Source organism: Henckelia pumila, chromosome 4, assembly GCF_033568475.1.
Source record: "Henckelia pumila isolate YLH828 chromosome 4, ASM3356847v2, whole genome shotgun sequence".
Taxonomy (NCBI): domain Eukaryota; kingdom Viridiplantae; phylum Streptophyta; class Magnoliopsida; order Lamiales; family Gesneriaceae; genus Henckelia; species Henckelia pumila.
Genome location: NC_133123.1, coordinates 141327415 through 141398504, shown reverse-complemented (window position 1 = coordinate 141398504; position 71090 = coordinate 141327415). Strand labels below are relative to the sequence as shown.

Here is a 71090-nt window from a genome sequence, read left to right as displayed (position 1 = left end):
TTTCTATCGGAACGGGAATCGGGTAAGGGGGTTACGGGATGGGTCCCGACCCGATTCCACCCCTAGTTTGCAGAACCAATTCAGAGCCTCATATTTAAGAAGGCTAAACTCAAAATAATAAGTTTAATATTTTGGTGTAACTTTTTCTTAATTCTAAATTGAATTTCACACATTTAAATTTAATTAATAATTACTACATAATTAATTTTATCTTAATTCCAAAACTCCTTTCACACAATTTACCCTTAATTTTAATATATATTTAATTTTATAAAGTGCAAGTAGATCTTTATGTTTTATAATTGTAAAAAAAAAAAAACCATCTTATTAAATTCTATGTCCTATTTAATTTAAAGGGGTGTATTCAATCCGGAGAATTAATGACTTTTATGAATTTTAAAAGTTTAGTGGTATTCAATCATGACTTTTATAAACTCTACAGAAGTTTTGTGGTATTCAAAATAAACTTTTTTAGAGTTTTAAAAGTCAAGTGGTATTCAACCTTGACTTTTAAAAACTCTATAAAAGTCTAATGTTATTCAAAATGTCAATGAACTTTTAATAACTCCATGAAAATCATGAACATACAAAAATTAATGCTTAAGGTACAACTATATTTTGTAAAAAAATGTCTTTGGTCTAACCCAAAGATTTGGATGGATTTCTAAACTTATAAAACCCATAATTTATATCTTTTTCTCACATTTTATCACTCTTCACTATCTCACCCCTCTCAATCTCACTCTCTCCTATATATGTATTTTTTCATTCTTCTCCAAAAATCAAAAAAAAAAAATATTATTTAAAAAATTGAAATTTTCCAAATATTTTGGGCTTTTTAATATATGATTTATATCAATAATTATAATATTTAATGATAATAATATATGATTCAATAAATTATAATATGATTTAATTCAAATATTTGAATAGCGGATAACAGACATGATAAAAAAATAAATAAATTTTTATGATATAATTGATAAAATGATTTATAAATTATCATATGTTTTTTTTTAAAAATAATTTTACACCATCGCAAAGTTTTTACTTTATAATTTTGTTACAATAATATATATATATATATATATATATATACATTTAAAATAAATGAAATTCATTTTCATCAATAAATTAAAAAAAATATTTCAAATAAATTTAGGAAAAATTATTTTTTTTGTCCTGTATGTTTATCATTTTGCGATTTCAGTCCTTTATATTTTCATATTTTAATTTTAGTCCGTTATCTTTATTTTTTTTTTTACAATTTTAGTCTTTTTTTTTACGTGGCATTAATTCAATGCTGATGTGGAGCTGACGTGTACAGTGCCACATAAGCATTTTTTAATAAAAGGACTGAAATTGCCAAAAATAAAACATGCAGGACTAACTGAAATGTGAAAACATAGATGACCAAAATCGCAAACCGCTATCTTAATTTTTTCGGCAATTTTAATCATTTTCCGACGTGGCGCTGACGTGACACAAATTCAGTGCTGATGTGGAGCTGACATGTACAGTGCCACGTAAACATTTTTGAATAGAAAGGACCGAAATTGCCAAAAATAGAACATGAATGACTAAAACTGAAACGTGAAAATATAGAGAACTACAATCGCAAAGTGTCAAACATACATGACTTAATTTGCAATTTTTCCATAAAATTATTATTTATGTCAAACAATTATTACTTCAAAGAAAAAAAAAGATATATTTAAGATACAAATTCATGTAATTGTATGAAAAGTTTACAAATCTCTATAAAAGTCCTGCAAAAGTCTACAAAGAATCCATGAAAATCTGTTTGTAAATCCGCGAGATTCTATAAAAGTCAATAAAAATCCATCAACTCCATAAAAGTCTATCATTTTAAAAAGTCACTAAAAGTCATCAAAACTCTGGATTAAATACACCCACCTTAATTTTATAAAATATTGTAATCAAATCGAAATATTTCTTCTCTTTTTTTTTAAGCATAAAATCGAAATCTTTCTTCTTTTTTTTTTAAGCATAAAATCGAAATCTTTAATGTCACGATACGTGCCGATGACTAGTTTTATTTTTATTAAAAAACTATGAAGTTTCACGTTGCACTCGAGTCTTTCTCCATATTGGGATCCAATCACAACCGTCGATTATTCCGCCAACCCTAACCAGCCCAATTTTTTCCCGTCAAAACCGCGGGGTTCATGCGTATCCAACCGTTGAAAGATCCGCCAAACAAATCATCCGTAGCCGTTGGATCATCTGACCAGCTCAATAAATAACCTCATTATCTTATGACTCATGCCGTGCATATCTCATCTCCTTCTTTCCTGTTGCCGCCACAGAGGCGTGTGTGGCTCTCCTCCTTCTCTCAGATCTACGCTTAGCCGTTTCTGCTTTTCTGAATTTTATCGCAGATCCCGTCAGATCGTGCAACGATCTACGTTTTGATTATGGCCTCGAAGCTTATTGGCTCCGCCGTTCGCTTTCGGCGATTTAATCATCTGGCCGCTCGGAGCTCCGTCTAAGTTGGACGAGGTGATCTTCTCCGGTGCAGCTCACACTCAGATGCTTCGGATCACATGTTCTGAAGCAGGGAAATCCAATTATGGGGTTCATCCGTACGGGCCTCCTGCTGATCTTTAATCGGTTCAATAATTGATGTGGTCTGTCGTTGATCGGGTAGATCTGAATCTGGAATCAGGCTGATGGATCAAGGTAATTATAGATCTGTATGACGCACTTTTCAAGTCATGTTCGTATTTCTTTATTGGTATGCATGCGTGATATATCGGTGTGTTGATTGCTTGCAGAGAATCATGTTTCAGTCGCTTGTGGATAGTTTTTATTAAAATTCTCGTTATATACGAGCTTATATGTTGTATTTTTTGCTTAATTTTTTTTTCGTTTTCTTTAGGCCCTGAGGCTGTTATTGTCCATTGACCCGAGCTTTTTTCAGCTGGGATCCTATTTCGAATGCTCTGGAAATTACAAGCCTCGTCAATTTGGTGCCTAAATCTGGATTGATGACTAGAGCCAAAGCTACGGCCATGCTGAAGAGAATACACGCTCTCTGACGGTTTGAGTAACTTTATAATCAATCAAGTGTGTCACTTATGTTATTGTTTCGTTAACTTTGTGTTTGTGAGCCTAGTAGCGGTGAGGATGTATATTCAAGTGTAAAAAAAAATGAGTGCGGAAGACGACTTGTGGTGGTTGTCTAATGACCTTTGCCATGATGGGTGAGCTCGCATGGCAGGTCGCCAAATTCAATAAATAAGTTTTTTGGGTTTTGAGGGGAGATGGTACGGGATTTTGCCCGGCTCTCCCCTCTTGTGTGCGGTGTCGTTTTTTTTCCCCTTTCCTGCTTTCTGTCATTTGTTTTAGTTATGCGCTCGATGGCCGAACTTCCAGCAATCAATCCGATCAGTTTGGTCTTGAATGGTTTGTCCATAAAAGTAACTGAATATACAATATCACGTAACATCCCATTCAAGACCAATCTGAATTAAACTGAGAAAGCATGTCAACGCCAGGACCAGTCACCCGATGCATCACTAATGTGAAGGTACAAATGAACTCTTTTCGTCTTTGTTGAAGATACTGGAGTTAGGTAATTATTTAAACTGCAAACGCACCTCGTGAAGATGTATCTACATGTGCACGATTAATAAAATTACGTTACTATATCTAGCAACACCGCAACACACACAAGTTTGTTAGTTGAGGTCTTTAAAAGGTTGTATATCTATTAAATTAAAAGTAAAACAAGAAAATAAATTTCAGTATTTCAAGCTCCAGCTAGGAATTGGTAATATCCCAGCCCGATTCCGACCGGATGTTGTATCAGCTGATTGACGAACCTATGGTGATTAACTTAATTCTCTCTTTCTAGTTTAATTCATTTATATTTATTTATATAAAATTTCCATAATATCGGGGTCTTTCTCTATTTGGTGCAAGTGCATGAGACTTTATCATAGAACTCATATCTTTAACGTTCAGGTTTCAGAACATCTCTAGTGTTAATGTTGTAATTTGAGTTATTTATGATTTGTATCCGATTGAAGACTGTACATAGAAAATTAAGGCTTCGGGCAGGGTTGAGATGATTGTCTTGTATATAATAAAGCTTCCTACCCGCGGAGAGTGCAATTGATTCATGACCTTGCGCCACCTCTTTTGGTGCATAAAGTGATATGCTTGCAATGGTGGAAAGAACTGCTTGACTCGATTGTTGCCGACACGGCTAGATTGTTCAGTGAGCTCTAAAGACAATGTTGCTGTTGGGGAATTTCTGTTATATTTCTCTTGTTGAAGTTGTTTGCTGCAAATCTCTGTAATTTTGCGCCGATGTGTGATATCTCTATCTCAATGGCCGATTCTACTCTCACTACCTTTAATGCTGCCATTATTGTGTGCCATTATAAGGTCGTGGGAGGGTTATGGTCAATGCCTTCAACAAGTGATGTTGTATACGGTATCATCATGAACTTCAAGTCTTTTCTGTTTTATAAACGCATGCTTTGGGTATTGAAATTCATACTAGATTTGTTCTCAGGAGGCTCGGTATATTTTACAGGAATTTTGTGTTTCGAACGTGTTTTGATGATCGAAGTGTGTTTGGTGTCACGCATCTTTTGCATATCTTGCATATTATCTACTTTTTATGTCTTTTGCATTATATTTACTCCAACTTTATGTCCATGGAGTAGGATTTACTGCTGCTTATACCTTTCTGCTCCATAAAATCAAGTAATGCGCCCTCAAGAGTGACAAACTGATTGCGGTCTTTAACTGGAAACGGGGCTGATTATGGTCTACAACCAAGATCTCATTTTTAATCCGTAGCTGTTTTCTGTTGCTTGTTATGTTTTCACGTTCCTTGGTTCTGTCAATGATGAACTCTGCAGAATATGTTCATAAAATGGTACACAGTAAGTTTTTCAAGGCAAGCGGAGAATGGCTTGTCTTGTTGGGTAATGTTAATAGGTTGGTAGTGCAGGATTTATATTTTGTTGTGATCCTGAGGTTCTAGTATTTAACGCAAAATGATTCCCACTTGAAATTAGAAAATTATACCAAGGGAAAAAATTTGGTTTTGGAAAACAATTCAATTGGAGATTTTTTTGTGACAATCTAGGGTGCTGTTGGAATGTCGTGATGAGAATTGGTTTGTCTGCATTTATGCTTCATAGCCATCGAGGAACGGGAATTTTTTTTTTTTGAGAAGCTAACGGATATTTTTAGTTACGTAGGCATGTGATGGATCCATAGCTTAAACTTGGAAAAGCGCGCAATTGCTTATACGCGTTGAGAGGATGGCGGTTCGAATCCGCCTGGATCCCTGGAAAACCTGGCAGTTTTGATTTAATCATATTTCGCAAGAAAGCGAAGATATTTTGAAAATGTTTGTGAAGCTTAAATTTAATTCGATAAAAAATTACATGAAAAATTAACGATTAATGTGTAAAAGTCTAGGCAAAATGCTGTAGTCTGAAGCTTCATCTTTGTCACATTTACAAGTAATTTTCCTCTCACGTCATGCAGGAACAAACCTTAAGAGGTGGAGTGGGTAGATCTACAATTCAATTGGGAAGAAGTAATTTTCATGTGGAGCCTGTTTAATTATACGGTGATGCTCGGCAGTCAGCACCAGGTCCAAAAATAAGAGTCACTATTGAGGAGGAGCAGTGGAATCTGTACTTTATCGTATTAAATAATGAATAAAATTTATTTTGATACACGAATTATTGGTAAAATGTTAAATTGGTACATGAACTATTGAAAATGGTTTAATTGGTACATAATCAACTTTTAAAGTCAATTTTACACTTCACAGACATTATTTTAAAGTATTTACATTATTTTAAAAAGTCTAATATTTTTTATAAATTAAAATAGATACACAATTTATTTTTAAAAATTATTTTATTAATTCAATTATAAACATAAATTTATATTTATTTAAATTTATTTTATAGAAAAGGGATGTACTTATTGTACGAAACATTATAAATATTAATTAATTCAAACATGTACCTACATATATAACAATTGATAAATTATATATTCAAAAATAATATATATTAAAAATATATAATAAAAGATATATATTTTTATTTTTATCTATGTTATAATATTATTCTTTATATTAATCAAATTAAAATTTATATATATGTGTGTGTCTTTCATTTATAATCTATAAATTTTATGTTAAATACTTTTTCATATAATTATATATAATATTTTTTATAGTATAGTAATTAATAAATATAAATTTATATTTACAATTGTAATTAATATAATAATTTAAAAGACAAAAATATGTTAATAGTTCAATTAATCAATTTAATAACAATATTCAATTTAAAAGTAATTTAAGTAAAGGATAAAATTGACTTTTGAGTTTGATCATATACCAATTAAACAATTTTCAATAGTTCATGTATCAATATGACATTTTATCAATAGTTCATGTACCAAAATAATTTTTACTCTTAAATAATTAAAGTATTATTGAATTTTTATTTATGATAATCAATCAAAATTTTATATCTACATTGACAAATGACAATGATTACAAATTAAGGGACTGTAAAATATTTTTATTGAATTTAATTATTTAAAGATATCCAATCCGGATTTATGTATATCCTATAGAGGTTTTGTGGTATTTAAAATAAATTTTCGTTGAGTTTAAAGTTTAAACAAGTTCAGAGAATTCAAAATTGGTTTTTTCAACTTTTCAAATTTTTTTTTATAAATAAAATTATATGAAAGTTTAGAGGTATTGAAAAGTTTTTTACGTTTTTAACTACTCTTATTGGATTCTTTATGTACAAATAATGAAGTCTTGGATACAATTAAAAGAAGTCTAAAATTGGCGAAGAGACCTTATCTTCATGGTTAATGCCGAGACTCTTAAATCATTTAATCTCAGGTTCGATTTTCGCTAGATAGATCGCTGGACTAATACTTAGTAATAATTTTTTTGAAATAATTATATAAAAATGATCTTACCGCTACAGTGATATTATTAAATCATTATGAAATTATATATTTTTTAAAAAATAATATTGGGTCCTTCAATTCGCTACAACAACGAGAATTATTCCTAAGCATATTTATTCTTTCATTTCTTCTTCAACAATATTCACACACCATTTTTTTTTTATTATAGATCTACCAATTTCAGCATTCAAAGTGTACTACTGAATGGTATCATTTTTCAATGCATTCAACAATTTTATTTTACCAAGTTTCAATGTTTAGCCAAATTAGTCCGTATTTTATATGTTTTTATATGTTTCGATGCAATAAGAAGTTATTTTTAACAAGTAGTAGTTTTGTTTGTTGGTTAATTGGTAAAGATTTGGGATATAATGAAAACGGAGATTAAATAGAAACAAAGAAATACGAAGTAGGCACGGATTTTTTATTTTTATTTTTAATTCTGAACAAACAAGACTTTTATATCATACCAAATTCAACACACACATTTATTTGTTCATTTATTATTCATTAATTAATTAATTAATTAATACACACAACAATAACATAGACGCATGCATCACATACTATATATATAAACTAACACCTTGAAACAAGATTTAAATATTCTTAAACAAACTGATGAAGATACTCTTCCACTGTTTTGTATTCAACCTCTGGATAAAGCTCCGAGGCCTCAACCCCGAATGTGGGATCGATCTCGTTTGTATGACCCCCATTCACAAAAATGGAGTGGTTGAGCGAGAGCAAGAATTTGCTTATATAGTTCGGAGCTTCTGCAATTTGTTTCAAGATTTGTTCTTCGGGAACATACTCTTTCTCCAGTGTTTTACCAATCTTCTTCTCCCACAACGAAACAAGATCATTGAATGAATAGATATTCTTGGGTGGCTTGATGTACAAAATCTTGTTCAGTGTTCTCGGATCATCCACTGCTTTGATCGTATATGTTGCAATATCGTGATCACAATTGAAGACAGCTGCAAAGCGGGGACAAATTAATACGAAGTAGAAATAATATATATATGTAGTTTATTTAATTTGTTAGATGTATGTAATTGATTTCTTTATATACTGTTTTAATAAAATTCATGTAAAAAAATATGATACGTACCATTAACGTTACCATCTCCTAAGATAATAACTTTATCTCTGGGAGGAGCAGTAGCGCCTGGTTGAATTAGAGTTGAAAGCGAATAGCTCGCGAAATAGTAGGAAGTCACATAGGTGTAAGGTATTCCTTGTGCTTCCACTGCTCTGCGGATTTGAGCTTTAGTTTCAGTTACAGACTTTGCTGGTTCAACAGCTCGATCGCGGTCTACATCTATCCCGTATTCCGAAGGCAAGAATCTCTGCAACATATATACATACAACAAAAATGGTAATTTGGATTTAGAAATGGATCGGACCATGAAATTTAAGAGTGAAACAACTTACACCACATGCACAAGACATCATTGACATACACGAAATACAAATTTCAAGGAAAAATGAAAGCATATATATATAAAACCTTAACATTTCCAGCCTCTTTAATAGCAACAACGATCTTCACTTGATCAGTCAACTGAGAGCGCCCAACAGTGGATATGACCACATCCACTTGCTTTATAGCCTTCACCAAACTCTCGTGATCATTCAAATCACCCTGCATATAATTAAAAGCAAATTAAAGGGTCCAATCCAATCAATTAATATCACCCGATGGAGCATAAAATTAAGAAGCAATCTTTTAATGGATACGGAATTTGATCCAAGTAAATACAAAAACGTGCGTACAATAAGAATGGTGACACCAGAGTTCTTGAAACCCTCCACGATTTTGCCTTTAATAGAATCAGAAATGGTGCTCTCTCTGAACAAAGCAAACGTGGGGTGGCCGGATTTGACACTTGCTTCCAATACGAATTTGCCTATGGACCCTGTTCCTCCAATTATCAGAATCTTGCTCCTCTCGCCCATCTTCTTGCTTTTTTTGTTTTTTTTATAACTCAAGAAGTTCTTAATTGTGCTAAAGAGATGTAATTAATTACTTGATATTAAAGAATAAGTGGTGCTAGGTTGCGTCTCGGGTAGCCTATATATGCACAACCCATGATATATATAATATAGGTTTTATTTTATCAAATGTGATGAGAAGCTAAATTTAGGATAATATCGTATCTAAATTGAACAATTATCAATATTCATGGGATTCATTAATTTTTTATCAATGCATCTTACATGATCTAGTATTAAATATATATCTTAGGGTATTAACTTAAGCACACTCGACAAAAAGCCTTATTTTTTTTTCATAAATTTGTTAAGAAAAAATTCATAATCATTTATTTTTTCGAGGTTGCAAACCATTACTATGAATCTGGATTCGTGAGAGTATATGCTCTATTTCAGAATATTCACAAGCACAGGCTAGACGATCGCTCACGTATTTGACCAAAGTCGATTAGTTTAACTGGGATATTGGTCGAGTGTTTGGATGATGAATTTCATTATGATCAATATCACGTCCAGATTAATTGAGTTCTAAGCATAATAAATATTATCATGTCACATTGTATATAGACGAGATAGTGACCATTATTCATTCATTGCCTTTTAGGCATGCCGATAGTTTGGAGTATTATACGTGGCATTCAAATAAACGCTAACATTCCCGCTGTGATCATTTCATTCGATGGCTAGAGTACTTCAAGACTTTTCCGGTAACGTTCGAGAGATCTTTAAAAAGGTCAACTTGGAAATAGGTACTCAAGCCAAACAAAAGTTTAAGTTTAGTATTTAGAGTTGCATTTTTCAAAAATGCTCTTGTCGTTATTTTAATCATTTTTATTTCTTGAATTATCAAATGTGGAATCAGATTCAAAATCTGATTCACTTGATTCATCAAGATAATAAATATTTTCATCGTCGGATGAAAATTCAATTGTTTCTACTGGATAGAATCCAATAGTACATATTTCTTCAAGAAGTTTAACTTTTTTTTTTTTCGTTTCGTTTTGGACATTCATTCGCATAATGTCCTTCTTCGTTGCACAACCAACATGTGCAATTCTTTCCTTTACCCTTTGGGCAAGATGATTTTTTGTTATCAAATTTTTTATAAAATTTTCTTTTATAAGGTTTTCTGAAGAAATTCCTTTTAAATTTTTTTTTCTTATAGGGAATAAATTTTCTATTAAAAGATTTATAAGATTTATTAAATTTATTCTGTTTTTGTCGTTTTAAATATTTGTGTGACATGTTTGTTTTGCAACCGTATTCCTTTACTGTGAATTTCATTTTGTCACAATAAAGTTTATTGTTTTGTTTGTAAGATCTGGATATTCTTTTATTTAATGTTACTTCATGACATTTCTTTGTTATAACATCTTTAATGAATTTAATAGCTCCTCCTAGTGTTTTGGCATAAGCGCTAGTTAAGAATTCATCTTTATTATTTATTGGTATATTAGGTATTTTATTAAAAATACTTAATTTATAATGTTCTTTTTTATCAGCATCTATTAACTGATAATAGTTTGTTTCATAATCACATATAAATTCTTCTAGATAACATAAATTGCATAGTTTAATATTATCTAGAATAAAAATTGCTCATTAACAATAGCTTGTTTATAGGGATTTATTTCTTCAATAAATGCTTTTCGAGGGTGTTCAATTTTTGTAATATTTTCAAACATTCTTTCAACAGAAATAGTTGGTTTTGTTGAAATTATTCCTGTTTGAGAATTATTACTTATTGCTAAACCGACAACATAGTTTATATTGATCGGATTGTTTCCTGTTAACATAAGATTATTTCTATAAAAGTAATAATCTAATGTTAAAACGTCATTTATGTTTTTATCAAAAAGAGATATATTGTATTGTGGATAAATACAAAATTTCATCTTTTTGTAACTTAAGTTTCCTTCAATTTTTCCAAGGATAGAATCCTCAAAATTACGTATCCTTTTGTCACGAACTTTGATTTCAATTGGTGTATCTATTCCTTCTTGATAGTGAGCTGATACTATTATTTTGATTCATCCAATGTGAACATATTTCAGTTCAAATCGTTCTTTTTCACTGGCTTTTGCCATGATGGTATCAATATCTTGAGTTGTTAATAACTTCAGAGTATTAGACCTTAATTCGTTATTTATTTTACAAGATCGTTCTTTTGTACGAATCGAATAATAAATTAAATTTTTTCTGGGATTAATAAAATTTGAAATCTTGCTTAATATTCCTGGTTGGTCTATTAGATTTGTTTTTGAATTAGAAAACCCTGTTTTTTTGTATCTCAGCAAACTTATTCTGATTAAATATAATATTCAAATTATACTCTTGGTTCTCTTCAGATTCATCAATCTGACTATTATGATTTGGAATTGTTACTTCTGTCATTTTAACAGATGATAGAACTTCTTAATTTTCTTAAGGCTATTAAAAGCTTTTTTGTTGAATCTATCTGTTCTAATAAATTCTGAAAATCTTCGAAACTATTAATTGAAGATTGACAATTTTTAAGATGTTTCAAATTGTTTTCACAATTTTCTATATCAAAATTTATATTTTGAGAATATAAATTAAAGATATTCATTTTCGTATTTTCATACATTTTCCATTTAGTAAAAATTGTTACTTTTATTATTTTGTTTTTGTTGATCGGATTTCGATAACAAAGTTTGTTCTTATTCATAACATATTGTTATGTCTTCAATTTCATCGTTTTCAGAAATTTGAATTATCATTTTTCAGTTTCTTGAAAAATGTTCTTTTTTATGATTTTTGAAATAAAAGGTTTGGAGATCTTTTATTTTATTCCATAATTGATCTATTTGACGTAAATCTTTTAGTAAGATTATTTTATCAAATAAATTTTTAATCTCAATATCTAAAGTTAATCCAGACATTAATAATCTGCTTTAATTAACCGCTCTGATACCAGGTTGCGGAATTCTTCAAATTCTTATGAATTTTCTCATTCATGGCTTTAAAGATCTGATTCATTTATAACAGATAAATATTTTCAGATTAGTTTGGTTCCATTCATGGGTTATAATTACAATTTTTAGTTGATAAATTGATTCGAATATGGTTAAATCAGAAGTATTTAAACGATATTCATCAAATGTATCATATTCATGATCATCTTCTATTTCAAACCAGTTTTTTATTATCAATCTTCCATTTCTTATGAAGGATGATGACATGATTAACGTATTTTGAATATTTCTTTGAATTAAGGGCTGCAGGAGATTTAGGAAGGTTACTTGTTTGAATGAATCTCGGTTTTGAGCAGAGGCCAAATCCTTGCTTTCTCTTAACGATCACTTGATCAACTGGTACTTGCTCTATGGATCTCCAGGTTTACTCTAACCATGAATCTTCAATGGTTGGTTTCCAACCTTATCCTCCTTACGCCCTGCTTGTTTAGTTATTAGCCATAAGACTTATTTTGTTTCTGATTTTATGTTTTTTAGTTTCTGATAGTTTTCATACGTCTTGTATAAACCAGATTGTAAGAAACTTAAGAAGAGAGAGATACTCAAACTTCGCTTTTTTTTATTTACAGCACAAAACATCTCCTTTTATAGGCGTGGAGAAACCCATACACAATAAAAGAAAAGAGGGGGACCACCCGACACTACATAATGGAAAACAGCTCATTTTACATCTGAGTGGATGCCTTTAACATGTGGTTTGGTCCACGATTTCATTTGTTTTTACATTGTGTCACTTTCTGAATCACTAGTACATTCAGACCATTTCTTTATTGGGTTGTCTTCTTTGACAGCTGCTTTTTCTGTCTGAATGGTTTGGCAATGTCCATATTTGTGAGTGAAAATCATTGTTTTTAGTCTTTGACATAGCATTTGTTGGGTTTCTCGGGTCATGTCAACTCTTGCTTCATAGATTGGAGCTTCGAATTGAGCTAACATGACTTGTTCTTTCTTTTGGATTGTCTCCTTGTGTCCAGTGGATAATAAAATTTTACTGGTTGCAAAATTTATTTTAACCTTTGAGTTTCCATCAATCTTTCTTGTCTTTGAGATCATGTCAATCAATGCCTTTATTTTTATCTCAATAAGTGTTGAGATATCCATTACTGGTTTCTCTTCATTTGATCCTTCGAATAAGAACTTGTCTTTTTGTTTTCGACATTGAATATATACCATTGTTTGATAGAATTTGTTATCATCCCAATCTGGAAGGGTTGAGTGAATACTCAATGTTAATACTGGATCGTCCTTAAAGACTGCTTTCTTGAACTGGATGATATTATTTCTCATCTGATATGAAAATAGTTCTATTTCTTGATTGTTGGGACTGACTTCCAATCCACTTAATAATCCATTTGAAAAAAATCTTGCGACTTCATGCGCTGGAGCACCTTGCAGTGTTCTTGCTCTTGATATGCTCTGTGTGTCACAAGTTTGTAGCCAAGATTCTGCAGATGGTTTGGCTATTCTTAGTTTAGTGTTTCAAAGAATTCAGTCTTGAGTTTTTCTAGAAAATTTGTTTTTTCAAAAATTGGTTTTTGTGGTCGCAGATTGACCATCTTTCTTTCTCTTGCTTCAAGGGCACTTTTAAAAGTTCTTTCTTTTTTTTTTTCATTTTTCTCGGTGTTGGCTGTGACCACCGGTTCTTTCTTCTTTTCTTTTTCTTGGTTATCAGTATTGGCTGCGACCACTGACTGTTTTTCATTCATCTCCAATATTTTGTTAAATGAAGTTACTAACTTTATTGGAGTTTTTGGTGAGGATGATGATGATGATGTTGTCATCTTTTCTTTAATCCTCTGAATTTTTCCTTTTATATTATTTTTTCTTTGTTGAAGAATCTGAATTTCTTCATCTATGTCAATCAAATGTTCTTCTAATTGATTTAATTTTTCCATCCTGCACAATAAAACACACACACACACACACACACACACACATATATATATATATATATATATATATATATATATAAATGGTTAGAAATTTAACTCTTTTTCGTGATTTGTTACGTCTTAAACGAATACAAATCTCGTGTTATGAGATTAATGTTTTTAATGCATTAACAAGTCTCATAATATTATGTTTTGATGATTACAAAACTCGGTTAATTGTTACTAACCATTTAAAGTGAGATTTTACAGATTATATTTATTGATGATTAAATTCTTGGAAGATATTTTGAAGCTATACATGTATTTATAAAGTCTTGTATTGCTCATTGAATGGATGAAACATTGTTAAGAGATATGAAGAAAAAGACAAGAAGAAGCCAAAGTATGGAGCAGCAACTTCCGAAAACTACTGGGAATTTTCTAGGCATTGAAATCCGATCTTCACCGCTCATAATCGTGATGAGGAAGTTTTACATGTGCTGTCCAAATTTGAGAGCAATCCAACGGCTAGATATGAAGTTATGATTTTTCCACAAAAGTTGTGCAGTACCTATTTCTGCAGAACTTGAAGTGAAGGATGAAGAATCAACTTCTGAAAATTACTGGACATGCTTGAGACATCCAAATCAGATCTTCACCAATCAAAATCAATATCAGGATGTTTTAAAACTTATATCAAAATTTCATATCAATCCAACGGCTAGATATGGAGTTATGATTTTTCCACAAAGGTTGCACAGTACCTATTTCTGCAGAACATAAAGCAAATTATGAAGATTCAACTTCAGAAATTAACTGAGATTGTTTGCGACATCCAAATCAAATCTCCACCGATCAGATTTAAATTTAGGATGTTTACAACCTCTGTTCAAAATTCAGATCAATCCAACGGATGGATATGGAGATATGAATTTTTCAAATTTGTTGCACAGAACAAGTTTGAAAACTTGATGAAGTGACTTCCGAAAATTACTGGAAATGTTTGACTCATTAAAATCAAATGTTCACTGTTCAGAATGAATATCCAGATGTTTTAAAGCTTCAGTTCAAATTTCAAATCAATCCAACGATTATATTGGAAGATATGATTTTTCCACAAAATCCGCTCAGTGCTGGGAAAAAGTAGGCAGCGACGCCGAACACTTTTTGTCACTCCTTGACTTCTTAACACATGCTCCAAGCACTCAAATCAGATTCAAATCTTTGCCAACTATAAGTAGAGGCCATCCAAGTTCATTTGGAGACATCCCAACTCATCTTTTCTCTCCTTTGCAAGCAATTTCTCACTATCAAAGTGTTTGTGTGATATATTTGAGAGTGTTTGTAAAAATAGTTTGTGAGTTGGTTGTGCTATTGTTGTAAACACTTGAGTGTGAAGCCAAGTGTGTTGTGCTATCGTTGTAAGCACTTGAGTGTGAAGCCAAGTGTTTGTGTTGAGGCTATCCTTGGAGCCCTTAAGGCCAAGAGTATCGAGTTGTATCGGCGCGGTGATCGTGTCAAGTTTTACGGCTATCCTTGGAGCCATCAAGGCCAAGAAGTTGAAGTGCTAGTAAATCCTTGGTTAATCGATCTTAACCAAGAAGGGGAGACGTAGACGATTTATCGTCGAACTTCCATAAACATATCATATCTCATTTATCGCTTTATTTCTTTTACGCATTTATTTACCGCATTTATTTTTGATTTCTTTAAGTCTTCCGCTTGCGTATTTGCATAATCGCTTTAAATTTCTAAAGTCCCCCCCCCCATTAGGTTCTAACAAGTGGTATCAGAGCCACACTTTCGAAAAATATTTCAAAAAAGACTCTATGGCAAATCTAGCGAGCGATTATGCTCAAGGGCAATCAATCAATCGTCCTCCTCTTTTCAACGACATAAACTACGGATATTGGAAAAATCGAATGTCCCTATATATTCAATCCGTAGATTATGATCTTTGGAAAGTTACGGTAAAAGATCCCTACAAATCAATGAAAGAGGTTGAAGGGATTAAAATTCCTAAGGGAATGAATGACTTTACCAAGGAGGACATGCGATTAATTTCTCAAAATGCTAAAGCTATGAATATTTTGCATTGTTCTTTAGATATGAACGAGTACAACCAAATATCAATGTGCTCCTCCTCTAAAGAAATATGAGATAAATTGGAGATATGCCACGAGAAAACCAACCAGGTCAAGAAAACAAAGATTGACCTCCTAGAGCTCAAACATGAGACATTTGAGATGGAAGCCTATGAAGATAACGATGAGGAGGAAGCCAACATATGTCTCATGGCCAAGGATGATGACATCGCCTCCGACGATGATGATGAGGTACCATCTTACGATGAATTACTACAAGCTTATAAGCTTATGTTTGACATGGCTAAATCACTTAAAAAATAAAATAGAAACCTCAAAAATGAATTAGAATCTAAGGAGCATGAAAACCTAAGATTAAAGGATGACATAGCTACCTTAGAAAAATCATTTTATAAATTCAATGTTAGTAGTAACAAGTTGAATAATTTACTAAGCATGCAAAAATGTAGCTTTGATAAGGGTGGAATAGGGTATGGTAAGAAATCAATAGATTTTACTAGCTTTATTGCTAAAGCCAAAATGAGATCACCCCCTACATGCTCTTATTATTATAAAATTGGTCATGCTAGATATAAATGTAGATCTTTAAGATTTCAATATGATCAAAAGAGCTATATGAAATGGAGGCCTAAGAGTACTTAACAACTCATCAGTCGGCATTATGAGATCATGATCTAAGGGAGTTCATTATAGACCGGTTTAAACTGCCTTGACTTGCGACTGGTCTTCCTGATGAACGCTGCTCTGTCCAAGGAAATAGGTTTTTAAAGAGGCCATAGCCCTACCTACTACTGGTAGCACTCTTGGAAAGTGGCGATGATGTCGCTATGAGAGACTGAACTCTTAGAAATCTATTTTGTATTTCTCTTTTCTAACACTGTGAAACCAAAAGAACTAAAGGGTACCAAAATCAATTCTTGCAGGGAAATGGTAAAACTGTTCTTCCTAGCATATGGTATCTAGACAGTAGATGTTCTAGACATATGACTGGTAACAAAGATCTACTCCAATCGATCAAACCAAAGGAGAAGAGATCTGTCACCTTTGGAGACAACAACAAAGGAGTTATCGAAGGAATCGGCTCAATAGGTATTTCTAAATCCTGCTTGATTGATGATGTACTCATAGTAAAAGGACTTAAGCATAAGCTACTAAGCATAAGTCAATTGTGCGATAGAGGTTATGAAGTCAAATTCACTCCCCAACACTGCACTATATCACTCACATCTGACAAATTCATAAATTTCAAAGGATATAGAAGTGAAAATATATACAAGTTTTCTTTAAATAATTTATCTTTATCAAATATTAAAAGCCTTGTATCCTTGAATGTTGATAACAACATTTTTTGGCATAGACGACTAGGTCATGTTGGTCCTAGTACTATAGAAAAACTTTTTAAACTTGATTTAGTTGTTGGTATGCCAAAACTCAATTTAAAATTAGATTCTGTTTGTGATGCGTGTCAACTTGGCAAACATACAAGAAAATCTTTTAAAAGCAAAAATTTTGTATCTACTTCTATGCCCCTTGAACTTCTTCACCTAGATCTATGTGGTCCCTTGAGGAACGCTAGCCTAGTAGGGAAGCTTTATGCATTTGTCATTGTGGATGATTTCTCACGTTACACGTGGACATTGTTTTTAGCCCACAAAAATGATGCCTTTGATTATTTTAAAACTTTTGTCAAACGTATTGAGAATGAGAAAAATCTTTCAATAAAACAGATCCGTAGTGACCACGAAACTGAATTTCAAAATGAGAATTTTTCAAACTTTTGTGAAGAGAAAGGCATCGGTTACAATTTTTCTTGTCCTAGGACTTCTCAACAAAACGGGGTCGTTGAAAGGAAAAATAGGACACTTGTGGAGATTGCAAGGACCATGATATGTGAGCATTCTCTACCAAAATATTTTTGGGCTGAAGCAATGAACACTGCTTGTTACATTATCAATCGTGTATCAATAAGGCCAATTCTCAAGAAAACTCCATATGAATTATGGAGAGGGAGAAAGCCTAACATTTCATACTTTCGAGCTTTCGGTTCCAAATGCTATATTCATAATAACGGTAAGGACAATCTTGGCAAATTTGATGCCAAATCCGACAAAGGTATTTTTCTTGGATATTCTACTACAAGTAAGACTTTTAGAGTATTTAATAAACGCACTTTACTTGTTGAAGAATCAATGCATGTAATATTTGATGAATCTATGTCTATAGTTCCTCGTAATACTAACGATGATGTAGAATTACTCGAAGAAGAGATGGGTTCCTCAAGTCTAAATGATATAGATGTTTCTGTTGAGAAAACACCACTTCCGAAGGATTGGACGCTTCACAAAGATCATCCTATGGATCTTATCACTGGAAGTCCTTCGAAGGGAGTAGCCACTCGTTCTTCTCTTAATAATATTTGCAATCATCTTGCTTTTGTTTCACATGTTGAACCTAAGTGTATTGATGATGCTTTATTAGATGATTTCTGGATTATTGCTATGCAAGATTAATTGAATGAGTTTAAGCGCAATGAAGTTTGGAATCTTGTTCCTAGGCCACATGATAGATCTATTATTGGTACTAAATGGGTCTTTAGAAATAAACTTGATGAGCATGGTACTATCACTAGAAATAAAGCTAGACTTGTAGCAAAAGGATATAGTCAAGAAGAAGACATAGATTATGATGAAACTTATGCGCCTGTTGCTAGACTAGAATCTATTCGCATGCTACTTGCTTTTGTTTGCTCTAGAAATTTTAAGTTATTTCAAATGGATGTCAAAAGTGCATTTCTCAATGGTGAATTGAAAGAGGAAGTTTACATTGAGCAACCTGATGGCTTTGTTGATGCATTATTGCCTGATCATGTGTATAGACTAAACAAAGCATTATATGGTTTGAAACAAGCTCCTCGAGCTTGGTATGAAAAGTTATCAACTTTCCTTCTTTCAAATGGTTTTTCAAGAGGAAAGATTGATATTACGTTGTTTACCAAACATGCTAAAGATGACTTATTGATTGTGCAAATTTATGTTGATGACATAATATTTGGTTCTACTAACGAAACTCTTTGTCAAGATTTCTCCAAGCTTATGCAGGAACACTTTGAGATGAGCATGATGGGGGAACTTAACTATTTCCTCGGATTGCAAATCAAACAGTGCAAGGATGGGTTCTTTGTGAACCAAAGCAAATACATCAAGGAGATTCTAAAGAAGTTTGAGATGGAGAACACAAAATCATCATCTACATCAATGAGCACAGCAATCAGACTCGACAAGGATGAAAATGGTAAATCTGTAGATCAATCTTCCTTTCGTAGTATGATTGGCTCCTTACTTTATGCTACTGCTAGTAGACCGGACATTATGTTTAGTGTTTGCTTGTGTGCACGATTTCAATCATGTCCAAAGGAATCACATTTGTTCGCCTTAAAACGCATTTTCAAATATCTTTCAAATACTCCAAATCTCGGCTTGTGGTATTCGAAAAATTCTTTATTTGATTTAAAAGCATATTGTGATGCCGACTTTGGTGGATATAAGGTGGACAGAAAAAGCACTAGTGGAACTTGTTTCTTTTTAGGAAACTGTTTAGTTTCTTGGTTTTCGAAAAAGCAAAATTGTGTTGCGTTATCAACAACCGAAGCCGAATATATGGCTGCTGGTAGTTGTTGTGCGCAAATTCTTTGGATGAAGCATCAATTGCTCGACTATGGCGTCTCTTTTTCTAAAATCCCTATTTTTTGTGATAACACTAGCGTCATATGTCTTACAAAGAATCCAATTCAACATTCGCGCACCAAACATATTGACATTCGTCATCATTTTATTCGTGACCACATCGAACGAAATGAAGTTGAACTTCAATATGTTGACACGTCAAATCAAATTGTTGATATTTTTACAAAACCACTAGATGAAAATACTTTTATTCGTTTGCGTGGTGAACTTGACATGATTGAGTTGTAATCACTTGTGGACATAAATAAATTTAATGTCATATTAAGGGGGAGCTTAATATAAAATTCGAGCAACTTAATTTTGGATAATACAAATTAATTGTATTTATTCAAAGTTATAAAGCTCACATTTTATGTGAAATTTATGTGTTGCATTTTAGAAATTATATTCAATTATCATGTTTTGCATTTACTTTTTCCAGTCTTTTTGATTATCACAAAAAGGGGGAGAATTAGTTTGGTTAAATACTTTAACTAAGGGGGAGAGTTAGTTCGGTTAAATGCATGGAGAATAAAATTGGTTATTTGATAAACAAATTTTTAATTCTGTTCTTAGCTAATTGTTTAATTTAGGGGGAGTTTTATTCATGCAATTATATTGTGCAAATTTAAATTATTTATTTAATATTGTACATTTATTTTTCCTATTTAACCAAGTTTTGTGATCATAAAAAACGGGGAGATTGTTACGCCTTAGACGCATACAAATCTCGTGTTATGAGATTAATGTTTTTAATGCATTAACAAATCTCATAATATTATGTTTTGATGATTACAAAACTCGGTTAATTGTTACTAACCATTTAAGGTGAGATTTTACAGATTAGATTTATTGATGATTAAATTTTTGGAAGTTATTTTGAAGCTATACATGTATTTATAAAGTCTTGTATTGCTCATTGAATGGATGAAACATTGTTAAGATATATGAAGAAAAAGACAAGAAGAAGCCAAAGTATGGAGCAGCAACTTCCGAAAATTACTGGAAATTTCCTAGGCATTGAAATCCGATCTTCACCGCTCATAATCGTGATGAGGAAGTTTTACATGTGCTGTCCAAATTTGAGAGCAATCCAACGGCTAGATATGAAGTTATGATTTTTCCACAAAAGTTGTGCAGTACCTATTTCTGCAGAACTTGAAGTGAAGGATGAAGAATCAACTTCTGAAAATTACTGGACATGCTTGAGACATCCAAATCAGATCTTCACCAATCAAAATCAATATCAGGATGTTTTAAAACTTATATCAAAATTTCATATCAATCCAACGGCTAGATATGGAGATATGATTTTTCCACAAAGGTTGCACAGTACCTATTTCTGCAGAACATGAAGCAAATGATAAAGATTCAACTTCAGAAATTAACTGGGATTGTTTGAGGCATCCAAATAAAATCTCCACTGATCAGATTTAAATTTAGGATGTTTTACAACCTTTGTCCAAAATTCAGATCAATCCAACGGATGGATATGGAGATATGAATTTTTCAAATTTGTTGCACAGAACAAGTTCGAAAACTTGATGAAGTGACTTCCGAAAATTACTGGAAATGTTTGACTCGTTAAAATCAAATCTTCACTGTTCAGAATTAATATCCAGATGTTTTAAATCTTCAGTTCAAATTTCAGATCAATCCAACGGTTAGATTGGAAGATATGATTTTTCCACAAAATCCGCTCAGTGCTGGGAAAAAGTAGGCAGCGATGCCGAACACTTTTTGTTACTCCTTGACTTCTTAACACACGCTCCAAACACTCAAATCAGATTCAAATCTTTGCCAACTATAAATAGAGGCCATCCAAGTTCATTTGGAGACATCCCAACTCATCTCTTCTCTCCTTTGCAAGCAATTTCTCACTATCAAAGTGTTTGTGTGATATATTTGAGAGTGTTTGTAAAAATAGTTTGTGAGTTGGTTGTGCTATTGTTGTAAATACTTGAGTGTGAAGCCAAGTGTGTTGTGCTATCATTGTAAGCACTTGAGTGTGAAGCCAAGTGTTTGTGTTGAGGCTATCTTTGGAGCACTTAAGGCCAAGAGTATCGAGTTGTATCGGCGCAGTGATCGTGTCAAGTTTTACGGCTATCCTTGGAGCCATCAAGGCCAAGAAGTTGAAGTGCTAGTGAATCCTTGGTTAATCGATCTTAACCAAGAAGGGGAGATGTAGACGATTTATCGTCGAACTTCCATAAACATATCCTATCTCATTTATCGCTTTATTTCTTTTACGCATTTATTTTTGATTGCTTTAAATCTCCGCTTGCGTATTTGCATAATCGCTTTAAATTGTTAAAGTTGTCAATAGAATCTAAATATCCCCCCCCCCCCCCCCCCACACATTAGTTTCTAACAAGTGTAACTCAGATAGTTTTATTATGCGTATCATTGCATTTATGAAATTCTTTTGCAAGAATTGAATCAATCTTCATAAATGAGATTGATTGTCTTTACTCATAGAGTAATTCATGTTTCTGAATATAAATCTCATTTTCATCAATTTATATTTCCCATGCTTTCTGAAGCATGTTCGGATGACTGAAAGTCATAAAATAATTCATGTCTCTGAATATAAATATCATTTCATCAATTTATATTCTCCATATTTTCTAAGGCATGTTCGGATGACTCGTAGTCATTTTCTGGATCACTTAGGATCTCTTTTGTTATTCCGTTACTACGGATAGTATAATTTGGATGAAGTTCTCTAGTTAATGCGTAGGGTACGTAATTAATTATCCATTCCTTTGACATGTTGGATCTCGAACTGATAATGGTTCAATTCCAATTGCCATCTAATTAGCCTTGCTGCAATTCTCCCTGCATTTCTTGATATTTTCCTTGTCTTGAAATATGTTAAATGCATATTATCTGTTCTTACTAAAAATGGTTTAGGAATAAGATAAATTTCATAAGTCCTAATTGTGAATATTAAAGCTAATAATTCTTTTTCATTTGAATGATAATTTAATTGTGCATCTTGAAAAGTTCCTGATGTATAATTGCATAATTCTTCATTATTTCTAGTAGCTGTTTTAGTAAGTTCTTCTAAATTTCTTTCTCATGTATAAGCTTTTAAACATGCTCCCCAGTATTCATCTGAAGCGTCTGTTTCAATTATTATTATATCTTTATTGGAAGGAAAATATAACTCAGGAAGATTACTAATTATTTTTTTTTAATAGTATCTATATAATTAGTATCTTCTTTAGACCATTTCCACTTGTAGTCTTGTTTAAGTTTTACCTGAAGAGGTTTTCTGATTTCTGCAAGTTTCTTAATGTAATTTTCAGAATAAGTTAATAATCATAAAAATCTTCTTAATTGATCTTTATCCTTGATTTTACTAGAAAAATCGTGAATTTTCTTAAGTATATGTTGTTGTAAACAATGTTTTCCATCTTCTATTTGTAATCCTAAATAATTTATTTTTGTTTTAAACAATTGTGCTTTCTTTTCAGAAAGTATAATTCCATTTTTATGACAAATATCTAATACTGTCATGAGGTCTTTATAATGTTGATCTAGTGTTTTTGAATAAATTAATAAGTCATCTATATAAACACAACAAAAATCTACATATGATTTAAAAGATTCATCCATATATCTTTGAAAGATACTTGGTGCTTGTTTAAGTTCGAAAGGTAATACAGTCCATTGATACTGTCCTTTTGGACAACTGAATGATGTAAGTAATTGTGTTTATGATTCTAGCTGAATTTGCCAGAATCCTGATTTACAATCTAAACTGGAGAAATATTTCATTCCTCCTATATAAGATAGTAAATCATTCTTTTTTGGGATGTAATATCCATCCATAATTGTTGCATTATTCATTTTTCGATAATCAATTATCATTCTTTTCTTATCAGTGTCTTTCTTACTGACATAAAAGGTTGGTAAAGAGTGTGGACTCTTGCTTGGGATGATTATATTAAGTTTTAGTAATTCTTGAACCTCTTTTTCGAATATTTTTACATCATCCATGTTGCATCTTCTTGGTGCTTCACGGATTGTGATATTAGGGTCTTTAAGTTTTATTGAAGAAATGAATTGTTTTCTTTTCTTAATTTTGTCATGAGGATTTTCAGAACAAATATCATGAAATTTCTTCATGATTTATTTTTCATGATTAATTGTTAAAATATTTTCTATTTTTAGTTCTATTGGATTTGTATTTCGTTTATGAAAATTCTTTGTAAATCCTTAATTTCCTACACGAAATGCTGTTCTTATTTTAGGAATATAAATCATTGATGATCCTTTGTTTAAAGTTATGTAATTTTCAAATTGTGTAAAGGGAATATATTCTCTTAAAAAGTTATTTCCTATTATAATATACATTCCTGATTCTATTTGATATATAATGTGTATTACAAATTTTGTTTCTTCTATTTCTATTTTTAATTTTTTTGCTACTGTATTAAGCATGATTATTGATCCATCTCCTATTCGAACTTTTAATCTTTTGTCGTATTTCTTCCAATAATGAGTTGGGAGTATGTGTTTACTTGCTAGACACATACTTGCTCCTGTATCAACATAAGCATGTATGTGATATTGTTTATGTTCTTTGATTTTAATTTGAATTTTTATACAAATACTATTTGGATTTGTTTTGTTTTTAGTATCCATTATCTCACCTTTTTTTTTTAGTGATTTATTAGGATTTTTAATAGATAAGGGTAGAATTGGTATTTTTAAACAAAATTTTCTCTCTCCAAGGAGTAGAAAATAAGTTTTAATGGGTTATGTATTAAAATGTAAGATGAAAATAGGTTTGTGTATGAATTTATAATTTACCCCTTTAGAAAAGCACATTACAACATTTTTTTACAAGGTTTAACAAAGTTTTAAAATTTTGTGAAAAAAAATTTGAGAAGTGTTTTTTAAAAACTCTTCCAAACACTGCGTCCTTCTCACTAATCAATTTTAAAAAAAGACAAAAAAAATAAAGGAAAGAAAAGAAAAAGAAGATTTCAAATTCACGTTCTATCGTAAATTTCAAACATAACTTTTCTTTCTAGCTAGTCTATTACTCTATTATATCAAAGTAAATATTTAAAATATATAGTAATTGATAATTGATAAATATAATATAAATAAATATTTTGGCATATCAAATATATCATCACTTGGTAAGTTGGTCAATTGACCTCATTCGTGTGCCAAATAGAGTCATAGATCCGATTATGAAATGTAATTGTATACTTGTATTTTATTGGTGGGCGAAATATATTTCTAGTCTTTCTGTTAATAGTCAATTTGTATTTTTAATCTTATAACTTGTATTATTTTTTATTTTTATTTTTTTCATTTTTGGTTCTGTTAATATAAATTTGAAATTTTATGACCACAGTACATGATAGAATACGATAAAAAAAGATCAAAAATAAAAATAACATACAAGTTAAAAGATAAAAAATAGAAACAATATACAAGTACAAGACTACAAATGAAAATAAATCATAACATGACCAAAATTAAAAAAAAACATTCAAGTTACAAGACTAAAAATAAAATTTCATCATTAACAAGATCAAAAATAAAAAAAATGCAAATAACAAGACAAAAAATATAGTTCTCCCTTCATGGTTGAAATATACATTTTCTAATGGATATTAATTATTTGACTGATTAAAATATATCATGCACTTTTCAAATAAGAAATTAAAATTTTGTGCACCTACTATTTATTATTTCCATACTTTCGTGTAGAGTATAAATCTATTATCTATTCTATTATATTACTTATTACTTACATATATAAATATGTGAGTTTATTTTTAAATTTACATAACTATTCTTTTTAATTACTACATAATTAATGTGTTTTTTTTTCAATTATTTATTTATGTGACTCTTCAATTAACTAATTTCTTAAAAAAATTATATCATGTATTATTTCAAATAAAAAATTAAAATTTTGTGCACCTACTATTTATTATTTCTATACTTTCGTGTAAAATATAAATCAATCAAATTAAGACCTAATTAAGTTTTTAAGAAAAACACTTTTAAAATATATACATGACCAAAATTGTAGTTTTTTCCTAATTTTAATCATATCAAATCAACAGTGAAAAAAAACTGTGAAATGATCAAATGACTCTTAGAATAAGGATAAAATAAAAAAGAGAAAAATATGTCGCTTTAACAATAATCATATAAACAAAAGAAGAAGACAACGTGGGAAAACAAACTCAAATAAAGTGAACAATCAACATTAAATTCAATGATGACAAAGATTAAACCTCGATATATGATGAAAGCATTGTTGAATTTGACCAAAGGAAGTAGAAAAAAAAAACCGATGAAAAGAAATGAATCCGGTGAAAATCAAGAATGAAAACATTGAAAATCAAGGTTATTTGTAGTCATAGATAATTATGAATCAATATTGTTATTCAATAAGAAATTAAATAAATTATATGTATATATTCAGTTGCAAAATAACGATAATTATTTCTTCAAAAACAATTACGATCATTTTTATTCTAGCACGTTCGTTATCTACGTGTAATGTACGTGCTTGCTACTAGTCTATATATCTATATATCTAAAAAAAATGGCATTTTAGTTATGAATTTACATTTTTGTCCTCATTTTATTTCTTTTAATAATTAATTTTTTGTCATTTTTAAGGTTTTTTGAGGTTTTTATGTCATTTTGTAGTTTTATTCAATACGTATTTAATTTGTGTCTAATTATTTATTCTAGGTCAAATTAATTGTTTATATTTAATTCATATCATGATGAATTTATAATTTTTTCCTCATTTTATTTAATAATTATTTTTTTTCATTTTAAAGGATTTTGAGGTTTTTTATGTTATTTTGTACTGTTGTTCAATGAATATTTAATTTGTATCTAATTATTTATTATTCTAGGTAAAATTAATCGCTAATATTTAATTCATGTCCTAAAATGAAAGTTTTATTAGTTGAAAGTTATCTTAAAGTCTTTGTCTATAAATCTAAGAAATTTATAAATTTTGTGAACTTACATTCAATATTTATATTTATCGCTATGGTTTTAGGTTTCTAAAATTTTTAACATAATATTTTGATTATTTAGTAATGAATTTATATTTTTGTCCTCATTTTATTTCTTTTAATAATTAATTTTTTTTCCTTTTCAAGGTTTTTCAAGGTTTTTTATGTCATCTTGTAGTATTGTTCAATTAATATTTTATTTGTGTCTAATTATTTATTTTTCTAGGTGAAATTAATTGCTAATATTTAATTCATATCCTAAAATAAAAGTTTTATTAGTTGAAATTTATCTTAAAGTATTTATCTATAAATAACATAATATTTTTATTATTAAACTTTTAGAAAACAAAAATTTAAATCGAGTCATTTGCTTTAATCACCTGGTTCAAAAGAAGTAGAATCATATCATAAATTCAGATTGTATTTCACTTATATAAAAAATGTATTCCTCTATTTTATTCAATCAATTTTTATTTATTTATTTTAATTTGGTAACTAACTAAAATTTCTGGTATTCCATTTTTTAGGAATTAGGACTATAAAACTGTAGGACCGAACGCATGCCGTTTTACCAAAAACTATAGCTGATGGTAATGGTGCAGCTCAAATATTTTCAATAATCTTTCGTAGAAACTAATTTAACATTTTGTAAATCATTTTAAAAGGATGCAAGTTGAAATGATTAAAACGGTTTAGTTGAAGTATTTTCTCAAACACTTTGGATGCTATGAAGAACACATAAAATGCTTCAACAATGCATCTTAAAAATCAGTAGCATAAGTAAAATAACTGCGATAAATAGACCCGGATTTGTTTATGGATGTTCGAAGATTTCAACAACTCCCATGTCACCCTTTTTTCCTTCTCGGAAGGATATCACTAGAAGACTTTGATTTATACAACACATTTGCACAAACCCACTCCAAGACTAGGACTTACTCACTGCCTATCTTAGAACTCTAGCTAACACTCGATTGTAGGTCGCATCCTCACAATTCGCATATAGTTTTACGTCTTTATGCCAAGACTAAAATCACAATCTTTAACGTCTTTGTGTAAAGACTCTCACTCAACTAATCTATGAAATACATCTATCTTTTATATGTGAGTGAGTTGAGTGTGAAGAAATTGACTTTTCACGCTCAAGAATTCAGATGTGTTCTTCACACCTTGGGCTTTGCTCTCAACTAGCTGATTTCTTCAAGTAGGCTGTTCATGCTTTGAATTTCCTTCAAAAGCTTGTGTTTTAACTCCAAGATGTTGTATTTATAGGTTTCAAGAGTGATATAGTCGTTAGACACAGAAATAGAGCCGTTAAAAATACTTTTGTACTGTTTTTGTACTTTTTCTGGTGTTATGCTGAATTCCACTAAACTGATCTTAAGCGAAACTGATCTTTTTTTAACTGAACTTTGGTGCGAAACTGAACTTAGAGTAGTTTGGGTGCTGTAGCAGTTGAGAAAACTCAATTTCGCAATAGTTGAGCAAGCTTTTGTTTCGTAGCAGTTTAGTGAGGTAAACTGAATTGCTAAACTGGATGTCGTTTTGCATGATCCGTTGATATCCGGGCAAAGTGATGAATACAAAAGTTATATTCCTTGATCTTAACTTTCCAACTCCATAAGATTCGGATTTCATATGCAAAAGTTATTCTTGAAATACCAGAGCTGCTCAATATTCGGTTGAATACAAAATCAGTTGAGTGCATACGATCAGTTTAATGCTATATCTCTTGATTCGTTGACTTCTGGGCAAAGTGATAAAAATGAAAGTTGTATTCCTTTCTCTTAGATTTCCACAGAATCAAGAATCACTCAATTCGGAGTTCATATGCAAAAGTTATGCTTAATACACCAGACTGTTCCAAAAATTCTGCATTTCTGTTCCGAACTAGTAACTTCAACGCAGTTTAGCGTCTTTTTAGGATCTGATTCAGTCTTTGACTTGTGAATATGATTTGTAGATCATTGTCTTATCTTTTCAACTCAGGGTGAATCATTCCATTCTGATAATCGAGCTGAAATATGTGGCCAAAATACCAGAACTGATTGAGGTAAACCGATGGTGTATTTTCTGCTAAATTGATGCAATTCAGTTTGGTATTACGACGTCAGTTTGACCAAAATAACATTCGTTTTTTTGCTCAAATGACGTGAAATACAATATGTTCCAAATTGAATTTTCTTTGAAGTTGTTTTAGCGGATAATAATTTGCATCTTTGATCTCTGAGATATCATCAAAACAGTAGAGCTTTCCAAAGATTCAGTTTTGCTAACTTTGAGTTTTGGCTTCTATCTTGAGTTATCAACTTCACACTTAGAGTAAATATGTTAGAAACACAATAACAAATTTTGTTATCATCAAAATCAAGATTTATTGTGTTCCAAAACCCAACAAATTCGTTAATAATTTAACTTGAGAGTTTATATTAGAAAAATCTATTTTTGTATTATATTTTTGTTAGGACATTGTTTATATTATATACTAAATCATTATTTAATGTATTTTAGATTTGATCTTCAAAACCAACCAAACAAAGTTGTTCAATGGGCTAAAAAATATACATAAGAGAATTTTGAATGTATTATGCATAGGCAAGATAGTCGAGAGTCAAAGCAAGTCATGTGGAAAATATGTTTTATCAGACGTAAAAATAATATGTGCTTTAGATAATCTTTATCTTTATACGATCAAATTTTATCTCCGAATAAAATTTTTGAATAAAGTAAAATTTTTTTTCACTAACTTCTTAATTTTAGGTTTTAACTTAGTTTTCAAAGTTTGTTTTTTTCAATGTTTGTTTTTTGTACGCTAAATTTTAATTTTCAACTATTTTGGCCTAATTATTGGCTTGACATTGGAAAATGCTTATTTTGCATCAGAAAATGCTGGCATGTCATAATAATGATGACGTGACATCGAAAATTGTCAGCAATTGGACTAAGAATAGTCGAAAATTAAAAATGTAGTGTACAAAAACTAAATTTTGACAAACCAAGTGACTAAAACTCAAAATGTGACAAGTTAATGAACCAAAAAATTTATTTTCTCTCAAATAAATTACTGTTTTAACTTACAAATAAATAGAAGTAAAATTATCATTTAACATATATTGCTTATGTTGAACTGCAATAATTATCCATACTGAGTAGAACAATCGAAACATGATGTTTGAGCTACAACATAATTTAAAATATTTGAGTAGTACTGTTACCATTGACTATATTTTTTGGAAAAATGATAACCATTCGCTCATACAATTGATATCAAAGTCAATGTCATGCCTTCGATTAACATTGATTGCAAGCATAATATTGAGAAGAAGATTATTTGGTGCAATAATTATCTCATTGCTAGGTAGAACAATCGAAACATAGCGTTTGAGTTGTTGTGTAGTTTAAAAAGATTTGAGTTGCACAATTAATATCACCAACTATAGCTTTTAGTAAAAAGTAAAGCGCTTAATCCTACGGGTTATAACAAAAAATCAATGTTTTTTTTTTACGTTTCTCGACAAACATATAACATTAGTTATTGCTTTAAATTCGTTAGTTAAAAAAATAAATTAAACTCAATGTATAAAGCATGTAATGCTCCACAAGAAAAACATCGATTAGAGATCACAAATCGATCGCAAAAGAAAAAAATATTAAATACATAATGTTCTCACATCAATAGCTAATTAAAAATCGCATCATTGTGACCGAATTTTGAAATTGATCTCAAATATAACACTTAATTAAAAAAGCTAATCAATTTAAAATAGAATATGATAATTAATTTCGATATCAATCAAATAAAATTGTAGTACATGTGCAATTTTCTAATATAAATAAATGTTTGACTACTGTATGGGCCAACAGTTCGTTCATACATGGAGGGGCCACAGTATATTTTTATGTAGTGCATAAACAAACTAAAGAAGCCCTCTTTTAAGGGTTCGGGTGGTGATTTGGTAGGTCCGAACCAACAAACCGACACTGACTCCAACACCAAGGCAAATGCTGAGGCCTAATCCAACTCCCACTCGAACCCCAGCGTTGAACCGGGAAAGCTCCCACTCTTCGCCCTCTTTATTAATTTCCATTGCACTCCAGTACAAATCCGCAAAATCTTCTTCACTTTCTCGTTTGTAATTTATGTAATCTGTAATCTGAACATGCAAAACCTCTCATTAGATGTTTACTCACAACATTGGACTATTTAAAAAAAGGGTAATGCTACGTGTACACAGAGTCTTACACGTTGGGTTACACATGAGACTTAAAATTACATGATTATCCTACATGCATTTTTGAAAGATTTTTTCAAATAAAGTGCAAGGATAATCATGTAATTTTAAGTATAATATGTAACCCAATGTATAAGACTCTATATACACGTAGCATTACCCTAAAAAAACAAGTGATTTCGAGTTTTTCCTTTACAAAATTTTCTGCCCAAATATTTGCGCAAAATATTACTCAAAAACATGTATCAACTGGCTACGTATGATGAAAATACTACCTGCAAATCACAACCTCGTACAACGTCTTCATGGGATTGATGATCAGAGGCATCATACTCCGGAATGGTATTCAACACACCGATTTTTCCATGTCTTTTGCGGTTAAGTGGCAAGGTTTTGGTTAATATAACGGGAGATCCCAAAAAACAACCAGCCACACAAACTTCGAGTGCAGGTATTGTGTATCCCGAATCCTTAAATCGTCTCCCCTTCAAGAATGCGTCACCGAAACGAATTACGGGTTCACAGTCGATGCTCCAATTCTTGGAGCCATTTGAACTCGACAAATCCAAAACCCCCGTGATCAAAAGGTCATCTTTATCGAGTACTACTTCAAATTTTACGTTGTCGGTTAATGTGATAATATCTGTGCCCACAAATGTGACCTCCTCCGATTTCTTGTCTACTCTGTCCCGTCGAAGGACACAAGAGATTCCCTCCCGTTCTAGGGAACAAGCTGTTCCATTTACCTTAAGAATTGTGTCTCGACTTAGAGGGATGAGGTTGAGTATGAGACATTCTGGGGTCGTGCCATCCACAATAAACCTGCTGATTCTGACGTAAAACACTCTTATGTGTAAATCAATGTGTCGGCCTATGGCTATATCACTCATTTTACCATTTCTGTTCGATTCGTAGTAACAATTTCCCATATTTCAGTAGCTTATTTTGCAGCAGTGACCAAGAAAAATGAAGAACAGAAACGAAGAAGCCAAAAAAGAAGGATTTTATTGGGCAAAGAAAATTAAATCACACCTGTTTTGTAGAACACAAGGAAGAAACGGAATCCCAGAAACTCGTGACCTTTTCGAAGCTCAAATTCAGTTCAGGTCGCTCTTTTCTTGAATTATATATATCAATTAGTAAAATAAACAATTGGTGGGTATTTTTTCAGCTGCAATGAAGAGTTGGCCTAAAGGGATATCCAATCATATGAATATAGCCCATCAAAATTAAATCTTGAAACTCTTTTCTCGACCAATAACATAATCTGGGCAGAGAGGCTTTGCATATACAACGAGGTTGAATGATTGGTGTCTTGTAATTACAATGAAAGTTGATTACATAATATAAGAAAAGCCACGGCCAACATAAAATGAATTCAGTCAAAATGGTGTGTGGTTTGAGTTATTGGGATGTGGAGTGGAAGTTGAAAGTGCCAAATCCAACTACGGAAACCATAGTTTAGCTTGTGGCCTGTGGGTGGTCGGAGCCCACGGTTTGCGTCAACTGTGGGCTATATTTTATGAATTCAATAAATATCTAAACAGTATCATTTGTATATTCTGTGAAAGAATGTCAACCAAACACCTTAGATTAACCAAGAAAGATTTGATCTTATCACCGGCCATTTGGATTAGTGGCTCAATTCTAGTCTAGGGAAAAAAATATATCATTTACGTCCTTTAATTTTACATGTTTCCTCTTTAGTTATGTAATTAATCAAATTTGGAAATTTGTTTCTAAATTTTTTTTTGCTATTTGGTCCAATTTTTACCATAATGACCAATTTTAACTGGAAATCACTAATTAGGTTGTAAAATTCAATGGTATGTCAACAAATCTGAGGATTTTTCAATTTGAAAGGAAATAATATAGTGAAATGTCAACTAAAATCCAACCACTTCTATTCTAAATTATAAAAAATAATTTTTTTAAAAAATAGGATGAATAACTCAAAAAATAGGACAAAATGACCAAATGTGATGTCATGTGATCGGATTTTACAGCCTAGTTAGAAATTTTCGATTGAAATTAAATAATTCAATTAAAATCAGACCAAAATTGTCAAAAACCAAAGATTAGCGGACTAATATTGCTCAAATTTGATTAGTTATAGAATTAAAAGAGAAAACAAGTAAAATATATGTCTCAAATGATATTTCCCCCTCAATTTTATGGTCGATTGTTTAATTTTATCAAAATATTTCAAATTTTATTGCAGATTTAGTCAAACGACTCTAAGTACCGAGTAATAAACTGGTTTTTATTATAGAATTTATGTACGTGCATATCCAAATCTTCGAATTAGCTATATAATTAAATTTGTGACAGGGCTATATAAATAAATTTTGAATGGTATAATTTTTTTTAAGTAAGCATATTGTACTGGTATTCTTCCTGGCTATATCGAGGTAATCAAAATTGTATAATAGAAAGAATATTCACATCGCCAATATAAGAAAATTAAAGTAAGATAAGAAAGAAAGAATTTATCTACATATCTCGCTTTTTATCTATTGACTTTCTTATATTCCGCTCAAAAATGTTAGTCCAAAAGTTACTTTATAATTTTAGGTGTATCTTTTGATGACTTATAGCTTATGATCAGGTTCAGATTTTAGAACGAAGACTCGAGTTAAGAAAAAAAACACCTCTTAACTGAAAATGGGAACAAATAAAGAGTCATTTTGCAGAAATACTTCTCGAATATTCTTTGTATATATTTAATTTATCTTGTCAAATTTTTGTCTCAGCGTCTCCAATATTAATCCTTAAAAAAGATGAATTGATGCTAGAAATAATCTGAACAAAATGAAAACAATATAGTTTTGATGATGTCGGAATTTTATCTTGGGTTCGGTCTGGTAGAATGGATCCTCCAAATCTTCGATTAAGTAGGTCGGGTCGGGTACCACCAAGTTCTGCACAGGCAATAACTAGGTCAAGGGGCGCCAAAAGTGTTTTCGGCGTGATCCCTCCGATGCCTAAGTCAGTGTCTTGAAGGCAGAGGGTATGATTAATGCGAAAACTGAGAGATATGAGTGAGTGAATGTAAAAGTGAGAGTGAAGGTGTGATGAGTAATGAAATAGTGAGTAATGAATGAACACAGCCATAACAATACATGTATTTATAGGAGAAAATAGAATAAGTTACCTAGTCGAATTATAACATGTCATGTATTAGGACTCTTCATCCATTGGATTCTTCTTAAGTTTATCTCTATCTTGTGAATATTTGAAAAGATCCAAGCTTATCTCATATATATCAGAGTCCTACTTGAACTAGAAAAGGATACCTGCGGCCCATTAAAAACAGCCCAGATCGGCCCATAATGACCAGCCCTGGTCAAAGTCCAACATAGCCCAAACTGGACTGGACCTTGACATGTTGGGCCATATCGGGTAGGCCCATTATAAACGGGCTCGGGTTGAAATATTTTCTCGGGGTAACAATAGTACCTCCCTAACTGGTCTAAAAGAAGAATGAGTTTAGACCAAAAATATAGACCGGACCCCGAACTACATGTGCCTCTTTTGGACGGCCCAGATTTGAATCCGCGTGATGTGTTTTCAACGAACAGTCTAGATAAAGGTTTGATTAGAACCGAGCTCGAATAAAGAGCAATAGACGACAACCTGATGAAACCAAGCTCAAATAAAGAGCTGTAGATAACAATTGATGTTGCCGAGCGGATCGGGCTTTTAAGAAAACCACGAGTTGCATGGGATTACATGATGTCGAGCTTGGTCGGGCTTTTGGAGAATACCACTGACGTGGATTTATGATGCCACTGATGTGGACTTTTTGATGCCACTAATGTGGGCTTTTGATGCCGGACCTGCCCGGGCTTTGTATACCACTGATGTGGGCCACTGACGTGGGCTTTGAGTGCCAAACCTGTCTGGACTTTGTATACCACTGATGTGGGCCACTGACGTGGGCTTTGAGTGCCAGACCTGCCTGGACTTTGTATACCACTGATGTGGGCCACTGACGTGGGCTTTGAGTGCCAGACCTACCTGGGCTTTGTATTCCACTGAAGTGGGCTTTGAGTGTCAGACCTGTCTGGGCTTTGTATACCACTGATGTGGGCCACTGACGTGGGCTTTGAGTGCCAGACCTGCCTGGGCTTTCTATACCACTGATGTGGGCCACTAACGTCGGCTTTGAGTGTCAGACCTACCTGGACTTTGTATACCACTGATGTGGGCTTTGAATGCCAGACCTGCCTGAGCTTTGTATACCACTGATGTGGGCCACTGACGTGGGCTTTGAGTGCTAGACCTGCCTGGGCTTTGTATTCCATTGATGTGGGCCACTAAAGTGAGCTTTGAGTGCCAGACCTACCTGGACTTTGTATACCACTGATGTGGGCTTTGAGTGCCAGACCTGGCTGGGCTTTGTATACCACTGATGTGGGCCACTGACGTGGGCTTTGAATGTCAGACCTGTCTGGGCTTTATAAAGTGTTGAACCATAAATTGGGCCTTATTACTAAATAGCATGCCCGATATGATATAATTGGGCCTTCCAGCGAGATTGCATGCCCAATAACGTAAAATAACCCAAACAAAAATTCAAGAAAAGAGAAGTCCAACAAATTTGATCACAAGAAAACAAACATTTAATTTTGATGGTAGAAGATGCCTCAGAATATTATTAATAATGATAATAAATAAAAATTTAATAATTTAATTCAAACATAAAGATGATTGAAATACTTATCTCGTTCACGCGTTGTCACTGACGTGACTTTGGATGTATAGCAAGATAATATCTTTTATACTTTGATCAAAGAACAGACTTGATGTGGCAAGCGAAAATTGACCTCAACCATCCAGAATTTGCGCCAAGATGTTCTGAACTCATGATAAAAATTTCAAATAATTTCAACGGTTAGACTTTTTGGAATGATTTTTTCAAGAACACTACTCAAAAATTATGCGAGCAGATTGTACTGCAGCTCGGCAGTCCGAGCCACCTTTTACAGAGCCCCAAAAATCAGATCAAGTTCTTCACCGTTCAGATACTTGATAACTTAAATACGCATACCAAATTTGAACTCAATCCGACGGTTCAATTAATTCCTATGATTTTTTCAAGATTATGATATGCAAGACCTGCGAAGAACACACAGAAGTTGTGCGAGCGAGCAACGTATGTTTGGTGGTCCAAATATGATTGTACAGACCACCAATCACAACTTCACAGTTCATATCCTTGAAAACATATTAATAAATATGTCTGCAAAATTTGAACCCAATCCGACGGTTCAATTAATTCTTATGATTTTTTCAAGTTTCTGATGCGCAAGCCATGCGAAAATATATAGAAGCTGTGCGAGCGAGCAGCGTCTGTTCGGTGGTCCAGATCTGATTCTACAAGATACCAATCATGATCTCCACAGTTCCTATCCTTGAAAACATATTAATAAATATGTCTGCAAAATTTGAACCCGATCCGACGGTTCAATTAATTCTTATGATTTTTGCAAGTTTGTGATGTGCAAGCCATACGAGAATCCAAAATTTGTTTCTTCTCTTGTACTCATCATCTTAACCCTTTGTTTTCAAATTCCCACAGACGGTACCAATTGATGATGTCGAAATTTTACTTCGGGTTCGGTCTTGTAGAATGGATCCTCCAAATCTTCGATGAAGTAGGTCGGGTCGGGTACCACCAAGTTCTGCACAGGCAATAACTAGGTCAAGGGGCGCCGAAAGTGTTTTCGGCGTGACCCCTCCGATGCCTAAGTCAGTTTCTTGAAGGCAGATGGTATAATTAATGCGAAAACTGAGAGATATGAGTGAGTGAATGTAAAAGTGAGAGTGAAGGTGTGATGAGTAATGAAATAGTGAGTAATGAATGAACACAATCATAACAATACATGTATTTATAGGAGAAAATAGAGTAAGTTACCTAGTCGAATTATAACATGTCATGTATTAGGACTCTTCATCCATTGAATCATTCTTAAGCTTATCTCTATCTTGTAAATATTTGAAAAGATCCAAGCTTATCTTATATATATCAGAGTCCTACTTGAACTAGAAAAGGATACCTGCGGCCCATTAGAAACAGCCCAGGTCGGCCCATAATGACCAGCCCTGGTCAAAGTTCAACATAGCCCAAACTGGGCTGGACCTTGACATGTTGGGCCATATCGGGTAAACACATTATAAACGGGTTCGAGTTGAAATATTTTCTTGGGGTAACAAGTTCTGTCTTCAAATAACAGTATTTCTGAATTTAAGTGAGAATATCCCTTTTAAGGCCATATATAGTCTATCCAAAACTTTTAAGCACAAAAGGGAGAAAAGGCACACATTATCACAAGAAACTTCTGTCAATATATTAGCATGAGGAATCCAAGAAAAAAATAGCAAAAAAGGTGTGCAAGTTCCCAAGTTGTGCTAAAAAGGAAATCCAAATATTTCAAAATAGGAAATGGGAGGCAAATAATATAACCACATATATATATGTTTGATAAGAAACCCTCAACATAGAATGATATGTATCTCGAGGTATCACAATCCTTTGTTAAGATCCTACAAAAGTCGTGGAAGTCTTTATCAAATTAATCAAAGCATATTTATAATTAGCGACGGATGGTAATTGGTAAGATGATTTGTGCTACAAAATTATTGTTCAACCATCTTTTATGAAAAAAATTGCAAATAAAATTTTCACCATAAGCCCATATAACACCGAAAATTCCAAGTTTGAGACGAGATTTCAGATTCGAAACTCAATTATAGCAAACTTCTTTTTTCTTCATTCTTACCTCAAGCTCATGCGACACCAAAGTTCTTCATTCTTATCAATAGAACGAGTATATGGAATCTTTGATTCAACCAAAAAACCCCATCGATCAAGAAATCTATGTATGTCGACACGACAGGATCCCATTTTCAACTTGCAATTAATCGGACCAAAGTTTGTGACAAAGAAATGGCAACCATTCATAAATTGAAGATTGAATGTTACTCGGCACCAACGTGGATGATAAGGATTCCTAATATTTCTCCATCATCTTTCAACAACAAGAATATTATTTTTACCTTAAATCTTATTTTATCGATTGGTTATATCCTGCTTATGTTCAGAAATTTAGACAGCCTTTCTAACTCGAATCACATTCATGAGTAGAGTAAAATAAAAATGGGCCCATGTAAAATTTCTGCTTTGAACTTCACCCCATTACACGTGATAGTGTGACCAAGAAAATGTCCTTAGGACAAAGAAACCTCTCTGAAAATCAAGAAAATGTGTATTGTTCTAAAAAAGTGGAGTCGGTAAAGCGCAGAGGCTAGCTCACGTTTAACATCAACTTTTGAAGAAAAATGAAAAGAAAACACGTACAAAGTATACATGAATTATTTCTCCAAGTATAAACACATGAAAATTCAAGATCAATGGGTCACATGTTGCCTCTGAACTTCAAATTTATCAGCAAACACAGCCAATTACCTGCTGGATTCAAAGTTCAAACCATTTTATCTCACGTTGGATCCACCATTACTTCACGTTTTAAAACCTTTTACGGAGCATTTCCAATAAAAAGTTGACTCGTGAGATGTGTGGGATATTAAATGCATATCACAAAATTAACTCGTTTTTAGACAGTCTCATGTGAGTTTTCGGGTTACAATATATATCTCGCATGGCAGATTTCGCCCTGAAAACCACGTAAAACTTAGATCATCTGCTCATCAAAACCTCTCCAAAACTGTGGGTATTTTTTCGGTGAGGTAATATCTTATCTACAAGTTGGTCCTCTTTTGCATGAAAAGTGAACGAACAGCATCATGTCCAGCACACTTTCCCCTTAAAAGTGCAAGTGAAAAAAACCACACTGAGCCATCCAAAAGAACCTCCAATGCTATAAATACAGCAGCTTAAGCTGCCATATTATTTCATCGCACATAACACTGTAGACATTCATAGGATCACCATTCTCTACATATACACAAACATGGGCTCGAATTCGACATGGACATCCAAGCAAAACAAACTGTTCGAGGATGCATTAGCAAGCTTCGACAAGAACTCGCCGGAGCGGTGGCAGCATTTGGCTAGAGCAGTGGGTGGGAAGACTGTGGAAGAGGTGAAATCCCATTATCAGAAGCTGGTTGAAGATATAGATCACATCGAGACTGGAAGAGTGCCGGTCCCTAATTACAAAACTTTCGCAGAAAATGGAAATTTTTCCTACAAAATGATGAATGATCAAGAGCAAAGGTAAAACAAATACTAGCCATTTTATTTACATTTATTTGTTTTGACCCAACAATATTTTTTATCATTTCATTGAGTTATCCAGCTAAGAAATTCTCTCTTCAGCATTTATATTGGAAAATTCGTTTTATAGTCGTAATTTTTTAATGTCGTTTCGAGTCTTCAAGTTCAACGTTTTCTCAATTTTTGGCAGGTTGAAATATCTAAAGCTCCGATGAAACAAGAAGAAGAACACGCACCTAAGCTCCATTGCCTCAATTGCCCTAAAAGGAAAATGTAGAAACCAAATCAATTCGCATGAATATATCAAGTACAAAATGGGTGTCGCCTTTATAGAAACTCAATCAAGTTCACATCTGTAACAAATACAATTATGAAATGGTGTAAATATAAAAAATGCGTTGCATTTGGCTCGAAATTATTTTGAACAGTGGTGTGGTTTGTTACCATGTTTTTAAAATCAAGATAGAAGGCTTAGCACGTGTACGTCGACAAACTATAACTCCCTTCAAGATTCTGTCTATTCAAGGTTCAATGTCTTTAAATTGACACAACTCAAACTCAACCCTTTAATTGATAACAAATTTACATCTTAAAAATGGTGTTCGAATAAAGTTTTGAGCAAGAAGATAGTCCCGTTACTGAACTTGTGTCCAAATCAGGGTTGGCAACTCTTCCACAACCAGTGGGCACAGAATTTAGGAAATTTTCTTAAAAAGTACACATGACGAAAGTTGAGAGCAAGTTCAAGATGAACGAGAATGGTGAAGGTTCACAATCTACAGAACATCGTCAATTAGCCTTCGTGTAAGTGCTTTTGGAAGTCCCATCACGCTATCCGTTTCACCAACCTGTACAAATACAGCAGATTCAGAGTCATATATGGGAACCCCATTGCTTATATATAGTTGAAGCAGTTGGAATGTAGTAGCTGCAGTTCAAACTTCGAAGTGTTGTGCATGCAAGTATTATTAGCATTAAAGATGCAAGAGAGTGGGATTTTGCGATTGTTTCTCTTGTTCTTGAGATAACCATGATGATGTCATTTTAAGCTTCCATTTAAATGCTGAAGTTCATAACTTGAAGATGAGAGAATGTATAACCTACCACTTCTTTGACATATGGTAATATGAGAGGATGTTCAATTATAAGCCCTCCAGCTACATAGAGCACAATTCCTTCTTCAATCTGCATAGATCGAAGGATGTTAGTACTGGAATATGCATATATTAACAAGGAACCATGAATGATGAAGTAAAACTTGTTTTTTACCAGTTTATCTATTGCTGATTCTGGTATATCATGAAAATAGATCTGCAGAAGTCAATAAACTTATGGATACCAAATATCATTATCAAAAACCAGAGGAAACATTGAGAAAGCAAAAATGAATTGAAGTTGCAACTGAGAATGATATCCAAGAAAAAATAAATTAATCCTCGTACAATAGAATGACTTTGTTCTGCGTACAATAATTTAGCTCTTGCTCATTAATAAATTGCACATGACACGCTCTGTATCAGAATGAGAAACGCAAGTTTAAATCAACTTTTACATCTAATTGCTCGGGTACATCCTAATTATCAGAGAGTAATATTGAAAGTAAGTTCTTTAGCCTGAAAATACATGATTCTGATATAAAATGTTTGTCATTTTTATGAAATGGGATTTTGGATGGACAAAGCGAGCCATGTTATCAGTCTCTTTGATGAAAAGGGGACACATAACATACAAGATTGCAATTTATCTATGAGTTACGTAACTTGTGTATGATGTGGACAAGTAATAAATTGCATTATGTCCAACGAGACAAATAAAAAACACTCCACATCCTATCCTTATCCCTCACTGAGCTACCAAGTGTTGATTTCATTTAGATAGTACCTCCACTTTGTCGCAATCCCCTTTTCTGAATCCAGTGCTAAGGTTTGTAACAAGAACAGAACTCACAGTTGCTGCATGTCCACCAGAATAATCTGCAATTTGAGAAGATAATTTATCAGAGTAAGCAAATTAAGAACATACAGGAAGAATAAGTAAATAGAATCAAACCATTAAGGAATTGACGTGCTTCTTCTTTACTGGAAGGTTTTTCCCTGATCATACCTTCATACACCACCACCTCCAGATCATTTTGAATTTAGAGTAAGATAAAGAGAGAGCATGAACCGAGGATAATGATAATGCAACAATCGTCAAATATGAATTATGAAATAAGCATCTCAATATATGATCAGGCCCACCCACATCCATTTGTTTCAGCAACTTGAAAAAAGTGACGCCAAGTTCTCATAATACAACAATTTCTACACTCCATAATTCAGCTCAAGGAAAAGTTGGAAAACATTTAATGATGTTAGGTCTTTATCCATTTGACATCTAGGCTATCAAATCATACGCTTAAACAGAAATTTTATGCATCCTCATTTAAGTATACAAAGGTGATTTCTCCACATGAGAAAACCACTCATATGGTTTATTGACAGATAAATACAAAAATAAATAAAGGCTGGACGGTGAGGATACAGATGCATGGAATTGTTAAATGAAATTAGTATGGTCAGTGAAAATTAAAAACAAATGATTTCTAGATAAAACTATGCCGTAGTCCCTAGAGAATTTAAACAGATACAGAAAAATTAAATTAAATCTCAGTAATTAGTTCCAATTTCCAGGACACTGAAACACGATAATAGAGTTCAATGATGCAGCTTATTGTTTATAGGAGTAGTTGCAATTTCACATGTCAGTCTTAGTGAGTCGTTATGCATGAAAATTCAAATGGTGTTTATCCAACGTAATGGTGAACTATCTTCAACAAACTTCATACATAGCACTCATTACATGTGTGGGGTCCCCATAAACTCGAACAGAGCATTTAAAGCATATGTAGGCCAAAAAAAGTAAAAGTTTAGGTTTTCTCCTTTATAACAAGAAAATGTAAGGAGAAAGGTAAAAGTCGTATCTAAGCCAGAATGATTAAACCAAGGAGATTTCTTATACTTGATCACAAGTAATTAGCAGAGTTGGCCTTGCATCCTCTTCACCAACAAGAAGCTTTGGTTTGACAGTTTCTACCTATTGAACAATTATATCTACGTAAGTTCCTAGCAGACATAATATGAAACTATGTGAAGCAAAAAAGCTATTCAATATTGCAGCTCGCCAATGCACCACAGCATCAAATCATATTCTAGAAATAACTTATTTGTTACATATATTCCATCATTGATATAAAAAAAAAAAAAAAAAAAACACCTCTTCTACAACACATGACCATCTTAACTTCGTTATATTATAATTGACCACACAAATCAGGTTAATCATAAAGAAGCCAGTTTCTAGTTGTTGTATGACCTTTATCCTATGGCAGGCCACACCCACACATTGCGAAAAAAATAAAACATTTACGGATTTAACTAGATAATCAAACAATAATGCAGTGGCACTTGGGAAGAAGAATCTTGAAGTTGAGGACAACGATCATCGGCATGTATCCCTATCGCACTGCTCAACAATTATGTAAATGACAGAATGCAAACTCCAGGAAAGTCAATCAGACTCAAAGATAAAGTAAAAAAATGTTAAGAACATACAGTGTCAGCTGCGATGAGAAGTGTAGTATTCTCTGGGGTTCCAGCATCCTGAAGTTTTTTCAAAATGGCATCTGCCTGAAGCACAAAATAAAGAATGAAGGAGGATCATTTAGAAACCACGCAATCACAATAAACTAACGGGAAAAAAAGATGAAGTTCAAACATAGCAAACAGATGAATCACAAGAATTTATCCTAAAGATCCATATGAAAAATCTTTTTGCCGTCTTTGCCCTTTTGCATGATTTTTTATGAGCCGAGCCAACATTTGGAGATATAAAGCATGAATATCAATGCAGGGAACTTCAATTTGGAAACTGAAAATACACGAGGTCACGGGAGCCTTTGTAGCTATTTTTTAAGGCGGCACATTACAGCTTCAATACTGTTACACATAACATCTAATCCAATTCTGCCAACTTTGAGTTTAACCATAATTTCGAGGACCCCATTTCATGCAAGTAAAACATAGTAGAGTAAATCACTAATTTTAAATGCAGTTCATTATCCCTTCTTCTACTCGTAACTTGTAAGAGAATCGGCGTACCTTTGCCTTGGCAAGAACCATCACTAAATCCTCGGGCTTCTCTTCCCGAATTGCTTTCTCATCTATATCTGCAGACTATAATTAAAAAATTTCAAATCCAACCACCTTCCTGACATAAATTTTTAGCTTCGCATTACAGCATGATTACCAAAAATATGCTACCATAGTTGTGAAATCATAACCCATTTCCGCTAAAATCTGTTTGCGGGCAACAGACGATGATCCCAAAATTATCTGTAACAAAAGAATTTACTATCTGAGAACTGATAAGAGTAGCCATGCTTGATTGAATTTTTTTTACCGTCTTCCTGCACCTTAAATTGTTGTTCATTGTTTGAATCCATGCTCGCGAAATTGAGATCCACTCGACGGAGATTAGGGTTTCACTCGGTTCTATTGCACGCTTGTCGATTCTTCAACAGTTTTGGGAGAGGGCTCCAAGGCAAGCTTCGAATTCAATGCCCTTCAATATTTTATTCTTAAAAAAAATTTACCTTCGAGTTTTCAAATTAAATTTCATGATTATTGTCTCAATATCCAATTATATAGCTCATATTTTTTCGTTTTTCCCAAAAATATATATATATTTATATTATATTTAGCAATATTTTTTATGCTTTTACTAATGTATCTCGTTAATAAGTTTTAAGAAAGTGTACGATTATGTTTTTGAATGAATAAAAAAAATATTTTTGAGCTGTTTGAACTTTCGAGAAAAAAGTTTTCTGATTTTTTTTATAACCAATTTAAGTGGTTGAAGATGTTTTGACTATACGTGTCACTCTATTTTTTGTCGTATTTTGTTTTCTCTTGAAATAAAAGATCCATCCTTAGGCATATGCATATTGCATGTAGTATTTAGTTATAGCACGAGATGGTGAAAATGAGGGAAAACCTAAGTTGCGAACAATTGACAAGTGAGCCGTGAAATTTGCTTAGCAATTATCCAATTAATGGAACCGTTGAAATCAATTGATACTGAATTCCTTTGTTCTTTTCCATTCATAGCTTCGTAATTGATCTAATGATCTATATTTTAACATATAAGTATAATTAATGTTGGAGAGTTGACGTGATAAATCATTGAACCATTAGATTCACAATTGAGGTAATACTCATAAGGTATGTTGAACTCTATTTACTTGTTGGTTTCATTTTGAATAGTGAAAAACATACTTACCATATACAAAGTACGTGTTAATTGTATCAACACTTTCCATAAAAAAAAATATACACAAAGAGTACGCAATGGGAGATACAGTGGATTAAGACACGATTTGTTGAAATGAAGTCAGCCTTGAACTCGAAGGAGAACATCACAAAAAACTCGTCCTACATCATAACATATGTGAAGTGGAACACTTCGTTAGAAAACTGGATATCACTGAATGTAGATGGCTGCTGCAAAAATCCAACGAAGAAAAGGTATAAGAAGGGTAAACATTAGCTGAGGTGAGGTCGTCTATGATACTAAGACCAATAGGTCAAAAAAAGGTTTGTGCCGCAGGTTTTGATCAACTTTCACTTTCAACCCGATTCACCGCCTACGTGCCCTTTACGCCCAGTCATTCCATCTTATCACGGATGCCACGGAGTTAGCCGGGGCTTCTTCCTCGTTTGATTATATAGTCCTAGTTTTCTTCCACACAGATTGAGAATATAATGAAAAAGTAAATTATATACAAACTTCTAATTTTATTCTTATTTATGTATTTAAAAAAATGGCTGCACAATTTTCAGATTGTAGTTAATACTTAATAGATCGAGATATATTAGTAAAGAATATCAAAAATATTACTAAATATAATGTAAATTTATATATTTGGGACCAACAAATAAACAATTGTGGTATATATAATCGAGCTGGATGGGAGAATAAACATTAATGAAATATAATTATTTTTTTCGATAATCAAATCTATCAAGAAAATCTATAAGGCAACTCCTAAACTGTAACAAAAAAATAGTAAAAGTGACTTATATAGTGGTTGAGATTGTTTCTAGGAACTTTAATGACAAATGTAATGAGTTTATGATTATGAAATAAGGGTCGATGCTAGTAGACGAGTATTTTGTCAACATCAAAGGCCCAAAATCAATTTCATCTTATTCGAAGGCTAACATCAAATTTTCCGATTATGACGCCCATATTCAAAATTTCCACTTTTGGCTTACCAAATGGAAACTCCTTTATATTGTTACTTGCTTACTTACATTAAGATGAGATTCAAAACACACATTTATTTATTTTTAAATTTTTGTTGAAAGAAAACACAAATAAGTTAGATTAATTAAAATACCAAATTTATATTCACTCAAATTGCGCATATCTATACCAATAATAATTTTGTTGATGCGAGTGATAAAGTACGTAATTTAGGAAAACCATCACATTACGTGTAGGATTTGGGACGAAATTCTCTGCTACACTTGGTGCTACAAACCGTGCTACACTTTGCTAAAAACAATCTTGTTTGCACAAATTATTAAAAATTAAATTCATTAAACAACATTGATGAACAAAATATAATTAAATCATTGATAAAATGTTCGATTCACCTATTTTTTCAATTAAAATATGCAATAAATTGTGTCTCAAGCGCGATAAATGAGCAAAACAATTTGTTGAATATAATTTTAAAAATATGAAAAAATTTGGCAACAAAAATAAGTACAAGAAACTAACTTACAACTTGAAAGGAAAATCTATTTACATATTATTTTCTTATCTATCTTACCGCCGACAATGCTATGGAAATTAGGTATGAGGAATCTATTGATTTCCCCGCACTAATTTATTCCCAATTTCCAATAATAGATGCCACCATCTTCCAATGTCTCTAGTAATTCACTTACAAAATCACAATAAAGCATTGAGTATCTTAATTTTTTTTGAAATTTAGAGTTAAAAAAAATTAAAAAAATAACAAAACGTTCTAAAGTAGTAAAATTTTTTAATTATGATAAATTGAAATTAATTATTCCAGAAGAAAATGTAAAAGAGAAGAAAATTTTTTCAGAAATGCGGAAGCTAGAAACTCTACAATGTTTTTTCCCATTTCCATTACAACTCGGTAATAGTAGCCCACACGCATATGTATTGTCGCATGGACAAATTAGTTGTCCGAGATGTGTAGATTTCTTGAAATTCACAGTCGAACAAGTAGCTCGAAAGTCGAATACCTCGTGGTTTCGGGAAAATTTTTATACCAATCAAGTTACGTAGCACTAGTTGATTTGAGTACGGAAAATATTTGTTACATATGTCTTGATGGATTTGGTTTGAAGAATTTCAAATGACATTGAAGATGCGTGCATTTGAAATACATTATAGTTATGAAGTGAATCGGAAAATCGTTTCAATTGGATCTATCCAAGTAAGTGGATTGATCAAATCACTTCCTCCAATTTGCGGAAAACTTGAATTAATTTGAGTTAAATATAAATTCAGAATGGATACATTTATAAGGAAAAAAATTTAAGAAACTAAATTTACAAGCCTAATTTGAGTTGAAATTCTTGATTGTTGCCGACAATTAATGACATAAATTATTTGGCATGGGCTAGCCATTAATTGTCCCACCCCCTATTGATTCCCAATTTCCAATTAGCAAAACGTTCTATACACCATTTTCTGAAGTTGCTCCATTCTAAATTGGTAGGTTACAGTTTACTAGGAGCCAATTCGTACAAGTACTACTCATAGAATTAATGACTGCTAAATACTCCTAATCACAATCTTATATGAAATCTTGAAATTTAAATCGAACAACAACAAGAAATTCTGATAGAAAATATGGTGGTTGAGATATGATTAAAAACAAATGGAGATTAGTTTTTAAAAAGGAAAACGAAATCGAGTAGATAATATTATTCCAGATATGCCAAATATGTAAATAAAATAATAATAATAAATAAATTGTAAAAAAAATTTGTGGTGGCTCTGATGACAATTGGTAATATTAATCCACACACAAGTGTACATGCATGCCCGAATAGTTGTTTTCGATATGTAGATTGTTTTAATATTTTGAAATTTAGGTTTATCTATAAAATTCGTTGTGATTGACATTTGACACTCGACAGTATCTATCTATAATTAAAATAATAATAATAATAATAAAATCATTGCCAAGTGTCCCTTTTTTTTAATTTATTATAGATAACATATTTATATATGGAGTTATATTTCCTTTCTGATTCATTATTTTATAATAGTAAAAGGTTATAAATATGACTTCGACAACGCTGTCGATTTATACTCGTGAAACACATATTTGATATAAAAATAATATTTGTTGTGATCGTATAAAAAATAACTTGTGAAATCATAAGAGTTTTTGTATTATAAGACGTGTTGTTGATCTTATTTTCAATATTTTCAAATATACTGAAACAAACAAAGAATTGATATTTTTGGAATAATAACAATAAATAAATATATTTATACAATTTTTGTGTAGCAATCTTACGAATAAATTCATGCAATCATCTCATAAAAAAACTATCATAAATTTAATATATAAGTAATAAGTAATGAGTTACATCATAAAAAAAAAATTTAAAAATGACTTGAGAGCAAAAAAAGATTCGAAAAAGCTTTTATTTTTTCTATAAGAAACGGCAGCAGAGAGCAAAGAGAAAAAAAAAAACCGATGAAATTGAGCATTGTCAGCAGCGCAGGAATCTCCACCAGTATAAGCCCATTCTGCTCCCTCTCTCCTCCGCTCTTTCTTCCATTTCTCATATGACTAACTCGCCGGCCATGGACGGCGGAGCAGGCGGCGGTCAACCCCATGAAGCCCCCGCCGCCGCCGTGCAGATACACCACAGCCGCAGCCTGCCGGACTTTCTTCAGAGCGTCAACTTGAAGTACGTCAAACTCGGCTACCATTACTTGATCTCTCATCTGTTGACTCTTTGCTTGGTCCCTGTGATGATTGTAATCATCATCGAAGCTTCGCAAATGAACCCCGATGATGTCCGACAATTGTGGCTTCATCTCCAGTTCAATCTCGTTTCCGTTATCATTTGCTCCGCGTTTCTCGTCTTCGGGGCAACGGTTTACATCATGACCCGACCCAGACCCGTTTACTTGGTGGACTACTCCTGCTACCGTGCCCCGGATAGTTTGAAGGCACCATACCAGCGGTTCATGGAGCATTCGCGCTTGACGGGGGATTTCGATGAATCCTCGCTTGAATTTCAGAGGAAGATTCTCGAAAGATCGGGCCTGGGCGATGAGACTTATGTTCCCGAGGCGATGCATTTTCTCCCGCCGCGGCCGTCGATGCAGGCGGCGAGGGAGGAGGCTGAGCAGGTAATGTTTGGTGCTCTGGATAGTTTGTTTGCGAATACGAGTGTAAAAGCTAAAGATATTGGGATTTTGGTTGTGAATTGTAGCCTGTTTAATCCGACACCATCTTTGTCTGCCATGATTGTGAATAAATACAAACTAAGGGGGAATATTAGGAGCTTTAATTTAGGGGGAATGGGGTGTAGTGCAGGGGTGATTGCCATTGATTTAGCCAAGGATATGCTGCAAGTTCATGGGAATACGTATGCGGTTGTGGTGAGCACTGAAAATATTACGCAGAATTGGTATTTTGGGAACAAGAAATCGATGTTGATACCAAATTGTTTGTTTCGAGTTGGTGGTTCGGCTATTTTGCTGTCGAATATGAGTAAAGATAAGAGGAGGGCTAAGTACAAGCTTGTTCATGTGGTGAGGACTCATAAAGGTTCAGATGACAAGGCGTTTCGGTGTGTGTATCAAGAGCAGGATGATGCAGGGAAGACTGGTGTTTCTTTGTCCAAAGATCTTATGGCTATCGCCGGTGGGGCGCTCAAGACTAATATCACCACGTTGGGTCCTTTAGTTCTGCCGGTCAGTGAGCAACTCTTGTTCTTTGCAAAATTGATACTGAAGAAGTTTCTTAACAAGAATGTGAAGCCTTATATCCCGGATTTTAAGTTGGCGTTCGATCATTTCTGCATACATGCTGGGGGAAGAGCTGTGATCGATGAGCTGGAGAAGAACCTGCAGTTGCTGCCGGTCCATGTTGAGGCTTCCAGGATGACACTGCACCGGTTTGGAAACACTTCTTCGAGTTCCATTTGGTATGAGCTGGCTTATATTGAAGCAAAGGGGAGGATTCGTAGGGGTCACAGAGTGTGGCAGATTGCTTTTGGAAGTGGTTTCAAATGTAATAGCGCAGTGTGGGAGGCGATTCGGAATGTTAAACCATCTAAAAATGGACCTTGGGCTGATTGTATCGACAGGTATCCTGTTAAAGTAGTCTATTAGCATATCAGACGATCATTTCTTAGTTTACTATAGGAGGTCCTCGTTTGGAATTTAAGTTGTCAGTTTCTCTCCTAAGTTTGTGATATCTATTTGTGTTCTACTTAGTAACTTCTCAATCTTTTGTACCATTGGAGAATTACTTGATCATCTGTTGAGCTTAGCCAATAATAAGATCATTCTTATGTCTAAGAACTTTCCTATGTTCTTAAAAAATTTCATCATTGCATTTTTGTCTGAATGTTGATCGAATTCATAGCAGTTAGTTTTCATGCGAAAAACCTTAAATGTTTTTCAATCTTTGTCCAGGTTGGAAACGTGCATCAGGTCATGAAAGTTAACTTTTTTTTTTTTTTGAACTTCTTCACCACAAGATCAATCATGTTTCGCATTTTTTCCCGAATATATGAACTGCATCTTCTTTTTTATTATGTTGGAAGTTGGACCTCAGTCGAACCATACATACCGGCTTTCCAACGTATCTAATCTACGTCGTCAGCCAAATGAGAATAAACATGAAACACTCGCAGTGCTGATTCAAATTTGAGATGAATGGAGGTTCTTAAGCTTGTAATATTCTCAATGAACTCGAAATCTTTAAGCTTTGAGAAAGTGAACTCTTGTCTGTTCAAGATCACAGCTTATGAGAGATTGGATTTGCTCACATTTTTTTCAGTTGATCATGTATGATCCCTGATTTAGATCTCGCCTCCTGTTTGTTATTTTTTTCATTTGAACTTTTTGTAGCTGTAGCTGGCACCAGCCAATTCTACATGGTGTGTTTAGATTATTATCCCAGCTGCATCATTGTTTTGCTCGTCCCCTCCACTGTATGGCTGTCTTTAGATTTTAGCATGTGAACTTCTGTGAAGCCATTTTATTTTTTGTTGGCCACGATTTGACAACTAATTATAGAATTTGTTGAGCTATTGCATAGGATCCTTAGGCAATAATTGATACCTAAATTCTTATTTTTTTGTTGTTTTTAATTAATTGGCGTCATGTGTTGACTCTTATGTAGTGTTGTGGTATGGCTTTCTTTTCATCTAATAAGGCAATTTTTTATATTATCGATCGATCATTTTGACAAAATATATTGACCTCACTTGCTTGGACGGCAAAGTAACAAGATATAATGAATCGCTAATATCTAATGTTAATGGTTGTACGCATAAAATGAGCTTAACTAGTTATATTTTAATAATATTTTTTAGAACTACTTTAATGTGAACAAATTTTATATTAAGAGCCTTACCGATAGTTTGGAAAAATGACCGGTCAAATATGCCTTTTGAATTGTGATGTTTTTCTAAAAAGGAAAAAAATTCCCAGAATGACTTTCAAACATACAACAAAAACAAACAGCAAACAAAGTGTGAATTGAGAATATCATGTTTCAAATTCACTCCTTATATATGTATGAAAGTAGGCATCCCAATTTATTTATCCAATGTGCTGACATAGAAACATCATATGAATAACAATAACTTACAAATCCCAAATAGGGTTCATTTCAATCTTACTATAGTTTCAAGAATCCAGGATCCTTTATTCTCATTTTCTACAGATACAAAAATAATCACACAATATCTAGATTCGTTTACAACATGTGGTCGATTTTACAACGAAAGGGTAAATGTATCAGAATACAAAAATTCATCTAAAAGAGAACTGGATTTCCTCTAAGGATTTTCCCTTGGTCTCAGGAACCCAAATTGTCACAAATGCCACACTCAAAAGGGACATGACCATGTATATAGCGAAACTTCCTGTAAACAGGCACAAACAGCTTTTTATTTCGTCCAAGACGAACAAAAACTATACAGTTCGAATTTAGCCAAATCACATCTTTTTTGGTTCGAGATGGTGATGGTGCTTCATATTAGCATATATCTTGCGCACTATGTGTTTAGTAGCATTGACAAGCAAATAGGGGGAAGGTCGGACAAACCTCCGCTGCTCCAAGCCAGTAATAACGGCGCAGTCACAGTAATGATCCAAGAGAAGAGCCAGTTGGCCAAAGTTGCCACGCTCCCAGCCAAACTTTTCACTTTAACCGGGAGAATCTATGGTAACCAGATACATAAAACATGTAAAGATTTCTGAAAAATAGGCCTTTCTTTAACCAAGTGGTATTTGGACCCATTTTTTATTTCAATTTCACGTTACATTCAAACATAAAATTGTTTGCTTCTTCAAGCTAGCAATATTATCCCATTAAAACAATTAATCTGCATCACAATACTCGAAACAATTCAGATAATGAAGAAGTGGGCAGTACCTCAGACATTATAATCCACGGAATTGGCCCCATCCCAAGTGAAAAAGTCACAACCAACAACTACAGTGGGGAAAAAGAGGGGCAAAACAAAATTTTTTTTAACAAAGTAGAAAGAAACACGAGCAGATAAAGGGTCGAGAATCATTATTTGCATCTTTAACAAGACATACCAGCACCCCAACTACAGATAGGATTCCCAGTATGTCATGAAATGAAGAATCCTCGGATACAATCCCCTAAAGTTACAAAAAGTTTCAAACATGATTGTAGCAAGAATAAAAATCGAGTAACAATTATTCAAAAAAATGTCATCAATACCAACAACCTGTCCTCTGTTGCACAAATAAGATAAATTAGTTCATTACCTTAAGAAAAAATGAAACAGAAACAAGTAGGAGACTAAGAACCATGCCAGAAGATGATACCTGAAAAAAAAAAAAGAAGTTCCATACCTGTCAATTATCATGCAATCTGGTACATATAAACCTTGTGATTATTATATTTTTTCAACTTACGATTAGTAGAACCCTACGGCCAGTTCGGTCCATCAACCACGTAGCAACGGCAGTTGCAATCACCTAAACGATCCTGAACTTCAGATCTATGAAAGAATTTGCGAATGCTTGAGCAAACTAAAATTAGCAAAAATGTTTTCTAATCTTACTTGAATAATGCCAACGCCAACCGTCGCAGCATTGCTGGATGTGATTCCTGTTTATGCATGGTAACTATTAAAAAGCTCTTACATTCAAACAAAAAAAGTAAAACACACGAGATAAAAATGTATTATCTCCATGCACATGAAAAAATGGTGGTAGGTTTTACCCACCAGCAGATTCGAATATATTAGAAGAATAAAAGATGACGCCGTTAATTCCAGATAGCTGCTGGAGAACGAGTAACCCAATTCCTATCTGTAGCATAAAAGATATATAAAGGATACATGAGTAAGACTGTACCAAACTTATAATCAGGTTACAACAAGTATGGGAAAGTTTTGTACAAAATGGGTACCATCAGAGGTAACCAATATCTTCTTGATTTGAGTTCTGCAAAGTGGAGTGTCGTTCTTCTACTCGTTGAAGCTACAGACCTCTGCAAGAACCCAAAAAAAGGTATTGTGGTATAAAATTGGACATGTTCACATTCAAGAAAATGAATATATCGTCCTAGAAATAAATGCTGAATATCTTTTTTATCAAATGAGTTTAAAAATAATGTTGCAGCAGGGAATAAACCTGTTTTACGACAAATAGAACTATTTGATAAATCTACCTTGATTTCATTTACTTCAAGAGTAATATCGGTGTCAAAACCCCGAAGAACTTGCAGAGAGGCTTCAAAATCATCAGTCATTCCCATTTTAGCCTAATTTTCAAAAAAATGTTGCGTTTTAGCACTTCAACTGAGCTAAAATAAACATGTTAAAATAAATCTTTTGTGGCCTCACCAACCACCGAGGAGATTCAGGGATGAAAAATAGGCCAGGTATCAGTATCAGACAAGGTAATAGTCCTGTGAATGGAGATGAAAAAATTAGTCACCGTCAAGAAACACTGTTGAAAACCTGTTATAGCTTGTGCAGTAAATTTTTATTTATTGTTATTGTTTCGAAAGGTGAAAGCCTAATCTCTTAAGCAGTAGTGTTTAGTTAGAAGTTTTTCTTCGGTAAATGAACCAATAATCTGACTTGCGAACACCATAACACGGATAAAAATTTTAAAGACTGCATGATTAGAAAACAAATTTATGATGAACCTAACAAAATTATTCAATAAGAAAATGTCCAAGGAACAATGCTCCTGACTTAAAGAGAATCAAATTATAATATTTTACACGCTATGGAATCTTAAAAACATTATATTTAAGATAATCCAAAGAAATGATAGTTCAAAGTCACAGGTCCCAAAGAATTACCAATAACTGCAAGCAATCTCCAATCAACAAGCAGTCCTAATAGATACGACAACAAGATTCCAATCGTCACAGAGAGCTAACAAATGAAAGCAGAATTAAGTTACAATTTTTTCTGAAAGAATGAGATGAAAAATAGACAGTTCACTCAGCAAACCTGGTTCACGGAGCCAAGTGCCCCTCTTAAATTTTGAGGTGCTATCTCAGCAATGTACACAGGCACCTATTTCAAATCAGGAAAAGAACAAAAGTTTAAGGCTATTATGATTTTCTAATGATATTATAGCTACAAAATGTTGTGTATTTACCGTGTAAGAGATAATACCCACACCAAAACCTTCTAACAATCTTCCCATGAAGAGAAATGAAATGTCCTAATGTAAAAGGAAAAAACAGATCAATTTAAATTGAAATGAGAATGAAAGGTAAATAAAATACAACACAGAATGTAAGAAAGCCTCACTCTTGCAAATGATATTGCAAGCCAGCCGATTATATTAGGTATGGCAGCGATCATTAAACACTACAAATTAACAAATTATATCAAAATTTATGCAGTCAACATAAAACCAACACATGTACATAGCCATTAATAAAACTAATGAAAAGGCTCGTACCCCCTTTCTCCCTATGTACTCGGCAATCTGACCACTGGCAATTGCTCCAACCATAGCTCCCACATTTGATAAAGAGCCAAATAAGGAGAACTGTTCCAATGATTTAGTTATTTTCTGAAATTACAAAGCCAAAGCAAGAAGAATCAACAATCACTAACTTGTGAGACTGTAAGGCCGAGATCTTTGGTAATGGCAGTCTGTGTTGGCGAAGAGTAACCGCACTGCATATCCAAGAAATATCATATTAACAATAATACCACAAATTTTCATTGATTTCTGGTGCAGTAAGGATCTGAAAAGCCAAGAAAAATAATTTATATGAAATTCAACTCTATGAATCCTACCCCACAAAGTAAAATTAGTCAAAGAGATCAGATAAGCTACCAGAGTGATCCAACCGTAAAGAACAATGTGACCTCTGAAACTACCCAACATTCAATTTCAAAAATGAAAGAATGTTCCGTAGAGATGGAGCGGATTTGAGTCGATCCCACTCAACCTTATCAAAACTGGATTCGAGCCTGTGGAACTACTGCCAAGATACAAAATTCCAAAAAAGCCACACAATTTTTCATACATCTACCCCTAATAACAAAAATGCCAATGGATCCAGCACCATCAACTGAAAAAGCTACAAACTTTATCTCAACACAGTCAAATCAAGGAAATTAAGTCGATTCCACCACAATACAATCTTCCCACCAAAGACCATATGCTGTTCCGAATATTTCTCAAGTTCGAACAAAATTCTTTGAATACAAGCAAACAATCACAAGTTCCAAGTTCAACCCCACTTCAATTTGCAATCGAACAATAAGTTTAACGAGTAAATCAGAGATCAATAAAGAAAAAGGGAAAACAGGAGAGGAAGAAGAAAGTACAGTGAAACCAAACTGTATGGGCCCCAAAGCCACAATCAAGACACAAGCCAAGACTGAGACGGAGTTATCCCGAATAGCTTGAGTAGAGCCCATCAAGCTAGACTGCCTCGAACCCATACGATACCAACTCCCAGTATGAAGAAATGGCTTCCTCAGATCTCCTCTTCCATCTTCTCCATCCTCCCTGAAACTCATCTTTCCCCCGGTTTTTTCAACCTTTCTCTATACTCACTGAAGTTCGATCCAAGAAAATGAAAACCGGACCTCGGAAAACTAAAGTTGAATCCGAGCAACGACGACCCAATTCAAAAAATTTAAGTTCAATTCAATCCAATAAATACAATCGCAAGTCGAAAACGCCGATCAAGAATCGATCTTTTGCGCTTATAATCAAGTAACTGTCTTGTTTTTTTGTTTCTTGAAGTAAGGTAGACTTGAAGAAGAGGACTTCCGAAATGGATGAGATATATAAAAATTGCACATTGCAGTGCTTAGAATAAAATTTGTGTTTCTTTTAAATTTAAACAAACCCAAATCTTAAAAAAAAAAAAAATTAGAATCGGGCGCTGTCTGTCTCACGTGTTAAATGTGGACAAGAATTTGAGGTAATTTTGGCTGGCGGCCTAAAATTTCTGCACGGGATCAAGTTCAACTATGTGCGGTGCCAATTCAATATCATATTTATTTATTATTATTCATCATAAGTTTTTGATCGCATATAATAAACTAAACCATAAACAGGAGCAGTCGGCATCAGTTATTTTAATCCTTGAGATCGATACAAAATACTTTATTTCTTGCCCTCAAATTGACACCATGGAACAGATAAAGAATCAGATCCAAATCAAGAATAATCAGTATCATCAATATATTTAAGTAATATTTGCAATAACTAAACAAAGTTATTCTTGATTTTAAGAATCAGATTTGTATGTTTTTTAAATTCAGATTAATTTCTACTTAATTTAAATGAAATTAAAAAATTAATAGTTCACGTGATTCTAATTTTTCAAAAATAATTCTGATAAAATAATTAATATTAAAATTATTTCTTTATCAAATACAAAACCGTAAATGATTCAAAATAAAGAACTAGGTTATGTCGATGTTGCACACAGGGTACTCTACCCTGGAACTATTTGGTACTACACTATTTTTTTTGTGACGTGAGAACTCGCATCCGCTATTTTTTTGTGTGCTCTGGGTAAACCACCGGACTAACGCAATAGCTTGCAACCTATGCTAGTCAGGTAAATCGCGCTGGACAAACTCTGTACGACAGGCTAATCCAAAAAAGTGTTGGCAGGAAAAATCGAACTCTTGACCTAAAGTCAAAAGTTCACCTACTTCATCAACTTGAACATCTATTTAAGGGTTGGTACCATAATATTCATCAAATCATTGTTGATTTGATAATTTAATGATAAATAGTTGTATGTGCATAAATGACTTGGAGGCATGACATTTTTCTGGCGAACATGTGGTCAGAACTTTGGATATGTTTGACACAAAATATCGACGTGGAGTTTGAATGGTTCCCTTTCTAATTATTATTAGACCTAATAATAATCATGGAGGGGACATACTTCGTGGTTGCTACGACTTGGTTTAATTTGCCTAAACTCTGTCAACTTGAATTTCGAATAAAACAAAAATTAATATATTAAAGTGTGGGCGAAGCCTTATAATATCTTATTCTTACTATCTTTATCTTATGATTATCTAATTAATTAATTTTCAATTAAGTGATGGAATTTGAAATAAAATTATGATTATATTTTAGCTTAATTTTTAATAAAATCAAAATTATTAAATAAATTAGTTATGTTATATAGTTTTCTTTTTTTAATCATTAAAAACAATTTTATCTATCAAAATGACACTCAATATCTTTGTTTGTATTTTTTATTGATAGTTTCTTTTAAAGATTTAAATTAGATAGTTATCATTTTTAAAATTTTAAGTGTCTAATTGATCATGTGATTTCTAAAAATAACATGAAAATTAATTAACATAAATTTTTTTTATACATGCACGCATTGTGTGAAAGAGACACTAGTGTCAAAATAAACTAGTGTAGATTTCATTAACTACAACAGATATTCATTAGTAATAAAATGGATCTATCCGGTTTATATATACAATGAAAAATAATAATTTTGACATAAATAAGATATATTACACAATCATTTTGAGATGAAAAATAATTGTTAATTTCCACTTGATTCAGCATATATATTGCACAATATTTCTTTATGATACGACTAACAAAAATTATATTATACAGTAAAAAATAATATTTTAAATATACAAATTAATATTTTCATGGGTCGAGTCATATCGAAAATAACTCACAATTAATAGTTCTTTTGTGAGTAAATAATCGGAGAAACAGCCTTTTTTATTCTTTTCAATAGCCAAATACGTACAGTTTTTTACCGTCGAGATTATTGATAATTTTTTTATCAGATGTACTTTTAAGATAAAATAAACAATGATATTGTGTCAAACAATGTGATAAAAATTAATTATTTTTAATTAGATGCTTTAAAAAATTTAAAATTATATGAAGTGGTCAAGCTCAAATGGCATGATTAATTTTCATTAATAATAATTTTTGGTATTGATTTCGCACGGGCATGTATATCACTTTATTATATGCATAAAACATCATATAATTGTCAATAGCTCAATATATGAACTTTATCCCGGTGTGAATATTTGGGACATTTTTCATCGATCCTTATACTTTCCTTTCCTTTGTCGATCGACATTAAAGAATCATATATATTTGACTTCATAAAAAATTAGTTTATCATGGGTTATAAAAAGCACGTTGAAATATAAAAATCATGGCCATTGGTCTCTCACAAAATAAGTGTGCTTTTATAAAACATAAAGGAGGATTTGTGAAAAGTGGTAGGTGTTGGGATGACTTGTGGAGGTAATTCATTGATTATTATTTATTTATTAAATAGATTGTTTGATCTGGTAAGTGAATTTAAAAGTAACTGGCTTTAAAATTTAAATCACTCTGAAATCAAAACTTCCAATTATTTAAGACTCTCTGAAATTTTATATCTCAAGTTTGAATCTCGTAAAAATCTCATCAGACTCTATGAAATTTTTTTGGTATACACCAGAAGCGATAAAATTACTGAGAGAGTTTGGATGGGATTATTTGAAAGCCTCTCGATAACTATAATGAAGGCAAATAACCATAATATATATTGGATCTCCAAAAACAAAAACTATAATATATATTGATCGATGATTTCGAATTACTCAAAATAAATAAATAAAAATGGACTCTTAGCTTTTAATGGAATGCAGGACAACACGGGCCCGAATAACACACGTCTCGCTCAAAACCCTTTCTAAAGTAAGTGATGAGCCATTTGTGAGCTTAACCCATTGGGCAGGTTTCCTGCAGTTTTCGTGTAAAATCGTGATGGACCAAACGTACTGGGCTAAGGCCCACCGATGTATTTTTACTAACAAACATGTTCAGTGCAGGGCCCACTCTGTCAAATTCGCTAACAAAAACATAAATGGATTCTCGTGGAAATTAAAAACTTTACGACATATTTAGAGGCGAGTATTTACATTAATTAAGAATCATATTTCAATACTTATGGCATGCATGCACACACTTATATATATAAACTAACTACCACGCAGATTATTGTATATCGACCTAATTATTATATCTATAAACAGTGTGACTCGATGTATAATCTCTTTTTCGATTAATTGGTTGGAATATAACTCTACGAAATTAATCATTCCGGATGGCAAGAAAACTCCAAACCCGTGGACATTGACGTGTTCCGACATCCAAGCTTGGGAACATGTTAGGGAGGAAGAATTATGAAAGTTCAAAATGCGCCTCTACAAAAAAAATGTGCATCAAATTTATGTTATGCTATACTTCAGCTTCTTCAAATGACAATTAAGTTATCTGGTAACAAGCATTCAATAAATATATAAATATTATGAAGATCGTGGGCAGTAAATGTGATCCATATATATATTAATAACATTTATTTGATGGAAGCGATCCATGTTATGTTATCAGACAAATGTTCAATTTGAAGAGGTTAATATTTGTTCCCTTGCACAACCAAGTTCCAAAGCATGGAAATTATTATTTTAAGCTACTTCGATCAAATGACATTAAGGAAAGAAGTTATATAATTTATATTTATATATGTTACTTTTGAAGGGAAAAAAAAAAAACTGAAATAAATAAAATGAAAAATGTATGATAATGGGGTTGGGTAGATACAAAGGAATCTAAATAATAATATTGACAGAAGAGAGGAAAAGACATTGCTTGGGGAAAGTATGGGAGAGTTCTGGCATAGTTGCAGAGATCACGCACAATAAGAACAATAATCTCACACCTCACGCCATACCTTACAATCCAATCAATCACGCTAACTACTGTTTACAATTGACCATGTTTCCACCACCACAATTACCTGTGTACCCTAGCTTTGTTCACTCTTTAATTTATTTATTTATTTATTTATTATCATATTATAATATATAATAGTTTCACTTCAAAAATATTAATCGTTCGTTTTTATTATGTCAAATTATATAAGGATTTATTTATTTTTACTCTTAAATTTAAAACACATATTTTTTTAAAATTATATTTTAAATGACTAAATTATTCTCAGTTTTCTCTAATATGTTTTTTTTCTTTAAATTTCATCATTTATCAAACTAATTAAATTATCGACATAAATTTTAAAAATTCTCTCTACTTTATCTAAAAAATCTCATATATTTTATAGAAAAAGTTTTTAATAATTTTTTTAAATAATTGAATTGTTGAAAATCACATGTCAGAGTTGCTAATATAAGCAAATATTCTCATGTATGATTGACACTAGCGAGTCGTGACATATATGATGTGTGAGATTGCTAAAAAAATGTGTTATGTCGCCCTACCTACGTGAAAGAGAGATGCCATATGATATATATCAATTTTTTGAATTGAAATAATATAGCTAATTTTTGGAATTGAAACGATAAAAGATAACAAATATGATGGAGAGATACTTGATGGCAAAAGACAATATAGTAAAAGTAGGGGAAAAACACTATCACTTCCTTCTGTTAATATAGTGTGTGACTGTGTTCATGTTTTATTATTAATAATAACAGTTCTATTGGGTAAAAAGTCGTATTATTATTAGATAACATATCTATCGATAAAGTACTATTCATGATAATTATATATATTTATTTACAATATATGCATTTAATGAAAATAAAAACAAATGTTTATGTGTTTTAACAAATACCGGTGACTAACAATATAATATATGTTGCAAACAACAACACCAACAATAACAATCAATGTTTTAAAAATCTCGCTTAAACTCGAAACTTCTCCAAAACGTTTCGCTTCGACCAAAAGCAGTAAAAAAACAGTCAGACATAGGTTGACCATGACCCTTTCGCTTCGACCAAAAGCGGTAAAAAAACATTCAGACATAGGTTGACCATGTCAAGTGTCATTAAATAGCTTAAATAAAACAAAATTTGATTGATAAGACATAGGTAGCAATGTTAAAGATGTACAATATTGGATTTTTAAGTGCAGCGATGATGTGAATGCAATATTGAGGAATACTACAACTAATGTTTTAAAATAAACAAATTAATTTAGTTTATGTTCGATGACACGGGAGATGACATGAATAATGAAATAAATTAAATTAGAATCTCATAAAAAAATAAATGCATTATACTTGAACTTATTATATTTATTAATTATTTATTCAGTTAATTTGTTTGAGGTGATTAAAATTATAGTTTAAATTAAAAACGTGTTTTTACGCTTAAACTCATAATAATCGCGTTCAAACTTAAAAAAACTTGAAGTTTGACTCTCACACTTTGACACATTTCACGCTTTTTAGAAATTTGATTTGATAATAACATAAACTCATCAGTGTAGGGGCATCAAAGCCTTCAATTCCTTCACATGAAACAAAATATATATGGATTATTTTGATAATTAATTATACATAATTAATATTTCACTAAATTTTAATAGGAAATAACCTAGTGAGATTTTTTTAAATTAAAAAAAAAAAAAGAAAGCAATCGGGTCATTGGTTGAATATACACCCACCGTTTTTTTTAGTGCTTGATATTATGGTGTCAATGACTATCCGGTCAATCAAATGGCTCGTATAAAAAAGACATCCATCATGTTTAACGATTTTCCGGTTTAACCAACGGTCGATTCGAGTTTAAAAACAACGGATGAAACTATATTTTTATTTTTTTTTAAAACGTCACGGATGAAAATAATTCGATACAAATATATGGAGAAAAATAAAATTTTATCTTTGTTTAGTTAATGTTTTTGTGTGTATATTGTATGTATTATTTAAGGATTTTTTTAATAAAAAACCCAATAAAAGATATTATTGGTAAATATTAAATAGCAAGATTATTATTAGGGTCCGTTTGAAGTCGGCGATAAGATAAATAATATAGAGATAAATAATATATTGTAATAAAAAATAAATAAGAAATGATAATTAATATAAAATTTGATTTGATTGATAAATTATAGTTTTTTTGATTTGATTGATTATATATTATATGAAAATAGTATATTACTATATTTATTTTTTTAATAATTAATAAAAATATGAATAATAATATTTATAAAAGGTAATATAGTAATTTAAATTCAATGACTTGATTGATGTAACATAAATAATTTATGATTTGATTGATCTGAGATAAATAATTAAAAGATGTATATGACAAAATAAACGTGCGACTAGATAAGATATTTTATAGATAGATTTAATATATAACTTTAATATATAAGATAACTTCAAAAACACCCTTAGAAAATTGTTACCGCGTAAGTATAACGTAGCCGGAGGCTCGGTACTCTACATCGTTGAATTAGCATAAAAATGAGAAGCTTTTGCTAACGCATAGGGATATTTATTTGTTTATCTCCAAGTAAAACCAATTGAAATTACTCAATTAGTGTTGATGGAATTATTTGATAAAATCAAATTTAAGTAGAATAAGCTGATTGATTGTTTATTAAAAAAAGGGTTGACCTCGAAGGAGACCGCATTCCACATGAGTTAGAGGCCCATTGGCTCATGCGGAGGGTAAATCGAGGGTTGTGCACGAGCGGCAGGGACCTGAAGGAGGGAGCACATGGCCTAATCCCCAGAGCATACCCCACAATATTTCAGTAGGGAATATGCTTCACACGAGGATCGAATCCGCAACGCTGGAGAATTTCTTTTCACGTCACATCAGGCCTTACCAACTCGACCTCTAGACCTGATTGATTGTTTATTGACATCCGGATCTGTGGTAAAATGAACTTTATCCCTATATGTCGAAAGTCTTTATCAGTACTTTGCTTTAATGTCGTTTTGTGCTACTTTTTTTTTTTTTTAAACATTTAGGATTCCCATTATATATTATGGGGAAGAAAAAAGGAGCGATGGATGATATCCATGACGATTTTATAATAATATAATATGAATAAAATAAATAAAATAGCAGTCAAAATAGTTAATGAAAGCGTTGAAAAACAAAAAGGTAATTGATATGGGTCAAATCTGATGCGGACACAGAATCACACACCATAATCGCATCATTTTGCTTTTGCGGTTCTCATTTGTTACCAATTCTTTTTTATTTTTATTTTAAAAAAAAATTCATTTGTGTGTGTTAAATAAATATATATATTTTAAATGGTTGAACAATCCATGGATAATGTCTTTTTTAAGAAAGCACTTGATTAATGATTAGGAAATTCAGGTTAAATAAATACTCCAGCGATTTATTACAATGGAAAGAAATTGAATTTTCGAAATTTTTATAATTATAAATTTATAACAGTGATGAGAAAAAATACATTGATATGCAAAAAGCAAGTATAAAAATAAGATGTTTTATACGTCCCAATCATATAAGTTATATTTCATTTTTTCGGTTATCCCAATAATATAGCTCAGTTTTCATATCTAATAACATTTTTCATTATTTTTAATCAATAATATATTTCTTATTAATTAAAGTTTAAAACGTACAAAAAACATGAAACATAAATTTTTGTTTGTAAACTATGTTTGTACTAATTATCTTAATTTGCAGGTCAAAAAACAATAGCATACTATCGGAGATGAGAAGTATAAAATAAAAAAAAAAATTCATCCCTCACTTGGAAAAATTAAATTAAATTAAGGCAATTTGCTCAAAAATCCCCAAATGCAAACATGTTTTGCTTTGTGCTCTCTAGTCATAAGTGGAAAAATTAAATTAAATTAAGGCAATTTGCTCAAAAATCCCCAAATGCAAACATGTTTTGCTTTGGGTTCTCTAGTCATAAAATGTGGTACAACATCATACATCATGTGATACAAAATCATATAAAATATGGTACAAATTAACAAAAAATTGTGGTACAAAAAAATAGCTAAAAAGCATAGAGCAAAATATGTTTGCATTGAAAATTTTTCAGCAATTTACTGTTAAATTAAAAATGTTTATAAACATGAAATGGACAAATATAAACGATTGCCGTTCAAAGAACGAAATCCCCATGGAATTGGATATGCATGCGGACAAAAATATTTTTTAATATATATTATTAATCTTCCAAAAAAAAAAAAAGCAAACTTTTTGTTTGAGAACATTATTATTTTAAGTGGCCATTTGGAATAAATACTGCAAATAAAATAGAAAATGGTGTGATTTTTGTGTAATAAATAATGTTTAATTTAGAAAGGAGGAGAGAAACTGAGACTGAGGGGGAGGGGGCAATAATGAAGGTGGTGGAACGGGACCAAGTGGCAGGGCGTGGGAGAGGACGAACATGACATTGTCGGTTTCATTTCCTTTCTTTTGTTTTTTGTTTTTTTTTTTAAAAAAAATTTATTTTTACTGTGAATCTGAATCAGTTCAATTCCCAGCCAAATTCTCTCTCTCTCTCTCCTAAGCCTCACCACAAGCAACCAAGCTGTCCCTTGTTGGATACTTAGTTGGCTGTTGGAACCACTGCAACACCACCACTTCCCTCTTTCTCCTTTTTTCTTTCTTTGATTTGATTTGTTTTCTATCTAATTTTTGTGCTTAGCCTCCAATATTAGCTGCGTTCTCTGCTTTTGGGTTTCTTGTTCTGAGCTAAGTTGATATTTGATTATAGGGTTTTGTTGTTTGAGAGATTTGGGGTACTGGGTTGGTCTTTTTTTTGGTTGTTGAAATCTAGGTGAGGTGTTTTGATTTTTAGGGTTTTTATTGTTAGATTAGAGGCAGAAATTTTAATTAGAATGGCGGCGTTTGGTGGTGAAGAAAAGGAAATGATGAGGATGCAAAGCGGATACAATAGCTCTCTTGAAAACTCCAATATAATTACTACTACTCACCAAGAGAAAGTCAGAGTACCCGAATCAAGTTCCGGTGGCTCCAAGCAACCCAAGCCAGCGAACCCTAGATTTAACTACCGGGAATGCCTCAAGAACCACGCCGCCAGCATCGGCGGTAACGTCACCGACGGCTGCGGGGAGTTCATGCCCAGCGGAGAAGAAGGGACCCTCGAAGCGCTCAAGTGCGCCGCCTGCAACTGCCACCGGAATTTCCACCGCAAGGAGCATCACGGGGAGTCTGCGTCCGCCGGTGCTGCCATGGTTCACCCCCTCCACCTCCCCCCGCCTCTTCCTTCCCCCTCCATGAGCCATCATCGTGTCGGCGTTGGCGGCTCCGGCCATGCTCACTGGACTTCCATGGTGCAGCCCGTGAAGATGGCGTTCGGAAGCTCCGGCGGAGGTGGAGGCAGCGCCGGCACTGATTCTTCCAGCGAGGAGCTGAACTTTAACTCCTTGCAGGTGGCGCCGCCTCCGCCGCAGTTTTCCAGCAAGAAGCGGTTCCGGACTAAGTTCACGACGGAGCAGAAGGAGAAGATGATGGTGTTCGCCGACAAACTGGGGTGGCGCATCCCCAGAGAAGATGACAGTGAATTGCAGAGGTTTTGTGCTGAAGTTGGAGTCAAGAGACAGGTTTTTAAGGTTTGGATGCATAATAACAAGAGCAATTCTTCCAAGAAAATTATTAATCCCCAAGAATTTCAATAATTTATTATCCTTATTACATATAAATAATCATTAATGTGCTTCATTTATATATTTATCATCATCATCATCATTATTGTGACATTGTAGCAAATCCGCTAAATATTTATATATATATATATATGTTGGTGCATGTTTATTTTTTTATGATATATCTGCATGCTTAAACACATCGATCGAATCAACTAATTTCTTTGATCAGATGATTTATATATGTTATTTGGCACACATGATCATGATCAGATTTCTTTTCATCAACTCAAATTCTATCATTCCTCTTTTAGAAATTCATTAATGAGTTTTGATTCTTTTGAGTGTTCTTAAATTCCAACTATATTATATGATTCAGGAGGAGGATTTAATGCCTCAGGTAGAATAATTTATGAGCTCATACAGATATAGGTGGCAACAAATTTAAATTAATTAATGTTTGTGTGTTTTTTTTTTTTTTTTTGTTGAAAAAAAGGACTCATGTTTGATTGTTTACTACACCTTCAAATTTAAGATTGGAGCCCGTTTCTTCTACAAATTCCTCTCCCCGAAACAAAATTATGTTGTGGATTGGCATTTGATTTTTGTCAAAATTTTGGATAATTTAATGCGTGGGAAAAGAACTTTCTTTTTCACCTTCTTGTCCAATTTGTTCAATTTAATGAGTAGGTTTGAGAAGTGGCTTGCTGAAGAATAGGATTGATCGAATCATATTTATAATATTTTCGTAGAAGTTTGGGAATTCTTCAAGCTTGGTATCAACCCAAAATTTCAGGCTTTTGAAGCTTAAATGAAATTACTATGATTTTAACGTACTTTTGAAGCTTAAATGGAATTATTATGATTTTAAACGTTAAAACGGTTGTAATTGGAACTTTAGTTCATTTTATCTCTTGTATCATTAAACCTAAACTCAATTTGATCAGACTTAAAAACATTAGTATTGATATATATTATTATAACTGAACCTGACTATCTAAAATAATAAATTGCTAACATTATTTTTTAAAGTAAAATTTCTAATTAATCTTTCTCTTGTGCATCAATTTTGCTTTAAAAGAAGTATTTAATTATTATTTAGGACAATGTTACATTACTAGCATCACTCATCAATGGAATCGCTAATTTTTTTTTTCTTTCCTTATTTTTCATAAATTTCGTTTTCTAGAAAATCGCATTTAAGTTTATTTAGTGAAAGATTAATATGATCAAAACTTGTAATGTTTAAATCTCTCTTGGTTAGAATGAAGCGTTGAAAGCGTCAATTTTAAACGAGATCAAACGACACAATTAATCAAGCTTTTTAGAATATTATTTTTGACATAAAACTAATACTTTTTTATATGCCAGTTAAATAAAAAATGTGTCTTACAATTTTGTGCCACCTTCTCACATAACATTTTCTGTTTTTAATTAACTTCTGGTTTTTTTTTTTGTGACGTCGGAACTCGCAGCCGCTATCTTTTGGTGCGCTCTGGGTAAACCCTCGAACTAACGCAATAACCTGCTAACAACGCTAATCAGGTAAACCACACTGGGCAAGCTCTGTGTAACAGACTAATCCAAGAAAGTGTTAGCAGGAAGAATCGAACTCTTGACATCTGGTTAAGAGTTCACCTACTTCATCAACTTGGACACCCTATGAGGCAACTTCTGGTTATTTTGTTTTAACTATTGACGGTACACTTCGGAATCAGTTCGGATGTAACATCATTTTTTAGCTTTTTTCACGTCGATGAAATAGGAGTACTAGTTTAAAATTAAAGCCAAAAAAAATCGAAAATTATTGTACCAAAATTTGAGTATCCAGTGGATCAAAATCAAAATATGACACGATCGGGAGTTCTTGACAGAACCAATATTATTTCTAGAGTAAATTTAAATGTGCCTATATGCACGGGAGTTTTATTTCACACATTATGTTCTACGTAAACTATTGCTATCGAAAGAATATGTTTATATGTATATTTGTAATTTTGCATTTGTAAAGATGCAGTGAGAATATTTGTAATTTTTTTTTATCAAAATTAAATTTATATCGTAGGATAAAATTCTTTATGCTGCTGGTTTACAACATAAATAAAATCCAGTGAGAATATTTGTGAGAGATCCAGTCGATAAATTAAAGTTTGATAATTTTCGCAATTCTGTAGTAGCAAAATTAAAGAAGCTCGTAATAATTATAAAATCTTTTTCAATCGATGAAATTTAAGATTTCAATCGATCAAAAGACCTGAACCCATGATATACATGCAGAAATTAATTGCAAACAAAATCACAACTGGACCAAAACAAACAAAAGATACACAGATAAGAATGTACAAGTTGGTACTAAGACCCAAACCAGTTGAAGACAAATATATATATATATATATCGTCGAATTTTTATGGCAATATATATTCATAATTGCTTATATATAAATATAATTAATGATACATGACAGGTTTCATTGATTGGTCGCTTTTTTGTCGAAGTTTGTGTGTACATGTCATGCATGTAAGTTTACAAATACTAATTATAGCGACTGTAAATTTATATTTGTAATGTTCATTTTTATTTTTCTTGTTAAATGAGAACCAGGTTGGAATTACGAAAATATACTATTCATATTTGAGAAAACTACCGCGAATTTCAATTAAAAAAATGAGATCAGATATATATGTAAATGTATGTGTGTGTCTTTTTATGTATATTTTTTAGGATGATTTTCATCTCCGGTCGTTATTTTTCGATGTACATAATACGTGTTAAAGCCTTTAGTGGGCCTAAAGAAGGCATCAATTTTTTTGGTCATTAAGGAGTCGAAGGATCTGCATTGCACTAAGCCTAGGCCCCCCTAGCAGGCCTGAAAAAGTATATCGTCGAATTTTATAGTACAAGTGGCCCACTTATTTTTTAATAGGTATGTGTTGCACATATTTCATTTTCTCATTTATCACGGTGCAAGTGGTTGGGATAAAAATTTAGTTATATATATATTTTTTGGACATATATTTATAAAAATATTTTTTAAATTTTTTTATTTAAAATATTTTTTAAAAATGTTTTATTAAAAATAAAATTGCTTGAACAATTATTTTATAAAAACATTTTAATATTTCAAAAATAATTACGTGAAGAACACTTTTTAAAAAATATTTTTCACAAACATTTTATAAAAATCTAATTCAAACACATATTTTAATTTTTTTTTCACTTATAAAATAATAAAAACGTTTTTTAAGTATATTTCCAAACGAAATCTATTTTAATAGAAAATATCAGGCTAGTACAATTTTTTTTGAAACAAGACTAGTACAATTAAATGTAAAGTAAATTGTGTATATAATTACTTCTTCAAATCTGATAGGAAACCATTTTCCTTATCAAGATTATAGCCACAACCCAAATAACTAATCATGAATATCCTCAATTGAATCAAAATTTATTTATAACCCTTTCATTTCAAATTGAAAATAAAAATAAAAATAATTCCTTCGAATATGCAAGGATGGTTCATGCGTCAATACAGAAAAAATCTCGAACCAATATCATAATATTTAACTTAAATTAAGTCCAATATTTTTGGTTTCGACATTAATCCTATGAGGGAAGTGCAGTTCGATCGAATGATTTAATACGAAATATTTTATAATTAGTAATAATTTTCAATGCTTTAAATTTCATGAATTTCACTTTTTATAAACTACATATATACTCCATCTAAGTATAGTCGAAAATTCTAAACGTGTTGCATATGCATTTATTATTATTTTTTAAAAGACATAATTTTCAATTTCCAGTCAAATTAAATAGATGCTGAAATAACTTTTATATCCAATTCACTCGAATATTTGACATCAGCAATTTGGAATAATTTTTTCTTTTGTTTTGAAAATAATTTGCAATAAAATTTAGAGACTAGCTAGCTAGCTAGTGTTTCAAACATACTGTTATACACTTCTCGGATAATCATAGTACAAAAGACACTATTTCCTTACGCATATATAAAGCTAACACGATTAATACATATGATTTTGCCCCGCGCAGGCTACATATATTTTTACGGATCCCGACGGTAATAAAGTATTTAACCTTGCACCAGTTCCTTAATTACTGTAACCTGAGATTCTTGAAAAGCCTGTAACAAAACATTCAAGATAAATTTAATGTAATTTACATTTTATGAATGTAAACGAACAATGCAATAGCAAGCTAGCTAGTCATGAAAATAACTTCAGAAAAAAAAAAAAAAAGAGTAGTGATCATTTAAATAATTACCTGTATTCATTGCCATATCCTCTGGAATTGCTTGAGATAGCTCCATAATTAGGTATAGGGACTTGATCATTTTCTATGTGCATAATGTCTTTAACCAGAGCTTCATAATGTCTCTTCACTTCCTCCGCCGATTTCCCGCCGACCGCCTTGGCTATATTGTGCCAGCGATCCGGCGTGTCCCTGTCATATTTTGCTAGGGCCTCTTCGAACTGCTTGTTCTGTCTGGGTGTCCATGCCATGTAACGCGACGATTGACTCGAACTCGACGCCATTAGATGGAGATCGGAGAAGTGTGTATAATTAATTGAACTAGATCACTAAACAAATTTGATGTTGTTTTGAGTTATTTGTGGAGCAATGCGCAATGTGTAGTTTATATATAGATGAATCAAAGGTAGTGGAATAGGGCAAGTTGACAGAATTTTGTGAATATTAATTCAAAGACAAGATTTTGGTGAATTCTTCAAAAGTCCCTTTTCTGTTCTTTTTATAATATCATCATGAGCAAGTGGATTACCAAGAGAATTTCTCCCACATGGTAGGATTAGATCCCTTAATCTCATCAACAAGACATACGTACTATTTAAGATAGATAGATGCCCCAACACATTTAATAGGAATTTATAAATTGAGTACAAAATATATGTAAACGTATATATTATACTATATAATTTGATTTGTTCCGCTGTATTTTATGCAAATTAATTAATTCCTATCAATATAATTAATTATCTCGCATGTGTTTGTGAGAGAGAGTGAAATATTGAAGAGTACTCCATTTCTAACAAATTAAACATATGAATTGATTAAAAATCTAAAATTTAATATAGGCAGCTTGTAATATGATGGTCATTTGATTTGAATATCAAGTGTTACATGCCAAATTATTCCTCTCGTTTGGAATATTTTTATTAAAACTTGATTTCACTTCTGTCCTTCCCTTGGCGTAGAATTGATTCCAGATCACACAAAATCTTTTAATTCATCACCATTGCTTTTTGAAAATTTCTGATGGAACATGTTACAGTACCATGATTCTCCAATTGTTAACTTTGAATATTGACCTAAATTTAATTAATTATATAATTTGATAACGAAACTTTATGGTCAGTTTCAATTTAAAAATTCAAGGAAAATATTTATTCGATTGCTTGGGTTTTGAATAAAATCCTTAAAAAAAGGGGGGAACCCTTTTAATTTGTTTTAATGCACAATTAAAGTCAGAGACTTGATTGGCTCTTCTTAGTGCCGAAAGATTTCAACGAAGAAAAACAAATATCACCAAAATGTTTCTTTTTCTCCTTTTCTAATAACTGTTTAGTGTTTACACCTCCTTGCGTGGACCTTTACAAGAATTGTTTAAATGGTCAATAATTAATTAATAT

The 71090-nt window shown here is 32.2% G+C and overlaps 8 protein-coding genes and 1 long non-coding RNA gene across 17 annotated transcripts; 4 read left to right on the top strand and 5 right to left on the bottom strand.

Annotated features, from left to right (window-relative positions):
* Positions 1–2136: 2136 nt before the first annotated feature.
* LOC140863331 (uncharacterized) lies at positions 2137–5729 on the top strand. 4 transcript variants are annotated; one of them, XR_012143918.1, is made up of 3 exons: positions 2273–2703; positions 2903–4465; positions 5536–5729. It is a non-coding gene; the product is annotated as an uncharacterized lncRNA (long non-coding RNA). The 4 variants fall into 4 exon arrangements; XR_012143920.1 differs by lacking the exon at positions 5536–5729 and adding an exon at positions 5244–5261; XR_012143919.1 differs by lacking the exon at positions 5536–5729 and adding an exon at positions 4701–4719.
* A 1745-nt stretch (positions 5730–7474) lies between these two features.
* On the bottom strand, positions 7475–9059 carry LOC140866009 (isoflavone reductase-like protein). The gene is made up of 4 exons (XM_073270866.1): positions 8779–9059; positions 8513–8647; positions 8114–8351; positions 7475–7979 (listed from the first exon to the last, which is right to left on the bottom strand). Exons 1-4 carry the CDS (start codon positions 8959–8961, stop codon positions 7609–7611), a joined length of 927 nt encoding a protein of 308 aa, XP_073126967.1. The 5' UTR covers positions 8962–9059; the 3' UTR covers positions 7475–7608.
* Positions 9060–30475: 21416 nt separating this feature from the next.
* On the bottom strand, positions 30476–32319 carry LOC140866476 (uncharacterized protein At1g01500-like). Of its 2 annotated transcripts, XM_073271471.1 has the most exons (3): positions 31969–32319; positions 31212–31836; positions 30476–30858 (listed from the first exon to the last, which is right to left on the bottom strand). In XM_073271471.1, the coding sequence occupies exons 2-3, from the start codon at positions 31824–31826 to the stop codon at positions 30622–30624; spliced, it is 852 nt and encodes a 283-aa protein (XP_073127572.1). In that variant the 5' UTR covers positions 31827–31836; positions 31969–32319; the 3' UTR covers positions 30476–30621. The 2 variants fall into 2 exon arrangements, with proteins under 2 accessions (XP_073127572.1, XP_073127571.1); XM_073271470.1 differs by having other exon boundaries at positions 31212–32319.
* Positions 32320–38798: 6479 nt separating this feature from the next.
* LOC140864205 (protein RADIALIS-like 4) lies at positions 38799–39494 on the top strand. The gene is made up of 2 exons (XM_073268206.1): positions 38799–39178; positions 39369–39494. The coding sequence occupies exons 1-2, from the start codon at positions 38913–38915 to the stop codon at positions 39391–39393; spliced, it is 291 nt and encodes a 96-aa protein (XP_073124307.1). The 5' UTR covers positions 38799–38912; the 3' UTR covers positions 39394–39494.
* Positions 39495–39666: 172 nt separating this feature from the next.
* LOC140864203 (uncharacterized) lies at positions 39667–43801 on the bottom strand. Of its 5 annotated transcripts, none has more exons than XM_073268205.1 (10): positions 43632–43690; positions 43466–43551; positions 43318–43385; positions 42772–42846; positions 42179–42253; positions 41228–41297; positions 41060–41151; positions 40448–40489; positions 40283–40363; positions 39671–40026 (listed from the first exon to the last, which is right to left on the bottom strand). In XM_073268205.1, the coding sequence occupies exons 3-10, from the start codon at positions 43336–43338 to the stop codon at positions 39955–39957; spliced, it is 528 nt and encodes a 175-aa protein (XP_073124306.1). In that variant the 5' UTR covers positions 43339–43385; positions 43466–43551; positions 43632–43690; the 3' UTR covers positions 39671–39954. The 5 variants fall into 5 exon arrangements, with proteins under 5 accessions (XP_073124303.1, XP_073124306.1, XP_073124305.1 ...); XM_073268204.1 differs by having other exon boundaries at positions 39672–40026; positions 43318–43392; positions 43632–43682; XM_073268201.1 differs by having other exon boundaries at positions 39676–40026; positions 43318–43392; positions 43480–43551; positions 43632–43801.
* A 4129-nt stretch (positions 43802–47930) lies between these two features.
* On the top strand, positions 47931–49807 carry LOC140864202 (3-ketoacyl-CoA synthase 4-like). The gene has a single exon (XM_073268200.1). The coding sequence runs from the start codon at positions 48065–48067 to the stop codon at positions 49622–49624; it is 1560 nt and encodes a 519-aa protein (XP_073124301.1). The 5' UTR covers positions 47931–48064; the 3' UTR covers positions 49625–49807.
* A 1206-nt stretch (positions 49808–51013) lies between these two features.
* Positions 51014–55912, bottom strand: LOC140894637 (sugar transporter ERD6-like 6). The gene is made up of 19 exons (XM_073303197.1): positions 55315–55912; positions 54592–54654; positions 54434–54523; positions 54280–54339; positions 54125–54190; positions 53974–54039; positions 53820–53895; positions 53353–53417; positions 53178–53270; positions 52917–52997; positions 52732–52816; positions 52567–52613; positions 52418–52480; positions 52268–52327; positions 52073–52138; positions 51903–51962; positions 51573–51687; positions 51230–51390; positions 51014–51193 (listed from the first exon to the last, which is right to left on the bottom strand). Exons 1-18 carry the CDS (start codon positions 55507–55509, stop codon positions 51278–51280), a joined length of 1464 nt encoding a protein of 487 aa, XP_073159298.1. The 5' UTR covers positions 55510–55912; the 3' UTR covers positions 51014–51193; positions 51230–51277.
* An 8373-nt stretch (positions 55913–64285) lies between these two features.
* On the top strand, positions 64286–65599 carry LOC140894638 (zinc-finger homeodomain protein 2-like). The gene has a single exon (XM_073303198.1). It carries the CDS (start codon positions 64656–64658, stop codon positions 65454–65456), a length of 801 nt encoding a protein of 266 aa, XP_073159299.1. The 5' UTR covers positions 64286–64655; the 3' UTR covers positions 65457–65599.
* A 3756-nt stretch (positions 65600–69355) lies between these two features.
* Positions 69356–70026, bottom strand: LOC140866015 (protein RADIALIS-like 4). Its single transcript, XM_073270870.1, has 2 exons — positions 69706–70026; positions 69356–69565 (listed from the first exon to the last, which is right to left on the bottom strand). The coding sequence occupies exons 1-2, from the start codon at positions 69975–69977 to the stop codon at positions 69538–69540; spliced, it is 300 nt and encodes a 99-aa protein (XP_073126971.1). The 5' UTR covers positions 69978–70026; the 3' UTR covers positions 69356–69537.
* Positions 70027–71090: the final 1064 nt, after the last annotated feature.

Coding starts and splice junctions, on each gene's coding strand:
- LOC140866009 (XM_073270866.1), bottom strand. CDS start 8,961: ATGGGCGAGAGGAGCAAGATTCTGATAATTGGAGGAACAGGGTCCATA. Junction 8,648..8,778: donor CTGGTGTCACCATTCTTATT/GTACGCACGTTT, acceptor AATTATATGCAG/GGTGATTTGAATGATCACGA. Junction 7,980..8,113: donor AGGAGATGGTAACGTTAATG/GTACGTATCATA, acceptor CCCGCTTTGCAG/CTGTCTTCAATTGTGATCAC.
- LOC140866476 (XM_073271470.1), bottom strand. CDS start 31,865: ATGGGAAATTGTTACTACGAATCGAACAGAAATGGTAAAATGAGTGAT. Junction 30,859..31,211: donor TACGAGGTTGTGATTTGCAG/GTAGTATTTTCA, acceptor TTGCATGTTCAG/ATTACAGATTACATAAATTA.
- LOC140864205 (XM_073268206.1), top strand. CDS start 38,913: ATGGGCTCGAATTCGACATGGACATCCAAGCAAAACAAACTGTTCGAG. Junction 39,179..39,368: donor ATGAATGATCAAGAGCAAAG/GTAAAACAAATA, acceptor AATTTTTGGCAG/GTTGAAATATCTAAAGCTCC.
- LOC140864203 (XM_073268201.1), bottom strand. CDS start 43,661: ATGGATTCAAACAATGAACAACAATTTAAG. Junction 40,490..41,059: donor GGGATTGCGACAAAGTGGAG/GTACTATCTAAA, acceptor TGACTTCTGCAG/ATCTATTTTCATGATATACC. Junction 40,027..40,282: donor TACCATATGTCAAAGAAGTG/GTAGGTTATACA, acceptor GTATTTGTACAG/GTTGGTGAAACGGATAGCGT.
- LOC140864202 (XM_073268200.1), top strand. CDS start 48,065: ATGACTAACTCGCCGGCCATGGACGGCGGAGCAGGCGGCGGTCAACCC.
- LOC140894637 (XM_073303197.1), bottom strand. CDS start 55,509: ATGAGTTTCAGGGAGGATGGAGAAGATGGAAGAGGAGATCTGAGGAAG. Junction 53,896..53,973: donor CACTTGGCTCCGTGAACCAG/GTTTGCTGAGTG, acceptor TTCATTTGTTAG/CTCTCTGTGACGATTGGAAT. Junction 52,998..53,177: donor TTGAAGTAAATGAAATCAAG/GTAGATTTATCA, acceptor GGGTTCTTGCAG/AGGTCTGTAGCTTCAACGAG.
- LOC140894638 (XM_073303198.1), top strand. CDS start 64,656: ATGGCGGCGTTTGGTGGTGAAGAAAAGGAAATGATGAGGATGCAAAGC.
- LOC140866015 (XM_073270870.1), bottom strand. CDS start 69,977: ATGGCGTCGAGTTCGAGTCAATCGTCGCGTTACATGGCATGGACACCC. Junction 69,566..69,705: donor GGATATGGCAATGAATACAG/GTAATTATTTAA, acceptor GTTTTGTTACAG/GCTTTTCAAGAATCTCAGGT.